Below are 72089 nucleotides of genomic sequence, written 5' to 3' on the forward strand. Positions count from 1 at the left end.
TGGGTGATGATTATAAGGTAGAATTTAAAAATTAACAAAAAATCTCATAGGTTTGCTAATTTAATTAAACAACCTAATATACAATTTTTTTGAAAAATAACAAAAATACCCCCACACACCCATAGTGTTAGGTTCTGGCCACCACCGTCTGAATCTGGTGTTACGGTGCATGACCAGTCGAATCTGGCCGATCGTGCTCTGATCTAGTTTTTTCTGGCCAAATTCGTGCATTACCGACCATTTCTGATCGGTAGGACGCTGTTGTGACATATTCTAACCACTACTGACAGTGGCTGTCAGAATTTGACAACTATGAGTGGGTATGGGTGTTTTCGTTAATTTATAAAAAATTTTATTAGAGTGTTTTTGTTAATTAATAAACTTAGGGGGTTTAAAAGAGTTTTTAATTTAAGATATTGTTTTGAAAATAGGAAAACAATCGTTCCAAAAGTAAAATGTAATGCTTCTTTCATACAATTTTTTATATTATTTTTATTATATTACAACGTGATATATGTTATATTTATATAAATTTTTAATTATTTTTAATTTTAATATTATAATAAAATTATTATTATTAGTAAAATGTAAAGGAAATTACGTAAAGGGTGGTGTAAAGGTGACATTGACAGTGAGAAATAATGAAACAAACGCAGCCGGATAATTTGACGCTACTTGGGAAAGTTGGTTTCTCGATGAAGGAAAGAGTGAATGCAGGCGATGATTTTTGGTCTTTCTGTAATTTTGTACATGTACATCCCATATACCTCTCCAACCAGTAACATCTCAACCCAAATACCCTACTGTCAGCTAGCTATAATACTTCTGTTTGCAGCTGTTTGGTGTACGTACTTCCTCAAGAAAAAACTTGACAGTTGACAGTTGACACCACCCGACTCTTCCCTTTTGTGCGACAAACACTAACAGAAATGGTGCTGACAAATGGCTTGGGATATGTCCGGATGTTTGAACGAGATGAATTCGTGGCCTTGACCTCTGGTCTGCAGGAAACAAATCCCAGTACTGATGCAATCAGCGGCAACAACCAAGACATTAGCCGGAGGTCTCAGCTACCGGCAAAAGGGTTTTTACGTTTCATTATGGAGGCTTTCAAAGACGCCACCGTAGTTTGCCTTCTCGTATGGTCTGCAGCGTCTCTCAGTTTTGGGATCAAAAAACACGGGTTGGAAGAAGGTTGGTATGAAGGTGGAAGTATTTTTATAGCTCTCCTTTTGATTGTAACGGTTTTTGCGCTTAGCAATTTTATTATAGGCGCTGAATCCAACGAAAGAACTTCATTACAAGGTCGGTTTGACAAACGAAGAAGCTCCTGCATTAGAAGAGTAGGTCTCTCGGCGGCTTTCTTGGTTCTTTTACATCTTTTGGTTCATTTTTTCCCTGGGAAATCAAAAGATGTGAATGGAAAGAAGGAGTCAAATGGTAGTAAAACTGATTTCGATGATGTTTTGAGGTCAACTGCGTGCCTTGCTAAAGCTTCAGTCGCCATTTGGTTAGCCGGAAGTCCAAAAGGTTTACCATTGGTGGTAAATCTCACGCTTGCTCATACCATGAAACAAATGATGGGTGATAATGCAATCGTAAGGAAACTCTCGGCTTACGAGACAATGAGCTCAGCCACAGTTATTTGTACCGATGGACGGGCATATTGACATCAAAGCAGATGAAAGTGACTGAATTTTGGCTTGATCAAGAATCAATCGAAGAAGACTACAATAATAAAATTCCCTCGACTCTTCGTGAACTACTCCACCAACAAGCTGTTTTGAAAACAACTGGTAGTCCAACCGAAGAAGCAATTCTTCAGTGGGCTGCTGAAGAATTGAGTATGAACTTGGAAGAAGTGAAGCAAAAATTCACCGCCGTTGGAACCTTCATCGCTGAGGAAAAAGAAAGTGCGGTTTCAGTTAGGAAAAAAGCTGATAATACTGTTCATGTACACTGTAAAGGAGATGCTGAGATGATCCTAGCTATGTGTTCACATTATTATAGGAAGGATGGGACCATAAACGCCATGGATGAAAATGAAAAGGGAAAAATGAAAAGTATAATAGATAGCATGGCAGCTGGTCGCCTTAGATGCATTGCTTTTGCGCACAAGCAAATTCAGGATGGAGCTACCCTTACGAAAGAAGATGACTTAACCTTGCTGGGAATTGTTGTCCTCAAGTATCCATGTCGACCAGGGATAAGAGCAGCCGTGGAAAGTTGCCGATCCGCCGAAGTGGGCATCAAAATGATCACTGAGGACAATGTTTCCTTAGCAAAAGCGATAGCCACCGATTGTGGAGTACTACAGTTGAGAGCCGAAGCGGAAAGTGATGAGGTGGTAGAAGGCATACAATTTCGTGACTATACAGATGAAGAGAGAATGCAAAAGGTCGATAAGATCCGGGTATTGGCAAGGGCTACTCCAGCTGACAAACTTCTGATGATAAAGTGTTTGAAAGATAAAAATCATGTGGTTGCAGTGACTGGAAATGGCACCAATGATGCCAATGCCCAAAAAGAAGCTCATATAGGATTTTTGATGGGCAACTGCGGGTCCGAGGATGCTATGAAAAGCTCAGATATCATCATATTGGATAATAACTTTGCAACCGTGGTTACTGTTCTAAGGTGGGGACGATGTGTTTATAACAACATCCAAAAATTCATTCAGTTTCAACTCACCCTCAATGTTGCAGCTCTAGTCATCGACTTTGTAGCAGTTCTAGTTGCCGATGATGTGGTTACTCTAACAGTCAGTCAACTTGTATGGGCGAACCTTATCATGGGCGCACTAATGGCTTTGGCGCTAGCTACTGAAAGGCCAACTGATGAAGACGCCACCTAGGAGTTGTACTGAGCCCCTTATAACAAACGTTGTGTGGAGGAATCTTCTATCTCAAGCTCTATACCAGATCCTAATCTTATTAATCTTACAATTTGTGGGCAAGTCCATCTTTAAAATGAGTCCTCAAGTAGGACGTACAATGATTTTCAACACCTTTTGTCTTTGTCGGCTATTTAATGCGTTCAATGCAAGGAAGTTGGAGAGAAAGAATGTTTTTAGAGGAATTCACAAGAACTGTTTCTTTCTTGGAATTGTGGGGATAACTATAATTCTTCAGTTTTTGATGGTGGAGTTGTTGATCAAGAAGGTTGCTTCTGGAGAGGGATTGAATTGGAGCCAATGGGTAACTTGTTTTGTATTGGCAGCCTTCACACTGCCAATTGGTTTGATTGTGAAGTTCATAACTGTTCAGGAGAAACCAGTACTCTTCGTCAACCTGGATGGTGAATTGGATTTGGGTTTTATAAAAGGCATCAAACTCTTGTTCTGTCTTCTAAACTGGCTCTCTCTAGACTAGATGATTGTACTTTGATTAGTTAACAACAATTAGTTAAAAGAGTTGATCTTAATATATATATTGATTAGTAATGTTTCTGTGAGTGCATGTTTAAAACTTTCAATTTTTGGTGATTGACTGTTGATAATGATGTTTCTGTGAATGCATACTTTGATTAGTTAAAAACAATTAGTTATGTCTTATTATCCTGGAATTGTACCATTTCAATTCAATAGCAATCCCAAATCTGTTTTTCTGGCTTCTACAGCTGATTTGGCCTCTTGTCATGGCTCTGATGCTTCTCCCACCTTTTATGATATCTTTCATTGCCACTAAATAAGAAGTGCTTCTCTTATCTAACCACACCGATAGGGATGGTCCTCGAAGTTTCTGAATAAGTGTGATTTGAATCTTTCACAGATGGCGTACACAATCCAGATCATTAAATCTGTTTTTTCAGTTAATCTGATTCTTGCCCAATATATTTCCCATCCACCTCAAAAATGAAAAGCTTTTGCTCAATCTTGAGGATTTGAACTTGATGATCCTACAAAAGGTATTTCAGCTGAAGCAGCATTTGCATCACCAACACTTAGCTGCTCAAAGGGCTTATAGCAAATATTCATGTCAGCCGTATTGCAGCATACAGATGCCACCAAGCAGCTCCAAACAGAAGGCTCTGGCAGCTTCCCCTGGCTGATCATCTCCTCCAACCATAGCATTGCTTCACATTGTAAGTGTGAACAGAAGGCCAATAAGATTTAATCAGCATCTTCTCCAAAATCTTACTCGCTTCAATAAAACTACCATCTCTACACAGCCCATCTACTAAAATGCCATATGTTTCCTCATTAGCAACACAGCCAACCTGTTTAGCCATTTTGTTCAAATAGGCCTTTCAACAAGATATTATACACTTTAACAACCCTGATAATCCATCTCCTGAAAAACTTGCAATGCAAGATCAGATCGTTTACGTTGACATAATACATCCATTAGCAAATTCAGAGACTGAACTCGAGACTTCACTTCCCATCCGTAACAACTCTCCTAGAATATTTGACGAGCGTCATCAAGCTTAGACTCTTTCACCATTACCCTCAAAAGGGTATTAAAAGACAGAGTCCAATTCACACAATTGAATTGTGAAAGGTTCTTAAAAAGCGAAACAGCCTCATTCAACAATCCAGCTCTTGCATAAGTCTGTATAGCTGTGGCAAAAACATTATCATTACACTCACAAGAATCCTCTTTCATCTGATTAATAACTTCTTTCATTTCCGTGATTCGATTCGAACTTGCAAGAATGCCAATCATTTTAGCATAAACTGGACCATTGTGTCGATGACTGCGGTATCTCTCTAGGGCTTCATTGAAAATTCTGAGAGCTGTTGGTGGATTCTTCTGCTTCCTAATGATCTGAGAAAGGTTATTAGGTGTTAAAAGCCTTGGCCATACTACACTCATTGTGATCCACTTCACTGGCAAGCTGCCACACAAACTAGTATTCCAAATCAGTGGGTGCATTTCAATTTCTTCGAGACATTTCGTCGAACATATGCTAAACAACGCTTAAATAATAACAAATTTCAAAAAAGAATTACTTAAATGCAATACATACTTTTATTAAACATTGACAATAGATTAAGATTTCTAAGAACCTGCTGAAGTTATTTTCTGAAACCTGAAAGTTAAAATTGTATGTATCCCTTACTAGTATCTAGGAACCTATGTCTACTCACAAATCTTAAAATGCAATTTGGTAGATGCAGTAAGTTTTTCAAAAGGATATTTTTATGTTTGTATCACCGCTTCTGATTTCTCTGTTGCTACTTTTTTTAACTGAAAGATTGATTACATTTCCTGTTTCTCCTTTTCCACAGGATCCCAATTATGTTAACCGAGAATAAAGACTGAAGCTTTCGCAGGAAGACTCAGTGCGCTTCATTGGTTTTAGGGTTTAGTCACAAGGGTTTTGGATGATGAAGCATAGTATAATATTTTAACAATATAATAACACTGGACACCGAAATATTAACACCGAATTTTTGTACCGACCTACGTATAACGCGTCTTTATATTTTTTTACAATTTTTTTCTAGTGAACGGCCGTCCATCAAATTTGGATGGCCGTTCAATTACATGTTAACAATAATGTTAGATTTATGGGAAATGATAGAGCCACCGAAAATTGTGTACTGAATCTGTACATCGAATAACGTAACAAAATCTTGACCGTTGATTGATATTAACTGATAATAAATCAATGGTCAAGATTTTACCACGTCATTCGGTGCACAGATTCGGTGCACAATCTTAGGTTATTGTAGCATTATTCTAGATTTATATATAAAATAATATAACAAAAAATGACAAAAAAATAAATTTAATAAATTTAATTTTTTTTTTTTGTACTCATTCTTTTATTTTTATTATTTTTTTTATCACGATACTTTATGCCCAAGTCGTGGAAATCAATTACTTTCTGCTGGTTCTGTCCGATATTCACGCTTCACGCAACCTAAAGCTGCAAAACAGTGGACATATGGCTTCGTTTGGTTCACAATTGGGTGTTTTTGGGAAAAGTTTTCTGAAAAAAGTTAAAAAAAAAGTTGAATTGGGCGGGTATTACGATGTAGGATTTATAAATTAATAAAATACCCCATATATTTGTTTATTTACAAAACACCCCCTATAATAAAATCTTAAAAGTTAACAAAAACACCCCCAACCCAATGTCAAATACGGACAGCCGGCCACCACCGCCGGAGGGTGGCCGGGTTCACCATATTGGCGCATGACCGGCTGGATCTTGCCGGTCGTGCGCTGATATGGCCTTTGCCGGCCAGATCCACGGTGGATCTGGCCGACAAAGAATAGATCTACGGCCAGATCTGGCTGTATTTGCTTGTCAACGACGACCAATAAACGGTCGTCGTTGATGGTCAACGACGACCGTTTGTTGGCCGTCGTTATAAACTGTTACGGCCAAAGATCTGGCCGTCAACGGCCAGATCTTTGGCCTTAGATCTGGCCTTTTCTAGCCAGATCCACCGTGAATCTGACCGGAAAAGGCTAGATCGGCGCACTACCGGCCAGATTCAGCTGGTAGTGCGCCATTCTAACAGATTTCGGCCATTTTCCGGCAGTGGTGGCCGGAATCTGGTAAATATAAATTAATGGGGTGTTTTTGTAATTTTTAAAAAAATATTTAGGGGTATTTAATTAAATTATCAAATTTAAGGGGTTTAAAAAAAGTTGAATAATATTAAGAGTAGTATTCCCAAAAATCAAAGTTTTTGGGTATTTTACTGTTTAACTTTTTTGGGAATACTAAAAGTAGTATTCTGAAAATTGAAACAAACGAAACCTCCTTGTCCCTACGTCTATGGTCAACAGACGATAATCATTTTGATTTTGAAATCTCTAACCTATACAGTTATACTCCTCATCCTAGACTTCTTTCACATTGAGCTATTGCTTCGTGTTCTTGAAAGTTGAAACAAGAGCATGTGTATGAACTTCGGATTCCTAAACTTAAAGATTGGATTGTATTCACGATATTATTATATCCACGCACCTTTTTAACTAATTTTTTTCTCACAAATATAATGTCATAGTTGATAATTGATCAACTCACAATAGATTTCATTCATCCAATTTTGAATTGATCAATGGTAAAATATCACATCGTGTTTTTGAGAAGAATTTGTTAGCCTATCTTTATTGTTCACTAATTCGATTACAGTAATGTTAGGTTTACAACCCAATCTTACAACCATCTCTCATAACCCCCGATGTGACAGTTTACAAATTTGTTTCACCTATTTCTATGGACCCTATTTGACCAACTAATTATGAACTGTCGTATCGAAGATTATGAGAAAAAGTTGTGAGATTAGATTGTAAACTTAACATTATTCATATGATTATAATCAACTAGAAAATTAATACACTTGGTGGTGGGTAACCATATAAGGTATGAGGGTTATAAACTTACAAGTTACAACAATAAAATCTATACCAAAATAAATTATGACTTGAAATTTACAAACATCATATCATAAACCACTTGGTTTGTGCTATCGAATGACAAGACTCTATTTAGATAGGTTACCCTAAGGTCTAAGGTTTGAGTTTTATAGAGTGGTCACTCATCATATTTGTGACTTACTTGATTTATTGAATTTGTAAGGTGTTTAATTACTGAAAAAAGAAATTTACGGAAAGAGTACATATGTCACATCGGCGGTGAAACCTATTTATAAATTATCACATCAGAACTTATAAAAGATGGTTATGAGATTGAGTTAACATTACTGTAATTGAATTGGTGAACAATAAAAAAATTTGGAAGCAGGAGATGAAAAGAATGTTTAGATTATGATCGATCTACACTTCCAGATAAGCCCGAAGGCTGTAGATGGAGATACTTTGGACATTAATTATTGAAATCATAAATTGAATGGCAACGTCGACCTATTAAAGTGCTATATTTGTTGGAAATCTTTTTCATCTATCAAGAAAAAAAAAAAAAAAACAACTAAAACTTTAAATGCTTGCGGAATTTTGATGCCTTTCAAATTCTCATTCACACGTTCATATTTTTAGACAATCGCATTAGACTGAGACCAAACACTTGTAGATTTATGTCCTGCACGTGTGTAATACTGGATATATGGACCCGGCTCGGCAAGGTTTTTCTTTTTTTTTTTTTGTCGGCTTAACGTCAAGAAGAGGAAAACTTGAGCGATAAAGTGGGAAAAAAAATGATGCTAAAATTTTTAGATGCATATTAAGAAGCTAAATTTGATAGTTGAATGAAAAAAACTTGACCATCCAAACTTATAATTGACACGTATAGAAAAAAAAAAGTATTATTTTTTTTTTTAATAACCGAGGGTGCTGGGCTAGCTGAGGCACACCCTAACTAATCTCCGAGAACTTGAATATTGATCAGATAAAAGTTTCAGTGGTTATCCGATTAACCAAAAAAAAAAAAAAAAAAACATTATTTTTGTGATTTCGTTTAATATCTTCCAATTTTTTTTTTTTCTTGAGTTTTTTCTTATTTATTTTCAGGAATAATCATATTGTACAATAATAAGAAATGATAAAGCAAGAAAAAATTGGAAGCAGAACCTCTATAAAGTATATTTTTAATCAAAGTAACATCTAAAAATTGATTAATAAGATTGTTGTTTGGCCTGCAGCTCTGCTTATTTTCTCTCGTTAAAGTCTATGAAGAATCTTGGACCATGAAACAAAAGAGAAGAGTCAGGCATACCGTGGAATCTCATCTGTAGAAAAATCTCCTATTACTAACTAGGATAAGAAATTCTTCTTAGATTTAAGTATAAAAGTGTCGTGATAAAAATAATAATAACAAAAAAATTAATTAATTATTGTCATTTTTTATTATTTATTTTATATAAATGTATAAGAAATTTTTTATATATCTAATATATTGTTAAAATATATACTATAATTCTAGTTTGTGAAGTCGGTGGTTTCATTTTGATTGACAAATTTCTAGAGCTCTCCGTGATTTTCTACAAGTTTTCCATTTCCTATTATTGTTATTTATATGAAGTCTAAAAGAGGCTACGTAAAAGCTCCTATATCTGCTTGCCATGCACTAAATTGAAACTTATATGTATACTAAAAAAAAAAAAAAAAAAAGAGTAAATGGCATGTTCCCACCCAAAAAATACCCATTGAGAATTTCATACCCACTAACTTTCTAAATAACTTTTTAAGACCCAAAGGTTAGTAATTTTGTTATGGGAAAGGGTTAAATGGTCAAAAGTTTGTATTAATGAGGGCAGAATGGTCAACAAATATGACAGTTCTTGCCTCTTTCAACTGATCCAACGTCCAAAATCACTTTCGAGATCGCCCATAGAATCTCCATCACCTTCTCTACAAAGCCCAAGCCTCTATTTGTCGTCATCACTCAACATTTCGCACACACACCTCAATTCACATGGCAGCTGGATTTTCGGTCGTTTTGGTGTTGGAAATCCAACTCGAAACTCACTAGTTGTTTGACAAACAATGGTGGAGTCGCAGAGGTCCCTTGTTGATGTGTAACAATTTTAATGATGATTACTAGTAGATTTCATTATTAATTTAGATATGTATTAATGCAATATGATACGATATGAATGTACTCCATTATAGTTTTAATTAATATATAGATATTGAAATTATTATAGAGATTTCCTTTTTTAAAATTTAGTGATAAACAAGTTACCAAACAACTATTTAATATTATTTTAAATTTAAAAAAAAAATTCAAAATCAAATAATAAATATTTTCAAGAAAATGATCAAACAATTATTATCTTAAAAACTTTTCTAAAAAAATATATCAAACAATTATCAATATTTGATTAAACTCTAATGTAATTTTTAGATATTTTATCAAACAAATTTTAAATTTAAATCCATTTCGATTTGATTCAACTTAACTTAATTTAAAATACTTTTTTAGAATAATATTTTCAAAAAGAGTAACAAACAGGAAGTTTTATGAAATTTTATCCCTAACTACCATTTTCATAAACAATTATCAGATTGTAATAAATAATAATCCACCGCCCTGGCCAGAATTTAAGGACTCTGTGTATAATTATATAAATGAAAGGAATGTTGACCTTTTCAAATACGCGTGACATGCCCCAACACCAAGAAACTAAATGGCCATTTCCACACCCCCGGCGCCACCATCGTTTGTGAAAAAGACACAACAAATGCAGCCAGAGCCCACCATTTTCCCCTCTGCATTTTTTTTTTTTTTTTAACTATTGAAATGGTGCAATTTTAGCCTGAATTTTTTGTGAAAAGTCTTGATTTTGTGGTTGTGGGATTTGGAATGGGGTGGTTTGGCCGGCTGTGGTGGTGGTTGGAATAGGATGTGGTGGTGGTGTAGGATGGTTTGGAATGGGGGAGGAGGGCAGTTGGTAATAGCATCGTGTGCAGAATCTATTACTTTAAGGGTAAGAATAAGAATCTGGAATGAATAAAATTATATGGTTGAATCTAGAATAAAGGAAACATGTTATCAGCTTGCCGTTTCTCTAAAGTCTAAACCGCGGTGGGAACATGTTGTTTGCTCTAAAGTCTAAACCTCGTCAAGGTGTGTGTTTTTAGTGGTTTTGACTTTTGAGTAGTATTTTTTAGAATATTATTGGTAGGTAGAGTTGGGTGATGATTATAAGGGAAATTTAAAAATTAACAAAAAATCTAGGTTTGCTAATTTAATTAAACAACCTAATATACAATTTTTTTGAAAAATAACAAAAATACCCCCACACACCCATAGTGTTAGGTTCTGGCCACCACCGTCTGAATCTGGTGTTACGGTGCATGACCAGTCGAATCTGGCCGATCGTGCTCTGATCTAGTTTTTCTGGCCAAATTCGTGCATTACCGACCATTCTGATCGGTAGGACGCTGTTGTGACATATTCTAACCACTACTGACAGTGGCTGTCAGAATTTGACAACTATGAGTGGGTATGGGTGTTTTTCGTTAATTTATAAAAAATTTATTAGAGTGTTTGTTAATTAATAAACTTAGGGGGTTTAAAAGAGTTTTAATAAGATATTGTTTGAAAATAGGAAAACAATCGTTCCAAAAGTAAAAGTAATGCTTCTTTCATACATTTTATATTATTTTTATATATTCAACGTGATATATGTATATTTATATAAATTTTTAATATTTTTAATTTAATTTATAATAAAATTATTATTAGTAGTAAATGTAAAGGAAATACGTAAAGGGTGGTGTAAAGGTGACATTGACAGTGAGAAAAATGAACAAACGCAGCCGGATAATTTGACGCTACTTGGGAAAGTTGGTTTCTCGATGAAGGAAAGAGTAAGCAGGCGATGATTTTTGGTCTTTCGTAATTTTGTACATGTACATCCCATATACCTCTCAACCAGTAACATCTCAACCCAAATACCCTACGTCAGCTAGCTTAATACTTCTGTTTGCAGCGTTTGGTGTACGTACTTCCTCAAGAAAAAACTTGACAGTTGACAGTTGACACCACCGACTCTTCCTTTTGTGCGACAAACACTAACAAAATGGTGCTGACAAATGGCTTGGGGTATGTCCGGATGTTTGAACGAGATGAATTCGTGGCCTTGACCTCTGGTCTGCAGGAAACAAATCCAGTACTGATGCAACAGCGGCAACAACCAAGACATTAGCCGGAGGTCTCAGCTACCGGCAAAAGGGTTTTTACGTTTCATTATGGAGGCTTTCAAAGAGGCCACCGTAGTTTGCTTCTCGTATGGTCTGCAGCGTCTCTCAGTTTTGGGATAAAAAAACACGGGTTGGAAGAAGGTTGGTATGAAGGTGGAAGATTTTTATAGCTCTCCTTTTGATTGTAACGGTTTTTGCGCTTAGCAATTTTATATAGGCGCTGAATCAACGAAAGAAATCATTACAAGGTCGGTTTGACAAACGAAGAAGCTCCTGCATTAGAAGAGTAGGTCTCTCGGCGGCTTTCTTGGTTCTTTTACATTTTTGGTTCATTTTTTTCCCTGGGAAATCAAAAAGTGGAATGGAAAGGGAGTCAAATGGTAGTAAAACTGATTTCGAGATGTTTTGAGGTCAACTGCGGTGCTTGCTAAAGCTTCAGTCGCCATTTGGTTAGCCGGAAGTCTCAAAAGGTTTACCATTGGTGGTAAACTCCCGCTTGCTCATACCATGAAACAAATGATGGGTGATATGCACATCGTAAGGAAACTCTCGGCTTACGAGACAATGAGCTCAGCACAGTATTTGTACCGATGGACGGGCATATGACATCCAAGCAGATGAAAGTGACTGAATTTGGCTTGATCAAGATCAATCGAAGAAGACTACAATAATAAAATCCCTCGACTCTTCGTGAAATACTCCACCAACAAGCTGTTTTGAAAAAAACTGGTAGTCCAACCGAAGAAGCAATTCTTCAGTGGGCTGCTGAAGAATTGAGTATGAACTTGGAAGAAGTGAAGCAAAAATTCACCGCCGTTTGGAAACTTCATCGCTGAGGAAAAAGAAAGTGCGGTTTCAGTTGGAAAAAAGCTGATATACTGTTCATGTACACTGTAAAGGAGATGCTGAGTGATCCTAGCTATGCGTTCACATTATTATGAAGGATGGGACCATAAACGCCATGGATGAAAATGAAAAGGAGAAAAATGAAAAGTATAATAGATAGCATGGTAGCTGGTCGCCTTAGATGCATTGCTTTTGCGCACAAGCAAATTCAGGATGGAGCTACCCTGACGAAAGAAGATGACTTAACTTGCTGGGAATTGTTGTCCTCAAGTATCCATGTCGACCAGGGATAGAGCAGCCGTGGAAGTCGCCGATCCGCCGAGGTGGGCATCAAAATGATCACTGAGGACATGTTTCCTTAGCACACCGATTGTGGAGTACTACAGTTGAGAGCCAAGCGGAAAGTGATGAGGTGGTAGAAGGCATACAATTTCGTGACTATACGGATGAAGAGAGAATGCAAAAGGTTGATAAGATCCGGGTATTGGCAAGGGCTACTCCAGCTGACAAACTTCTGATGGTAAAGTGTTTGAAAGATAAAAATCATGTGGGGGCAGTGACTGGAAATGGCGCCTATGATGCCAATGCCCTAAAAGAAGCTCATACAGGATTTTTGATGGGCAAGTGCGGGTCCGAGGATGCCAAGGAAAGCTCAGATATCATCATATTGGATAATAACTTTACAACTGTGGTTACTGTTCTAAGGTGGGGACGATGTGTTTATAACAACATCCAAAAATTCATTCAGTTTCAACTCACCCTCAATGTTGCAGCTCTAGTCATCGACTTTGTAGCAGTTCTAGTTGCCGATGATGTGGTTACTCTAACAGTCAGTCAACTTGTATGGGCGAACCTTATCATGGGCGCACTAATGGCTTTGGCGCTAGCTACTGAAAGGCCAACTGATGAAGACGCCACCTAGGGGTTGTACTGAGCCCCTTATAACAAACGTTGTGTGGAGGAATCTTCTATCTCAAGCTCTATACCAGATCCTAATCTTATTAATCTTACAATTTGTGGACAAGTCCATCTTTAAAATGAGTCCTCAAGTAAAAGGTACAATGATTTTCAACACCTTTTGTCTTTGTCAGCTATTGAATGCGTTCAATGCAAGGAAGTTGGAGAGCAAGAATGTTTTTAGAGGAATTCACAAGAACTGTTTCTTTCTTGGGATTGTGGGGATAACTATACTTCTTCAGTTTTTGATGGTGGAGTTGTTGATCAAGAAGGATGCTTCTAGAGAGCGATTGAATTGGAGGCAATGGTTATATTGTTTTGTATTGGCAGCCTTCACACTGCCAATTGGTTTGATTGTGAAGTTCATACCTGTTCGGGAGAAACCAGTACTCTTCGTCAATCCGTATGGTGAATTGGATCTGGGTTTTATAAAAGGCATCAAACTCTTGTTCTGTCTTCTAAACTGGTTCTTTCCAATTGATTGTAATAATTAGTGTACTTGCTTTCATATAGAAGCTTGGTATTTGAGTTTGGGCTGCGGGTGTGTTCTATGATTACTTTTGAGTTAGAGATTCTACTGAAAACGTTTCTTCAAGGTCTTAACTTGATGATGATGGGGTCTTTGTAATTATGAATGAAGGGTCAACTTTTTTTCAAGTTATTCAGCTTTAACTGCTTTGAACGATTATGATCCACAAGTGTTTTACTGTTGATAGTTTTAATTATCAGAAATGGCTTCAAGAATCCAACTCTTTCTACTGTCAGTTCGGTGTTTGATCATAGCAGCCAATACTGTTGATAATGATGGTAAGTATTATACTTTGATTTGTTAACAACAACTATAAATTTGTTCCTTCAATTTATAATTTACATAGTTTCATCATGTAAATCCTCCAATTCAAGCATAATTAAGAAAATCAAGAAAATTAAATAAACAACATAAGTCAACCTAAACAAAAGTCTATCAAAAGCTTTTAACATCAGTCTTCATCATCATAAAACAGTAAAAATTACAAAAACAAACAGCTGATAGAATCAAAATAAACAGCAGTACCATAATCATCAACCGAAACAATATTGTTCTTCATTTTCAAAATTTAATTAACAAAAACCTAGATTATAAAAAATTAAAAATAAAATCAAAACCGTAATGAATTATTTGCCACTGATGAGAATTGATTGAATCACAGATATCGATGTTCATAGTCCAATCAGGACTTATTAAAAGCTCGCTCGTCGCCTTCTCCACAGCAACTGTAGCTGAATACGAAGACGAAGATAAAGACGAAATCATTTTCTCTCTCTCTCTCTCTTCTCTTCTCCTCTCGTCAAAATTTCAGATAATACAAACACGAAAAAGAAATTTTCCTCGTCTTTGTTTGGTTACTAAGAAAATCTCATCCCAAATACTCTCTCAATTTCCCGGAAAATACACCGTCATGATTGCTTGTTTCATCTTAGAATTCTCTATTTATTTGTTTTCTCTGTCTCTCTCTCAAATCTTTTCTCTCATTTTATTTATTTATTTAACTTGTAACTGATTCTCTCATTTATTTCTTTTGCGGAGACTTCGTTTTTTCGTACCTTTCTTTTTCCGTCATAATAATCCCAGTTTTAGCGTGCCCTTTTCAAAGCTTCAACCTCCACGCGCTCACTCAACACGTGATATCACGCACTAATGAATAATGATCACAGGTTGGGATAAGTTAGAAGTATCCACGTGGAGCGAGTATGTTAAATGTGTACTTGGAGGCAATTCATGTCTTTTGCTGCTTTTTAGTTTTGGTAATTAATAAATGAAAATTGAAATTTTAGTAAAAAGAAAATAATAATAATAAAAGGTGATAAAAAGTCGTAGTGGAATATGGAATTGAGTGGACAAAAAGATAATTAAAAGTCACAATCGGGGCCGGCATTGTCTGTTTTATTTGAGTGAGTTGCAGTTTTGTCATATGGGCCGAGCCTTTTACTAAGAAATTTATAGATATTGTCAACTTTTTTATTAAAATAAAATAAATAATAAAAACTTTATTATAGTAGAAGTACCAGTCTATACAAACTGCTTCTCCTATTATTTTGACATTATTTGATAAGATTCCTTGTCTTGGTTCAACACAAAAACTGTAGATTTAATTATTTATTTATTTTCAGAAAAATATATGTAGGTGGGACGAGTATATATTCGGGACAGCATTTTATTCGACCAATATATTAATAATAATATACATGTTTAACTTTATCTTTTATTAAGGTACTTAACTTTATACCTCAATATCATACATATTCCTAAAAGAATTTATAGAGATATTTACGATATTTAAGTAATACGTTAATTAAATAGTTATGTTACATCCATGGGGGTAGCCAGTATTTTAGAATCCTAGAATCAATAAAATATGAGTAATTTTTAACAAAATTGTTAATTACTATATAATATATACCTATTCTTTGTAATTTTAGAATTTCAATGGGGTCAAATAGTATCAATTTGTACATTGATGGTATAAAAGAAATTCAGTAAATATGATATAGATTGAGATTAGAAGGGAAGACACGTAGAGATATATAAATTGGAGTCAGCTTATCCAGTGTTATTAAATATTAAATATATAATTAATTAAAGTATGTATAAATAGACTTAGATAACTGATTATCAGAAAAAAAAAAAAAGAAAAAAAAAAAGCTGGGTATGTTGTTCGTGTGCTATGTGGGATATGAATTCCACCGTAAACTGTGTATTTATTCTTTCTCTTAAAAAAATAATATTCGTCCGACCCTTTCTTAATCAGTTTGTCTTCTATTTTACCAATTCTTTCTTTCTCTCTCTTCAGTTTTTTTATTTAAAGCCTGCTTCTCTCCAACCAGTAACATCTCATTCTCAACCCAAATCCCCTACTGTCAGCTGTCTCTGCAACTGTTAGGTGTCCGTACTTTCTCAGGACACCACCCGACTCATCCCTTTTGTGCGACATGCGGCTGCCAAATGGCTTGGAATATGCCTTGGCCAGCGGCAACAATCAAGATCCTAGCCGGAGGTCTCAGTCTCAGCTACCGCCAAAAGGCTTTTTACGTTTCATTATGGAGGCTTTCAAAGACGCCACCGTAGTTTGCCTTCTCGTATGGTCTGCAGCCTCTCTCGGTTTTGGGATTAAAAAAAAGGGGTTGGAAGATGGTTGGTATGAAGGTGGAAGTATTTTTATAGCTCTCCTTTTGATTGTAACGGTTTTTGCGCTTAGCAATTTTATTATAGGCGCTGAATCCAACGAAAGAACTCCATTACAAGCTCGGGTTGACAAACGAAGCTCCTGCATTGGAAGAGTAGGTCTCTCAGCGGCTTTCTTGGTTCTTTTATATCTTTTGGTTCATTTTTTCACTGGGAAAACAAAAGATCATGAGAATGGAAAGAAGGAGTCAAATGGTAGTAAAACTGATTTCGATGATGTTTTGAGGTCAATTGCGTGCCTTGCTAAAGCTTCAGTTGCCGTTTGGTTAGCCGCAAGTCCAAAAGGTTTGCCACTGGTGGTAAATCTCACACTTGATCGTACCATGAAAAGAATGATGGGTGATAAGGCAATCGTAAGGAAACTTTCGGCTTACGAGACAACGGGCTCAGCCACAGTTATTTGTACCGATGAACGGGGCATATTGACATCAAGGCAGATGAAAGTGACTAAATTTTGGCTTGAACAAGAATCCATCGAAGAAGAGTTCTGTAGTAAAATTCCCTCGACTCTTCGTGAACTACTCCACCAACAGGCTGTTTTGAACACAACTGGTAGTCCAACCGATGAAGCAATCCTTCTGTGGGCTGTCGAAAAATTGAGTATGAACGAGGAAGAAGTTATGCAAAAATTCACCGCCGTTGAAACCTTCATCGCTGAGGAAAAAAAAAGTGCGGTTTCAGTTAGGAAAAAAGCTGATAATATTGTTCATGTACACTGTAAAGGAGATGCTGAGATGATCCTAGCTATGTGTTCACATTATTATAGGAAGGATGGGATCATAAACGCCATGGATGAAAATGAAAAGAGAAAAATGAAAAATATAATAGATAGCATGGCAACTAGTCGCCTTAGATGCATTGCTTTTGCGCACAAGCAAATTCGGGATGGAACTACCCTTACGAAAGAAGATGACTTAACCTTGCTGGGAATTGTTGTTCTCAAGGATCCATGTCGACCAGGGATAAGAGCAGCCGTGGAAAGTTGCCGATCCGCCGAAGTGGGCATCAAAATGATCACTGAGGATAATGTTTTCTTAGCAAAAGCGATAGCCACCGATTGTGGAGTACTACAGTTGAGAGCCGAAGCGGAAAGTGATGAGGTGGTAGAAGGCATACAATTTCGTGACTATACAGATGAAGAGAGAATGCAAAAGGTTGATAAGATCCGGGTATTGGCAAGGGCTACTCCAGCTGACAAACTTCTGATGATAAAGTGTTTGAAAGATAAAAATCATGTGGTTGCAGTGACTGGAAATGGCACCAATGATGCCAATGCGCTAAAAGAAGCTCATATAGGATTTTTGATGGGCAACTGCGGGTCCGAGGATGCTATGAAAAGCTCAGATATCATCATATTGGATAATAACTTTGCAACCGTGGTTACTGTTCTAAGGTGGGGACGATGTGTTTATAACAATATCCAAAAATTCATTCAGTTTCAACTCACCCTTAATGTTGCAGCTCTAGTCATCGACTTTGTAGCAGTTCTAGTTGCCCGTGATGCGGTTCCTCTAACAGTAAGTCAACTTGTATGGGCGAACCTCATCATGGGCGCACTAATGGCTTTGGCGCTGGCTACTGAAAGGCCAACTGATGAGCTGATGAAGACGCCACCTAGGGGTTGTACTGAACCCCTTATAACAAACGTTGTGTGGAAGAATCTTCTATCTCAAGCTTTATACCAGATCCTTATCTTATTAATCTTACAATTTGCAGGCAAGTCCATCTTTAAAATGAGTCCTCAAGTAAAAGGTACAATGATTTTCAACACCTTTTGTCTTTGTCAGCTATTGAATGCGTTCAATGCAAGGCAGTTGGAGAGAAAGAATGTTTTTAGAGGCATTCACAAGAACTGTTTCTTTCTTGGAATAGTGGGGATAACTATAATTCTTCAGTTTTTGATGGTGGAGTTGTTGATCAAGAAGGTTGCTTCTGGAGAGGGATTGAATTGGAGCCAATGGGTAACTTGTTTTGTATTGGCAACTTTCACATTGCCAATTGGTTTGATTGTGAAGTTCATACCTGTTCGGGAGAAACCAGTACTCTTCGTCAGCCCGGATGGTGAATTGGATTTGGGTTTTATAAAAGGCATCAAACTCTTGTTCTGTCTTCTAAACTGGTTCTTTCAAAATGATTGTAATAATTAGTATACTTGCTTTCATATAGAAGCTAGGTATTTGAGTTTGAGCTGCGGGTGTGTTCTATGATTACTTTTGAGTTAGGGATTGTACTGAAAACTTTTGTATATGATGATGGGGTCTTTATCCAAACTAATTAACTTTGTAAAGGTCTTAAAGCTTGATGATGATGGGGTCTTTGTAATTATGAATAAAGGGTCAACTTTAACTGCTTTGAACGATTATGATCCACAAGTGTTTTACACATTTCAGCTTTTCGGGAGCTAAAAGTTGACTGAGATTCAACTTAATTTGGATTGTTCTATCCCAATGAACTCTTGAACAAATAACAAATGGAAAAGAGATAAATGAAAAAGAACAAAGGGATATATATTTTAATTTACATCTTTTTCTCCTAGAAAACGTGGTTTACTTTCTTAACAGGTAACTTTTATTTGTCTGATATAAGCAGAGAATATTCTGAAGTTTCTTCAAATTTGAAGCATAGTTTTAATGATCAGAAATGGGTTCAAGAATCCAACTCTTTCTACTGTCAGTTTACCTTCGGTGTTTGATCATAGCAGCCTATACTGTTGATAATGGTGGTAAGTATTATACTTTGATTAGTTAATAACAATTACAAGTAAGAATTGATCTTAATATATATTGATTAGTTATGTTTCTGGTGAATGCATGCTTACAATTTTCAATATTTGGTGATTGACTGGATTCTGATGCAGTTGTTGTTCTAAAATATTATTATGATGTCTGGAAAAACACACCCCCAAATTGGGAGGGTTCAGATCCTTGTGGAGGCAATTGGCAAGGAATTAAGTGCACTAATCCGCGTGCGATCTCCATTTAATTTATTGGTCTTTTGAGTTTTTACATGTTAAAGCTAAAACAAGGTCTGCAGACATCAGAGTTTTATCCGACCTTCAAACTCTGTATGTCTTCTATCTGCACATGAATTTTTATTATACAATATGGCTTTTACATAATAAGCCAATATATAGCAGGCAAATTTAGATTTTCTTCTTATGAATGTCTTTAGTAAAGTGCAAATGACAATTGACAATGGTAGGAAGTTAGAAAAATATGCCTTCCATTTTCACTTGTTTGATCATGAACTCTTCACTTACAGGGCTGACAGGACCTCTTCCAACATCCATTGGGAATTTGAAGAAACTAACCACCTTGTAAAGGAAATATATTCTTCTCAAACCATCAGATAACAACAAAATTCTGTCACAATCCTTATAAAAATCATGTTCTGTTTATTTTACCTTTCAGAATTCTAGTTGGTTGCAGTTTTTCTGGACAAATTCCTGCATCTATTGGATCTCTACAGCGGTTGGTCTACCTGTAAGAATTTTGACTCTTTAATGCTTTTTTTATACTACTGAAATTGCCAATAAAATGCAATCCCTTTGCATCTCGACCAATCATGCTAAAAATGTATGAAAAATATTGGATAGGGGCGTATTCTGGGTCCTATAAGTTTCCATAGTAAGCTTTTTTTTCTCTGAAGATTGAAGTTCTATGTTTGTGCCACGGAGGTGAATTACTGTACCTTCTCATTGCTACTCCAGATTGAAGTTCTATCTTTGGGCTTTTTAGTTCTCTTTTTTAATTTGTTTAGCAATGATTTCTATATTCAATATCGCTTTGAAATTCTGACCTTCACCTGGAGTCATCTAGGAAAAAATCGACTCTCAGGCTCAATCCCAGGTCAACTTTTCAGTCCAGACATGACTCTGATACATCTGTAAGTTTCGTAAGGTTTTTAACTCCATCTCTATGGTACAAAAATGCACATCTAATAGTCTATTCCATTTCAATTTTCTCACTTTCTGATAGGTAAGGTTGCAAAGTTCCTTTTATATCAGGAAAATTGTTAATTTAAGCCTTATCTTCTGTTGATTCTCATTCATTTTTCCCCTCTCAATTTTATCATCATTGGGATAGGCTACTCTATAGCAAACCAACTCACTGGCAAGATTCCTTCCAGCCTTGGGCTTGTGCAAACTTTGGAGGTCCTGTGAGTGTCTAGATTCCATGTTTGTGTGAATTACTAATAAAGATAGCGGACAATGAGATTATATAGATTTCTTTTGTTCTGATAAGTTTCTGACTTTGAATACAGACGCCTTGATAGGAACTCATTGAATGGGCATGTTCCTTGAAATCTCAACAATCTTTCAGATGTTACTGAGCTGTAAGCTGAAAATAATCCATGGACGATAAGCTTGCCTTAGGATTGTCATCATCTTCTTGTATATAACAATGAGTGTTTGATAACCCTTTTTTCCAGGTTGTTGTCCAACAATAATTTGACTGGTCCCATGCCCAACCTTACTGGCATGAACCTAACTTGTGAGTAGAAAATGTTTAGTAACTCTATATCTTCAGTCATCACTGATATGAGGGTCAGTAAAGCTTTTCTAAAACTTATTTACATGATATTATGAACTGTAGGGACAGGAGTGTTGTAGTTGTCGACTGCTTCAGCATTAATGAGTTACGCAGATGTATTCGGAGGTTCCACTGAGTGTGATACCAACATAGGATAATTCATTCATTGTGAACAAGCGAGGTGAGAAAATATTACAATAATATTGACTCAGCTAAACGTAGTTTATATTGAGTGAACCAAAGTAAATCGCGCATATTATTTTCTCTCTTTACTATCTGTGATTTGTTTGTCTGTTATTTTGGTTTTGTATATTCTCTATTTCGTTCAATGAGTAACAATAGTTTCAATGCACAGATGATGCAACACATATAGACCTAGAATCAACAACGCATTGAATTATCTGAAATATTTTGTTGATGTAAAGTCTTCTAATTCAATTTTTACCAAACACGATAGTACGATACGATTGTCTTGCCCAAAAACTACTCTAGAAGACTTTCCAACTTCCTATATATATCATTTTGAGTCTTCAGAAAATGTCTTTCTGTCATATCTTTCCTCTAGTTAGACTCAAAGGGGAATAATCAACTATTTCATCCGACAGAATGATGTAGCAGACTCAACTTCAAGATCAAGTTCCTTCTAACTTGTTCAGCCTTTTTCAACCATAGACTGTGTGAGTAGAGTAATGCTAGGTCCACAACCCAATCCCATAACCTTTTCTCACAACTCCCGATGTGACAGTTTGCAATTGATCAGCTTGCAAATAGGTATGCAGGACTCATAGCAAGCAAGTGAGACCCATTTGTGAGTTGCTATGCTTGAGGTTGTGAGAGAAGGTTGTGGATTTAATATTACTTGTGTTAGTATCAACAGAACACATTCATCAGTACAAAAAATTTCATTTGATTTCCTCAGCTCCTAATGTTAAAAGAGTTCCCTGAGACGTCTTCATATGATGGCAATATATCTTGATTTTATTGACACAATATGGTTACAGGGTTTTGAAAACAACCAGCTTAATGGCAGCTTGATATTGGCATCAGGCACAGCAACCAGCTGCAGTTCATCAATTTTCAGAACAATTTAATTTCTATTTACACAGTTAGAACAGATGCAAGCAGCATTGGCTTAGCGTAAGGCTTAATTCCTTCAGACTTCTAAAATATTTTCTCCTATAGTTTGTCAAAATACAGTTTAACATATCTGCATCTGTATTTCAATCTATCTGAGATTGGTTTGGTCCATCTGTTATTTTAAATGTCTCAAGTGGTTACCTAATGAAGATGTTCTACAAGTTGTGGCTAAGACAACAAAGTGCTCGATGATTTTACAGGCTTGCAGGTAATCCAATTTGCAGGACTTGGGGAGAAGGAGAAGATTGTACAGTTTTCCAACTGAGTTCCAATTGTTCAACACCACCAAAGAACTGTACTTCTGTTTCTTGTGGTTCAGATAAGATTTCCAGCCCCACCTGCCAATGTGCATAGGGGAAGTCTAATCAATCGAACAGGAACTTCTACGACTGGATCCTTTTTTGGGCCTTACGTCTTTATTGCTGATCGGCATCAGAACTTTGCAGGTACTTCTGGTATTCAAATAGAAGTAACATGATCATTACAATTCTGCTTTATTTGATATTTGATGCATCTGTGTATGTGACATCTTTTAGGAGAACCTACAGGAACAGAGAATAAAGGACCAAACAACAGAGGAAAAGGACCAAACAATACCGGATCAAACAAGTTAAGAATCAATGGCATTATCATTGGAACAACAACTGGTGGTTGTGCCTTTTTGATACTGTTAGTCCTTGCAGGGTCTCTTGCATATCGTTGGAAGAGGAGTGGAAAGAATGAATCAAACGAAATGTGTTGGTACTTAACACAAGTCTTTACAAGGTACACTAGAATTCACAACTGAGATTGAGCTTCTATCAAGAGTCCATCATAAAAATGTTGTCCACCTATTGTGACGCAGCGAGCTAGCATGATAAACAAGACTAGCACACGATTATACCTTTAGAACTGATAACACAAGTCTCAATCTAGAAACTTAAACCAGAAGTAAAAACTGAATAATTTATTGAACAACATCCAAAAAAAAAAATAAGTTTATATAGGGTGACAATCAACCCTAATAAGACTCCTAATAACAAAAGGAAACAAAAACTAAATTAATTAAAACAAGAAAACCCGAAATAAAATAGGAAAAAACGCACGAAACACTAAAACAGCATCGAAACACGCCAAAACGGTGGATTTTGACCTCGATAACAACCTTCGACTAGCTAAATCAGTCCCACATTGACGGGCTCGAAGTAAGTTTTCCAACAGTATCTTATGGGCCCTGTAACTTTTCCCGAATAAAAAATTATAGCCGTTTGAATGAGACATGCTCATTCAAAACTTTTAAGCTTTACGCATGGACTTCTGACGATCAACTCGCATTTAGAACCTTTGGGCTTTACACATAGACTTCTGACGTTCAGTCTTCTCCATGAATTCATCCGCTAGACGTTCTACGTCATATTGGGATTTTGCTTGGAACAAGATGAACAAATACTGATATATGAGTATATTTCAAAAGATTCTTTGAAGGAAGTCTATTTTATCATTCTTCAGACTTCAATGGCTTACTTTATATATGACGTAGTAAGTTCCAGTGCACACAAGAGTTCACATTAGTTTATCGCCAATTATTAGCCCATGTTCCTTTCCTTGAAATACAATACACGTGAAATTAAGCAATACGACAATGCACCTGTTATAAAAGCGACATGGTTCAACACTATGCGTAGAAGGCCAGATTTTGAACCATGGAGAAGACTAGAGATACTTCTTGAATATGATTTTGTCTTCAGAGTTCAGAGCCTCCATCCTCTCTAATACCCTCTCATTATTATTGTAGATGGTGCTCATTGACATTATAGTGTTACTTTGTTTAATCACAAACTGTCTGAAAAATTACTGAAAAAAGAAATTTAAGGAAATAGTACAATATGTTCGGGTGCTATATCATGTGACATAGTATTTAATTTGAACTATTTGCGAGAGGAAAATATTGCACATGTCAGTATCTATTGTTATGAATCATTTAATGACAAAAACAAAAGTAGCTCTCAATTTGGATACTAAGTATTTACATGATGCAAAAATTGAACGAAAAGAGTGATGTTTATAGCTTCGGTGTGCTAATGTTGGAATTATTAATTGGAAGAGGACCAATACACTGAGAAAATCATATTGCAAGAGAGATAAAGGTAGCAATGGATAAGGAAAAAGATCTAGTCAACATTTACGGATTTCTTCATTCAACCATTGGGTTGGATGCAACACTCACAGGTTTTGAAAAGTTTGTGGTTCTGGCAATGAAAATGTGTTGAAGAATCAGGAGTTGACAGGCCAAAAATGAATTATGTGGTGAAGAAGATTTAGAAAATTTTGCAGCATTCTGATCCCAATTCCAATGCAGAATCAGCATCTAATTTAGTATGACTTAATAGTCTCATACTGTACGAGGACTCAAGAAGATCGTGGCTCTATGCTGTTTACCTGAAAAGACACTGTATCGTAACTGCGAAAATCAAGATTTTTCATAAAATTATAGTATCCATTGATGAAAATGTACAATATTTCTTTATTTTTGTTCTTTGATTCTGTTTCTCTTTCCATTCTTTCTTTTTCTTTATAACAAAAAAAAAAAAAAAAAAAACTCATTCATGAATTCATTTCTCACTTCACTTGGATCATGACACAGTATATAACATGAAGGCTAGTAAATTAAGATATAAATAGAGGACTCTGGCAATTAATCCTAACAGTAGACAACATATGAATTCATTTATCAATCAAGTCTATAAGACAAAATCTAGTGAAGAAGAGAGTTTAGAATACACCGACATGAAACCCTTGTGCTGCTTCCAAAACCAGACCTCCAAGATAACACCAACCCTAACATATAGCGTTCTACCATCTTCTTCAACACACACAGGAGAAGAAAGACACCCATAATTAGTCTACCTAAGCCTAACCCACCAGAACTCTCCTTTTTTTCTTCACAGTATCCTTTTTCCGCAAGTTAAGAAGTAACCATGTTTCTGTTCTGGTGTAAACATATGGAGGCCTTACTGTACAATAATTTTATCATTTGGTCAACAAAAAACCAAAGAATCCAACCTTTCTGCTTCTTTTAGATTATGACTGAAGAATATTGTTTTATCATCCTGGAATTGTACAATTCCAACTCAATAGCAATCCCAAATCTGTTTTTCTGGCTTCTACAGCTGATTTGGCCTCTAGTCATGGTTCTGATGCTTCTCCCACCTTTTAAGATATCCTTCATTGCCGCTAATTAAGGAGTGCTTCGCTCATCTAACCACACTGATAGGGATGATCCTCGAAGTTTCTGAATAAGTGTGACTTGAATCTTTCACAGATATCGTACAAAATTTATCCTCTGGCCACCGCACAATCCAGATCATGAAATCTGTTTTTTAATCTGATTCTTGCCCAATATATTTCCCATCCACCTCAAAAATGAAAAGCTTTTGCTCAATCTTGAGGATTTGAACTTGATGATCCAACAAAAGGTGTTTCAGCTGAAGCCGCATTTGCGTCACCAACACTTAGCTGCTCAAAGGACTTATTGCAAATATTAATGTCAGCCATATTGCAGCATACAGATGCCACCAAGCAGCTCCAAACAGAAGGCTCTGGCAGCTTCCCCTGGCTGATCATCTCCTCCAACCATNTCCTCTGGCCACTGCACAATCCAGATCATGAAATCTGTTTTTTCAATTAATCTGATTTTCACCCAATATATTTCCCATCCACCTCAAAAATGAAAAGCTTCCGCTCAATCTTGAGGATTTGAACTTGATGATTAATTCACATAGTTGAAGTGTATAGCTTTTAGAACCACATATATAGATAGATCCTACAAAAGGTATTTCAGTTACCTTATGTGACCTCAGGTAGAAGGAGATGAAACAGCATCCGGATCACCAACACTTAGCTGCTCAAAGGGCTTATAGCAAACATTCATGTCAACCATATTACAGCATACAGATGCCACCAAGCAGCTCCAAACAGAAGGCTCTGGCATCTTCCCCTGGCTGATCATCTCCTCCAACCATAGCATTGCTTCATATTGCCTGCCTATTGAGCAAGACCTCTTATAAGCATATTGTATGGGTGAACAGAAGGCCAATAAGATTAATCAGCATCTTTTCCAAAATCTCACTGGCTTCAAGAAAACCACCATCTCTACACAGCCCATCCACTAAAATGCCATAAGTTTTCTCATAAGCAACACAGCCAACCTGTTTAACCATCTTGTTCGAATACCCAACTGCAACTTTTGAATTTCCTGCATCACATAGGCCTTTCAACAAGATATTATACACTTTTAACAGTGGGCAATAAAGTTCCTTTCACCATTTCCTCTCCAACCACCTTCACTGCTTCCTCAACCATACCTTCTTTATTCAAAGCAGCCAATTTTGCCTCATAAATCACCAGCAATGACCAAAAGCCTTTAGTTCGTATTTCATCAAGCAGTTTATTACCCTTACCAATCCTACTTTCATTATATAGATCAATACAATGGCGAGAACTCTTAGAAGCCTTAAGCCCCTTAAAATCTTTTCAAGAATATCCACTGCCTCTTGAACTTTCCCTTTATCACATAAAGCAAATAAAAGAATCCTATACACCACAATATCCTCACCACTACCCTTCTGAGAGATTCTCCAAAACATAGAATACAACAAGTGCTTTGCCTCATGAAGTCTCTCATCATCATACAAACCCTTTATTAAGATATAATAACTTTCCCTGTCAGGATAACAACCCTGATAATCCATCTCCAGAAAAACTTGCAGTGCAAAATCAGATCGTTTACGTTGACATAATACATCCATTAGCAAATTCAGAGACTGAACTCGAGACTTCACTTCCCATCCAGAACAACTCTCCAAGAATATTTGATGAACGTCTTCAAGCTTAGACTCTTTCACCGTTACCCTCAAAAGGGTACCAAAAGACTGTCCAATTCACACAATTGAATTTTGAAAGGTTCTTAAAAGCGAAACAGCCTCATTCAACAATCCAGCTCTTGCAGAAGTCTGTATAGCAGTGGCAAAAACTTTATCCTTACGCTCACAAAAATCCTCTTTCATCTGATTAATAACTTCTTTCAATTCCATGATTCGATTCGAACTTCCAAGAATCCCAATCATAGTACCATAAACGGGACCACTGTGTCAATAACTGGGGTATCTCTCTAGGGCTTCATTGAAAATTCTGAGAGCTGTTAGTGGATTTTTCTGCTTCCTAATGATCTGAGAAAGGTTATTAGGTGTTAAAAGCCTTGGCCATACTACATTCATTGTGATCCACTTCACTGGCAACCTCCCACACAAACTTGTATTTCCCATCAGTGGGTGCATTTCAATTTCTTCGAGACATATCGTCGAACATGTGCTAAACCACGCTTCTCTCTACCAGTTCAACAAAACCATTAGCGTCCGCTTGAGAGTTTCTTAACGGTTATAAGAGTAAGCGGTTTTAAAGTTAAACGAACGTAGTGATTTTGAGAGGTTTTTAGTAGCGATTTTTAAAACATCCAACTTGAGTTTGTAAGTTTATTTTTTAACGGTTCTGACTATTTTTTAAAATGATAAATTTATATACATATTCATAAAAATACCTCAACTTTAACCAGTACTTGAGAGTTTTATTTTTTCAATTATAAGGTAAGAGTTTTTTATTTGTTTTATACTTATTAATATTTTATAACTTCAAATATGATAAAATCTTCTTATCCTTCTTCGCTATTTTGTACAGCATCGGAAGTATTAAAAAATTGTAACTCCACTTCTCCAAGAAAGCATCTAGAAATGAGATTTTAATTTTTTTTTTTTTTTTATGATTGCTTAAAATTATTTTATATTTAATATGGTTGAAGACACGTATAATATGGTTAAAATTTTCTTTTGGATATAATTAAGATAGTTTTGTAATGGATAAGGTATTTGTGAAATAAAATTTTAAAACCAATCATTATAAACCCCTAAAAAATACACTACACTGGTTCTGTCGGGTTTTTGAGCCAATCAAAACCATGCACAAAAAATCTAACAAGTAATGGTTTAAGAACACCTCAAAACCAGTCTAATTAAAAACCCCTCAAAACAAATAGAAAAAAAACTTTCAAGCAGACCCTTAGTATTCTAAACCAAAAAATAATAATAAATTACAAAAAGAATTACTTGAATGTAGCAATTTTAAGCTATTCTAAACAAAAAATAATAGAAAATTTATATACTTTTTTTAAACATTGATACTAGATTAAGATTCTAAGAAACAAACAGTTTGGATTGAATAATCAAAAGAACCCAAAGGTAAAATGAGGTTTTTGGATGATTAATACTCTCAAAAAGGGAACTTTTGAACTTACGAGAGGAGTACGTACCTTGTTTCTCCAAATTTGGGCTTTTGGTTGCTTGCTTTTTTAAGTCGAAGGGCGACACAAAAAACTATGAAATTTCTAATATATAGTTTTGGCAAGTTTCATACTAATGTTATAGATGAGAAAATTTAACTCCCCAGACATCCCAAGTTTCCATTCAACAAAATAGCCTTGAAAATCTTTTTCATTTTTTTTTTAATTCTTTTGATTTATTTTTTAATTTAGAAAAGCTGACGTGGCATAGTTATGATTCATTAAACATGTAAAATAGGTTAAAATGAAAAGATTCAAACGTATGTGGGAAAATCATAATTAATGAAATTTTTATTTGAAATTTAAAAATGAGCCCCACCCATTCAAATTGCTTAATCGAAACGTATTAGGCAAAAATCGATCGACGAACCCTAAACCTATTCTCTGCGATTTTCGACAACTATAGTCCCACATTCCTACAAATTTTCGATCCATTTTCAATCATAAAGCTTCATTTCTTAAAACCATGGCTGACATTCACAATGAGAAGGAAAACCCAACGCCACTTCGAATCCTATAGTCCGGTGGCACAAGCAGTTCAATGGCTGCTCCGGTGGATCATCCGATCAGTGAAGGTGGTCCACAGGCAGAGGAGACAACGACGGCACAACAATAGAGAAAAGAATCGCAATACGGTTCTGAAAAGGAAGATGCCGACGAGAATTCAGGCGAGGAAGAGGAGGCTGGCAAAGAAATGGTACGTATTTTTACTTGTTTTTTTAATTGGATGAGAAAATGGATGATTTGTGCGAATTTGGGGGAATTTTGTTGTGCGAGGGGTTTGAGAACATGTAATTTTGTTTAGGGTTTAGGGTTTGGCACACCCTCTTCGGACCGAGGGGTTTTAGATTTGTTGGAAGTGTTGTGGGTCATTTTGGAGTGTCATGTCTCAGAGGATGAAATTTAGACTTGCGAAGGAGGTACTGGATATAAGTCAAGGCCAACCTCAATCTTCCATCCGTTATAAAATCATGGGTCAACCAAACCAAACAATATCAAACTTGATTTTATACCCCTACACTCAAAGTTTCTCAGAGTTCTCTTATTGATAGCGAAAATATATGATTAGCTTCATCACATGGGAAAAATACAGATGATTAGCTTTATCTATGGTTTAGGTCGATTTTAGCCTAGTGTTGTTGCTTTGGTCATTGGCATTTTCTGGGGGGGGACTATGTTGCCTGATTTTTAAGTTTTAGAAAGTGAAGCCAAGCTTTTGGAACTCATGGTGTCAAAAACTTGTGCTGCTGCCTCTATATTTCCGCATTTAGCATACATGTCAACATGACTTGTCCAGAGGGATGTATTGTTTAGTTTTTGGAAGTTCTTGTCTATATAAGCATGAATCCATTTGCCAAGATCAATTGCACCTAAATAAGCACAAGCTGGAAGAATGCTTAAAAAGGTGACATCATTAGGCTATACATCTTATCGTAGCATTTGCCGAAATTACATTAATGCTTCTTTGTAGTGGCTCATTTGAGTATAGCCAACAATCATAATATTCCATGAAATAAGATCCTTTTACTCTGTACTGTCGCTTAAATGATTTAGGATTGCTTAAGGGATCATGTCCGAGGCAGAATCAACATCTGCCCAGATCTAAGATCGCTTAAGCGATTCATCGCTTTTACTCTTGGTCGCTATCGCTTAAGCGATTCTTCGCTTTAACTCTTGGTTGCTTTCGCGATTGAGGTGATCGCTTAAGCGATCATTTCTGGAAAACTCTTGGTTGCTTAAGCAATATATGTGGTCGCTCATATATCGCTTAAGCGATCATGGTCAAAACAGATTTTTCCTACTTTTCTCCTGAATTATGTAATAATCTCTCTTTACAGAGCTAATTTCTAAATTGATTGTATGATACTTTTTCTTTGTTTACAAGGTATGTTGGCAGCCTATTAGTTGTTTTGGTTTTTTTTTTTTTTTTTTTTTTTTTTTTTTTTTTTTTTTGCTGTATTTTGTTTATATCGATTGTGCAGATTTTTCGAAGCGTAAACTATAAAGACTATGGGTTGGAGATTGTAAGCGATAAGGTACGGTACTTCCCTGTAAGGCTGACAGTCAGGTCAATTTGGGAAGTTTTTACGAGAATAAAGGGGATTTTAAGGGAGTGAGGAATGGTGAAGACTGATTCAAAGAGACTTGTTTCGATCAATTTTTGGATATCAGAAAAATTGGAAAAAGGCTTATGGGGGCAAAGAGTGCATTATATGTTGTTGCACTCAGTAAAAAGCAAAAAAAAAAAGAAGAAATGTGGTTCGTGGTGGATGGAAAGCCACTAATTTTGGGATGATGGAATACGCCTTGGTGACAGGCTTAAGATATGGGGAATAGCCAGATGCGGTTGAGCAAAAAAAAGAATAAGGAGAGTAGGGCAGCCATAAGGTTGGCTAACAAGGTTTGCAGGGGCAAGCGTCTATTACAGGATACGTTTAGAGGAGAGGTTAGAAGCAGTGGGTTAACAATTCAGAGAAGTTCAAACTGTGTTTGGTATGTCCTAATGGCTGATGACTCAACAAAAGCCGTTGATATGATTTGGGTGGTGTTGCAAGCAACTTGGACTTCTTAATGCTTATCGTGGGGATGGGATCATTAAGCGAACCATGGAGTCCCTGCAAGTAAAAGACATGGCGTTTAAGCACTCCCAATGGGCCGGAAAGAATAAACGAGCACATACAATTTGTTTGGCTTCCCATGGGCAATGCAAGTAAATATAATAGTTTTTTTGTTATATTTTTGTAATAATGTGTTTGATTATGATATGGACTGTTTTTTTACAATATAGGCTTGGATGTATGAGGTCGTCCCTGTCTTCGCTAGGCGGGGAGGGGGGGGGAGGATGAAGACTTCGGTTGTGCGACAGCAATTTCCTAGGATGTTGCGGTGGCACATCGAGAAGTGTACCTATTGGGATTACGACCAAATAGACATTGAAATTCAAGCGGCTCGGGTAAGATTAAAGGATTAAGCTTTTGAATATGCATTTGCTTTAAAATGTCGCTTAAATCTGATTGATTTTGCTTCTTATTATAGGGAGTTGTTCGTCCCTTCCTCACCACTACTAAGGGTGAAGCGGAAGAACATTATGTCATATCTTTCCAACCATTGGAGGATGAAAGCGTAAAGGGATAGACTGCCTGATGCGGGACCTAGAAGAGGTCACGCATGTGAGGGCCGTTGTAAGGCCACTACTTGAGAATGTGGTTGACGCCGAGGGTGATGAAGCTCCAATCGACGGGAGGGAAGAGGAGGAGAATGAGAGGGACGAAGAGGTTCGTATGCCTCAGCAAACCGGTACAACAAGTATCGTTTTGTCGAGGCATCGGGGTCAGGAGAATGAGGTGGTTGACCTTATAAATCGTCTGTTTGAGAGTTTTACAACAACCGTTTATGAGAGGTTTGAGAAGATGGAAGAACGGATGAAAAGGGTGGAGGAGAAAGTGGATAAGGTGGTAGAGAAAGTTGTTAGGGTGGTGGAGGAAATTGGTGGAGTATTGAAGGCGGTTGAAGTGTAGGGTTTAGGGTTTAGGGTTTAGGGTTTAGGGTTTAGTAATGGTGATCTATTGTATCTTGATTGTGCCATCACCGATGTGGCCTTTGGCCAAACGCTAGTAACGACATATCACAGTTTAATGAAAAAGGCCATCGGTAGAGGTGCAACAAAAAAATCCAAGCAAAAAAGATTGGGCACAAAAGACTAGGACTGTGTCCCTGATGATTTTAAGTTTGATGACAGAATCATGCAGTATGTACAGGGGGAAAAGCCCAAATATGGCCACAGTTGGGCAAAGGTTAAAAGAGTCTACTGCATCATCATCATCAAGGATATGCACTGGATAGCAGTCGTCGAGCTTCTAGAGGAAGGGTTGCTAAAGATCCTTGACTGCAACCCAACTATCTGTCGAGACAGGTAGCTGAATCTGCCTCGGACATGATCACTTAAGCGACCAACGATAAAGGCGATGAATCACTTAAGCGATACACTAAATCGCTTAAGCAATCTTGCATCTGAGCAGATGTTGATTCAACGTCAGACATGGTGGCTTAAGCAATCATAGATCACTAAAGCGACCATGAGTAAAAGCGACGAATCGATTAAGCTATACCTTTAATCGCTTAAGCGATCTTGCATCTGGGCATATGTTGATTCTGCCTCGGACATGGCTATGAGTAAAACCGATGAATCGCTTAAGTAACACCTTTAATCGCTTAAGCGATCTTGCATCTGGGCATATGTTGATTTTACCTCGGACAAGCGACCATGAGAAAAAACCATGAATTGCTTAAGCGATACATTTAATCGCTTAAGCAATCTATCATTTGGGCATATGTTGATTCTGCTCAGACATGGTCGCTTAAGTGACCATGAGAAAAAACGATGAATCGCTTAAACGATACATTTAATCACTTAAGCGATCTATCATCTGGGCATATGTTGATTCTGCCTCGGACATGGTCGCTTAAGCTATCAAAGATCATTTAAGCGACCATGAGAAAAAACGATTAATCACTTAAGCGATACATTTAATGGCTTAAGTGATCTATCATCTAGGCATTTGTTGATTCTGCCTCGGACATGGTCACTTAAGCGATCAATGATCGCTTAAGCGACCATGAGAAAAAATGATGAATTGCTTAAGCGATACATTTAATCGCTTAAGCGATCTACCATCTGGGCATATGTTGATTCTGCCTCGGACAAGGTCGCTTAAGCGATCTCTACAGTAAAAGTGATGAACCGATTCTGCCTCGTGTGGGCACTTATGTATTGTTTGTTTGTGATCGCTTAAGCGATGGTAAATTGCTTAAACAATCAAGTGTAAAAGTTTAGAATCGGTTAAGCAATATTATAAATACCACCAGATCTCTTAAGCGACTAAGTCTAAATTCACAGGATCGCTTAAGCGAGAAATGAAATCTCTTAAGCGATCCACTATATTTGGATTATTTTTATTGTATTTCACAAGATCGGTTAAGCGATTAACACTATCTTAAACATATAAAGTGTACGATTCGTTCAGTGGACCATAATCATTATTATATTTTAATTAAATTAGTTCTTTTACGTCTATATTAAACATATATGGTATACAATGTTTACGTCTATATTAAACATATATGGTATACAATGTTTACGTCTATATTAAACATATATGGTGTAGAATGTTTACGTCTATATTAAACATATATGGTGTACGATTCGTTCAGTGGACTATGACCGTTATTATATCTTAATTAAATTAGTTCTTTTATGGCTATATTAAACATATATGGTGTAGAATGTTTACGTCTATATTAAACATATATGGTGTTGAATGTTTACGTTTATATTAAACATATGTCCATAAACTTGGAAAAGAAATATTGAAGTAAATTACCTTTAATCACTTAAGCGATTCCATCTATTTAGCCTTGGTCGCTTAAGAAAGTTACAGCAGTTGTGCTGAAAACCTTATTGTGATAACAGGAGTCGTTGTTCATAGTGAAAAAGTTTCTGAAAAATTATGGCACTCTCTTGGTCTATAGAGTGCAGAGCATGTGGTTACAGAGTTTAATTTTATATTATTATTATATTTTTTATATATTACTTTCTTGCCAAGAACTAACAAAAATAATAGAATAATAATAGATCTTTCAGTGTTAAGCGAGACATTAAATCGCTTAGCGATCAAGCGAATTTCCTTTTGTAGAATAATCATTGTCAAATACAAGATCGCTTAAGCAATGTTATATATCGGTTAGGCGATCCTATATACATCAGCCATGATTTACTTAAGTGATATCTCGCATCGCTTAAGCAATCATGCCTAATTTCCTTTGTACTGTACAATAATCATTCTCAAATTCAAGGCTAGAGATTTGGGTCGAAGAGAGCTAGATAACCATGCAAGCTTAGTGAACATATCTTCTTCTTCTTTCTTCAGAACATAAAGGGTGCATTTGGTTGAATATTCCTATCCATATTCCCAAAATATTTGTTTGTCTAATTATTTAGGAAATATTAGTATATTTTTTAATTACTTTTAGACCCTTTAAGTTTATTAATTTCATAAATACCCCCAGAAAAAAGTTTAAAAATTAATAAAAACACCCTCACCTACCCAGGGTGCCAGATTCTGGCCACCACCCCCGGAATCTGGAAAACACAGACCGGTCAGATTTGGCTGGTAAGGCATCGATATGGCCTTTTCCAGCCAGATCGACCACCGACAGATCTACGATCAACCGCATTTGGCTGTCGTTGACGGTCAATGATGGCCAGACCTGGCCTTTTTCGGCTAGATCCACAGTGGATCTGGCCAGAAAAGGCCATATCGATGAATAGTTCCTATCGTTTGTAGGCCGTTGTGACATATTCTAGCTACTACCGATGGTGGTTGTGTAACGCCCCACTTGAGGTACGTAGTTTAATTGTTTTGTCCTTATTTGAATTGGTTTGTTGTTGTTATAGTTTGGTTGGTCCTTGGATGAATTGATATTGTGAGTTGGTTGTGTGGTTGCCCTGAAATTTGTAAAGACTTGGCGAATTTTTGTGTTACAGACTTCGCCGCGGCGATGAAGTTCTATAACCTACGGTGTAGGTTCTGTAATTTTTCGTCGGGGCGAAGAAAGATTCTTCGCCGCGGCGAAGGGCCTGACAAAATGTGTATTGACTTTCTAAAGAATTCTTCCTTTGGGGCACAATGACCATTCTACCCCTAATTAGCAGGAAAAGTGGGGAGTGAAATGCAAGGAAATTGCATGGAGAATTGTTTAAATGGGGTGCATTTGCAAAGAATTAAAAGGGCAAAGGTGGAATTCCTAAGAAAGAGTAAGGGTAAATTAGGAAAGAAGGTGTAAAATATGAGTGAAGAAGGGTTAAGTCTTAGAAACCCTTTCATTCTTCTTCTTCCACCTCCATATTCATTCATCCTTTTCTCTCTACTTTCCATCCAATCCTTCAAGGATTTGAAAGGACCTTTATTTGAGATGTGAAATTTGGCTATAAAGGTGTTAAGGTCTTATTGTGTTATTGTTTAAAAGTGTAGAGAAAAGACATCTACCAAAGGAAAAGAGAAGTGCTAGTGGAATCACACCATCACAAGGTAAGTAAATCCAACTCAAGCTAAAGTTTAAGAAATCCTTGAGTAGAGATTTCTTATTGCATGTATAAATGATGCTTGTTGAGAACTTGAGTAAAGATATATGTTTGTTTGTTGAGAAATTGAGTTGAGATGAGTATTTATGTTGTGGTGTTGGATATGCTCTCTTTATGGGAAGTGTTAATGTGTGATGAGTTGAGATGAATTTGGAGGAGATTGAGTAAATATTTGGGACTGTTCTTCTATGATAGGAGTTATATCCATAAAAGAGACTTTCTTCCCATTTTGGACGGTTACAAAGAGAAAGAGAATTGTAGTTAGAGAAGAGTTTTTGTATGCACATGAGTTGTTTGATGAAATGCCTAGGAGAAGTATGAGAATGAATTATGAACCTTAATTCTTGCAACATTTCATATTGGCATTTCCTAAGTGCATTATTGAGCATGAACCATCCATATGCATTAATTGTGCATCAAGAAGTAGCTTGAGAAAGAGTAGAGAATTTTGGGAATAGACTACTCTAAGAGTTAAGCTACACTATGAGTATTAACTTGAGGAAAGATGAGTATTAGCTTGAGAAAGAGTATTAGCTTGAGAAAGAGTAGAGACCTTTGTGCTTAAACTAGAGAATATAGTAGGTTGTGCGATGGGAAACCCGTGAGTGGTGAGTAAAGTCACGAGAGTGGGTGTTTTGTGATCCCCAGCCGTGCCTCCGGTAAGATGAGGCAGTGACCATCACGAAGAGTGGAACATGAGGTTCCAGCCGTGCCTCCGGTAAGAAGGGGCCGTGATATTCGAGAGATAGAGAGAAAGAATGTACACTCAGATGGCCAAGGGTTCCGAATCCATGCATAACCGAATCCGATCGGTACAGAAATGAGTAGAAGTCACGGAGAGCGGGAGAGTTCCCGGCCGTGCCTCCGGTAAGATGAGGCCATGACATTCCCATGAGTAGAATGAGAAAACAGAGAAATAGAAAGAACAAAAAGAGAAAATGAGTAGAGTCACGAAGAGTGGGTTGAGTCCCCAACTGTGCCTCCGGTAAGATGAGGCCGTGACATACACCAGAGAAAATATAGAAAAGAGTATGAGAACAGAAATAGAAAGAATAGAAACGAGAAGAGAAGAGAGTAAGGAAAGAATTAAGAGAAAGAGTTATGGGGATAAACGAGTAGAGGATTTACTTACTGAGCATTACTTTGCTCACCCCGTTGTGTTTCTATGTTTTCGCAGGTTCTAGATGAGGACGCAGTCGGATGGATGTCGGCGGGCGAGGAGGAATAGTTACACTGTCTACCACACTTTTGAGACTTTTTGTAAAGAATATGTATAGTAAATAAAAGAAAATTTTTGGGCCCAACTATTTTATTAATGTACTCGTATTTTATTATATGTAGTTTTATGAGTATCGTAGTATCAAACAGTTATTACATGTTGCCAGAATCTGGCAAGTATAGGTGGGTGGGCGTGTTTTTTATTAATTTTTAAACTTTTTTCTGGGGGTATTTAATTAAATTAATAAACTTAAAGGGTCTAAAATAATTAAAAAATATATACTAGTATTTCCTAAATAATTAAACAAACAAATATTTTGGGAATAGGATTGAGAATATGGATAGGAAGATTCAACCAGACACACCCTTATTGTAATAACTGCTTTATACTACTCATAGAAATATATTAAGTAGAATACATTTATATTAACAAAAATAAATGGGCCCAAAAAATTTTCTTTTATTACATATAAACACTCTTTATACAAAATAAAACTATCATTTACAAAATGCCATTAAAACAGCGGACAGTGTAGCTATTGCTCCTCGTTTGCCCACGCCCATTCAATCGCGTTCTCACCTAGATCCTGCAACCACAAAGAAAAACAATGGGGTGAGCACAAAATAATGCTTAGTGTGCATACATACACTCTACTTTATCTATAGTTCTATCTCTCTCTTGAACCATCCAAGATGGGAGGAAACTCCCTCACATAGCTATAATTCTTGTCATAAAAGAGCACTCCCAAAGAAATTACTCAATCTCCTCCAACTTCATTTCAAACTACATCCTCTCATCACATATTAACACTTCTCATCAATGAAGTGTTTTCAACAACCATACAACAAATACTCATCTCAACCCAATTTCTCAATATATCATACACATGCATAAATAAATCTCTACTTAATCTCTACTCAAAAGTTTTCTCAAATTTCAACTTGGGATGGATTTACTTACCTTGCAATGTAGAGATCACACTTGCACTTTCCCTTCCTTTAAAATGCTTGTCTCTTCTCTACCCTTAGGATGCCTTAGATTAATGTTCTACGAAGATCCAACTAAAAACCCTCAAAGATCCTTGAAAGATGGAAGGAAGAGTTGAGAGGAAATGGTGAAAGAGTGTGGCAGTGGAAGAAGAATGAATGAAGGGTTTATGAAGCTTATCTCCTTTTTAGCTCAAACTTTCTTCATTCATTCCCACATTGCCTTTGCTCTTCCTTGGAAATTTCATCCTTGTCCTTTAAATCATTACAATCACACCCCCACTCTAACGTATTCTCCATAAAATTCTCTTACATTTTACTCCCCACTTTCCTTGCTAATTAAGGGTAGAAAGGTCATTTGACCCCTATGGAGAATTTTCTAAAAACCTCAAGAAACTTTTCTGCCGTCCCATCACTGCGGCGAAGAAAGTTCCATCGCCCTGGTGAAAAATTATAGAGCCAACAACGCAATTACAAAGCCAATGTCGCCGCGGCGAAGACTGAAATTTCACACTTCGCCAAAACTCAACCAAAATCAGGGCAAACACTCAACCAAACCAACTAAGGGCCAACCAACTGAAAATAACAACATACAAGCTCAAATGAGAACAAAGCAATAAACATTCAACATAATTTACTACGTACCTCAAGTGGGGCGTTACATTTATGTTCTGAAGAAAGAAGAAGAAGATATGTTCACTAAGCTTACGTGGTTATCTAGTTCTTTTCGACCCAAATCTCTAGCCTTGAATTTGAGAATGATTATTGTACAATACAAAGGAAATTANTTCTTGACTAGTTCACAAAAACACAAACCAAAACTCTCTCTCAAACCCAAGGCCACTCTCTAATCTCTCAAGGTGGTGTTAAAGTGTGGAGGTTTCATCCTTTTGAAGCTAATCTTCATCAATCCAAAGCAAAGGAGTAGGTATAATCTCTTTTCCAAGCTTTGTTTGAAAATCGGTTTTAGAATCCATGCTTTCATTCTCCATCTCCACCACTCTTCATGCATGCTGATTCTTTCAGATTTGTATGCCCCCTTTTTTATTTCTCTTTTTAAGGCTAACATTTCTCAAAAAAACAAACCCAGCACAAGTTTTGCCCAAATTTCCGAGAAAATTTAACTCCCCGGACATCCCAAGTTTCCATTTAACAAAATGGCCTTGAAAATCTATTTCATTTTTTTTTTTTAAATTTTTTTGATTTATTTTTTAATTTAGAAAAGCTGACATGGCATGGTTATGATTCATTAAACATGTAAAATGGGTTAAAATGAAAAGATTCAAACATATGTGGGCAAAAATAATTAATGAAAGTTATTTAAAATTTGGAATTTAAAAATGAGCCCCACCCATTCAAATTGCTTAATCAAAACGTATTAGACAAAAATCGACCGACAAACCCTAAACCTATTCTCTGCGATTTCCGGCGACTATAGTCCCACATTCCTGCAAATTTTCGATCCATTTTCAATCTTAAAGCTTCCTTTCTTAAAACCATGGCTGACATTCACAATGAGGAGGAAAACCCAACACCACTTCGAATCCTAGAGTCCAGCGGTGCAAGCAGTTCAATGGCTGCTCCGGTGGATCATCCGATCAGTGAAGGTGGTCCACAGGCAGAGGAGACGACGGCGGCACAACAACAGAGAGAAGAATCGCAAAACGGTTCTGAAGAGGAGGACGCCGGCAAGAATTCAGGCGAGGAGGAGGAGGAGGTCGGTGAAGAAATGGTACGTATTTTTACTTGTTTTTTTAATTGGATGAGAAAATTGATTATTTGTGCGAATTTGGGGGAATTTTGTTACGCGAGGGGTTTGAGAACATGGAATTTTGTTTGGCACACCCTCTTCGGACCGAGGGGTTTCAGATTTATTGGAAGTGTTGTGGGTCATTTTGGAGTGTCGTGTCTCAGAGGATGGAATTTAGACTTGCGAAGCAGGTACTAGATATAAGTCAAGGCCAACCTCAATCTTCCATCAGTTATAAAATCCTGGGTCAACCAAACCAAACAATATCAAACTTGATTTTATACCCCTGCACTCAAAGTTTCTTAGAGTTCTCTTATTGATAGCGAAAATATATGATTAGCTTTATCACATGGGAAAAATAAAGATGATTAGCTTTATCTATGGTTTGGCTTGATTTTAGTCTAGTGTTGTTGCTTTGGTCATTGGCATTTTCTGGGGGGGATTATGTTGCCTGATTTTTAAGTTTTAGAAAGTCAAGCCAAGCTTTTGGAACTCATGGTGTTAAAAACTTGTGTTGCTGCCCTATATTTCCGCATTTAGCATAAATGTCAACAGGACTTGTCTAGAGGGATATATTGTTTAGTTTTTGGAAGTTCTTGTCTATATAAGCATGAATCCATTTGCCAAGATCGATCGCACCTAAATAAGCACAAGCTGGAAGAATGCTTACAAAGGTGACATCATTAGGCTGTACATCTGATCGTAGCATTTGCCTAAATAACATTAATGCTTCTTTGTAGTGGCTCATTTGAGTATAGCCAGCAATCATAATATTCCATGAAATAAGATCCCTTTGCTCTGTACTGTCGCTTAAGCGATCATGTTCGAGGCAGAATCAACATCTGCCCAGATCTAAGATCGCTTAAGCGATTCATTACTTTTACTCTTGGTCACTTAAGCGATTTCAGATCGCTTAAGAGATCTTGTACGAGGTAGAATCAACATTTGCCCACATCTAAGATCGCTTAAGCGATTCTTCGCTTTTACTCTTGGTCGCTTTCGCGATTGAGGTGATCGCTTAAGCGATCATTTCTGGAAAACTTTTGGTCGCTTAAGCGATATATGTGGTTGCTCATATGGTCAAAACAGATTTTTCCTGCTTTTCTCCTGAATTATGTAATAATCTCTCTTTACAGAGCTAATTTCTAAATTGATTGTATGATGCTTTTTCTTTGTTTACAAAGTATGTTGGCAGCCTATTAGTTGTTTTGGTTTTTTTTTTTGCTGATATTTTGTTTATATCGATTGTGCAGATTTTTCAGAGCGTAAACTATAAAGACTACAGGTTGGAGATTGTAAGTGATAAGGTACCATACTTCCTTATAAGGGTGACAATCAGGTCGAGTTGGGAAGTTTTTACGAAAATAAAGGAGATTTTAAAGGGAGTGAGGAATAGTAAAGACCGATTCAAAGAGACTTGTTTCGGTCATTTTTTGGATATCGGAACTAATTGGAAAAAAGGTGTTCTAGGGGCGGGGAGTGCATTATATGTTGCTACACTCAGTAAAAAGCAAAAAAAAAAAATAAGAAATGTGGTTCGTGGTGGATGGAAAGCCACTATGTTTTGGGATGATGGAATATGCCTTGGTGACAGGCTTAAGATATGGGGAATTGCCAGATGCGATTGAGCAAAAAAGAATAAAGGAGGGTAGGGCATCCATAAGGTTGGCTAACAAGGTTTTGCAGGGGCAACGTCTATTACGGGACGCAATTTAGAGGAGAGCTAGAAGCAGTTGGGTTAACCAATTCAGAGAAGTTCAAACTGTGCTTGGTATTGTTCTTACATTCGATCCTAATGGCTGCTGACTCAACAAAAGCCGTTTATATTGATTGGGTGATGTTTGCAAGCAAGTTTGACTTCTTTAATGCTTATCCGTGGGGATGGGTATCATTTAAGTGAACCATGGAGTCCCTCCAAGTAAAAGACATGGCGTTAAAGCACTCCCAATGGGCCGGGAAGAATAGACTGAGCACGTACAATTTGTTTGGCTTCCCATGGGCAATGCAGGTAAATATTAATAGCTTTTTGTTATATTTTTTGTAATATATGTGTTTGAATTATGATATGGACTGTTTTTTTACAATGTAGGCTTGGATGTATGAGGTCGTCCCTGTCTTCGCTAAGGCGGGGGGGAGGATGAAGACTTCGGATGTGCGACAACAATTTCCTAGGATGTTGCGGTGGCACGTTGAGAAGTGTACCCATTGGGATTACGACCAAACAGACATTGAAATTCAAGCGGCTTGGGTAAGATTAAAGGATTAAGCTTTTGAATATGCACTTGCTTTAAAATGTCGCTTAAATCTGATTGATTTTGTTTCCTATTGCAGGGAGTCGTCCGTCCCTTCCTCACCGCTACTAGGGGTGAAGCGGAATAGCATTATGTCACATCTTTCCAACCACTGGAGGATGAAAGCGATGAAGGGATAGACTGCCTGATGCGGGACCTAGAAGGGGTCACACATGTGAAGGCACTTGCAAGGCCACTGCTTGAGAATGTGGTTGACGCTGAGGATCATGAAGCTCCAATCGGTAGGAGGGAGGAAGAGGTTTGTATGCCTCAGCAAACCGGTACAACAAGTATCGCTTTGTCGAGACGTCGAGGTCGGAGAATGAGGTGGTTGACCTCATAAACGGTCTGTTTGAGAGTTTTACAACAGCCGTTTATGAGAGGTTTGAGAAGATGGAAGAGTGGATGAAAAGGGTGGAGGAGAAAGTGGATAAGGTGGCAGAGAAAATTGGTAGGGTAGAGGAGGAAGTTAGTGGAGTATTGAAGGCGGTTGAAGTGCAACCTGGGCTGAAAAGAGAGAGCCGAAAGAGCAAATTTGTCAAATCGCCTTACACCGTAGTAACACATGAAAAGAAGAGGAAAATGAAGAAACAAATTAAGGAAGAAGCAAAAATGGAGGAGGTTAAGGAGCTTGCTGGAGGAAGTGGGGCAGTGATAATGGAGGAGGGTGAGGCGGGAGGCGAAGGAAGCGGGGATGTACAAATGGAGGAAGAGGGAGGAAGTAGGCAAGCGAAAATGGAGTCAAAGGTCAATTTGTATAGGCCAATAGAGGAGGAAAAGAAAAAACTCTTATATGCCTATTACAATGAATCTAGAAGTGATGCTCATGTAAAGTGTAAGACCGGAGATTATCCTCGGGACTGGTTTGAAAAGATGTTGACGATGGGCAGGTGGCTTGACTACTCGATGAGTTATTTTTGCTTAATTTTTCTTATTTTTGCTTATGTTTTCCATGAGGTATTGTATACTTATCATGTTATTTTTATTTGATGTAGCATATTGATGAGGTATTGGCACTGATGAAGCTACAACAGACCAGTAATAGTGATCTATTGTATCCTGATTGTGCCATCACCGATGTGGCCTTTAGCCAAACGCTAGTAACGACATATCACAGTTTAATGAAAAAGGTCATTGGTAAAGGTGCAGTAAAAGGAGCCAAGCGAAAAAGATTGGGCATAGAAGACTTAGACTGCGTCCCTCATGATTTTAAGTTTGATGACAGGATCATGCAGTATGTACGGGGGGAAAGGCCCAAATATGGCCACAGTTGGGCAAAGGTTAAAAGAGTCTATTGCATCATCAACATCAAGGATATGCACTGGATAGCAGTCGTCGCACTTCTAGAGGAAGGGTTGCTGAAGATCCTTGACTGCAACCCAACTATTTGTCGAGACAGGCAGTTGGAGATTGAGTTCGAGCCACTGTCCGTGTTTTTCCCGCAACTATTGTACGACAGCGGGATGTTTGAGGACTTCAATGATCAAGTACTAACCGGAAAGTGGCCACTCAAGCGCTTTCCTATTCCAACAAATTAGTCAAGGTAAATTTTGTATAAAACTAACTTACATAATACAATTGTTCTATAAGCTGATTCTAATTCTAATGTCTTCTTCCTATTGTAGTGCTGATTGTGGGGTATATGCCCTAAAATTTATTCAATTTGACATGACCAACACCCCGATGGACGGCTTGAATGACAAAACAATGAGCAACTGTCAGGAGCGTTGGGTTGTTGAGTGCTTCCATGGGCATATGGATCCCTTCTAAGTGACCAAAACCCAATCAAAATGTATGGAGGTTAGACTTTGAATTTTGTAGTTTATGTGATGTTGATGTTGATACTTGGGTTGTGGTGCTGGTGCTATAGGTGTCATGCTGATATACAACTTTACCGAAAGAGACGGACTCAGTGAACTTCTCAATCTTGCACTCTATAACTTATCCTCTTTGGACGCAAAAATTTTACACAATAAAAGCACCTGTTTGTGGCTGCAGGTGTGCCGGAAAATTTTGCAGGTTGCTGGCAAACAATGAGAGAAAACTTCTCAGAGTGGCTTGGGGTGTCACAATAGGCTGCCGGCAAGGCATCTGTAATCAAGGTTGCTGGCGAGGAGGAGGCATCTGCAATCAAGGCTGCTGGCAAGGCATGGTACCAAACAATGATCTCAGACAGTGATTATACAGAATTTGAAAACTTCTCAAACTGGCTTGGGGTGTCACAGGAGGCTACTAGCGAGGCATCTGCAATCAAGGTTGCTGGCAAGGCATGGTACCAAACAATAATCTCAGACAGTGATTATACAGAATTCAAAAACTTCTCTAAGTGGCTCGGGGTGTCATAGTAGTGTGGGTTTTTGGTATTTGAAGTTTATCATAAGACTATATTTTGTTAATCCTTTTTGTTTTGCTGTTGGAACAATTTTAGTTTGCATTGAGTCATGGATGATAATGTATGGAAGGGTAATGAGAGGAAAAAATGGTACTTGGAATTGGATTTATTGTGTTTTGGCACTATTATGGATGATTTTAAGTTTAAACTATCAATTACATTGATGTCTCTTATATTTTGATTTGTGATGAATTAGATTGATATAAATTACTTAATTTTGCTGCTTATTCTTTTTGGATTTGGGAGGAATTTACAGAGTACTTGATTCATTTGATTTGGTGGCCAGTCAAATCTTTGTCAAATTTCATTAATTTTATGTTGTGCGAAATACTCTCTTGTCAGTCTCGAATGCACCGATTTCATCACAATAGAAAGGAAGTAGAATCAAATTTTAACTGATATCAATATTAATGAAAATGAGAGAGATCGAAATGTATCACAATCACAGTAATTTAGAAATTAGATCTGTAAAGAGAGATTATTACATAATGCATGTAAGGTCGAAAAATCTGTATGGCCCATGATCCCTTAAGCAATATATAAGCGACCAAATATATCGCTGTCGCGACAAAGAGTTTTCCAGAAAGGATTGCTTAAGTGATCACCTAAATTGCTTAAGCAACCAAGAGTAAAAGCGAGTAATCGCTTAAGCGATACAAAATACCGCTTAAGCGATCTTGCATCTAGGCAGATGCTAAATCTATCTCGGACATGATCACTTAAGCGATCAATGGTAAAGGCGATGAATCGCTTAAGCGATACACTAAATCACTTAAGCGATCTTGCATCTAGGCAGATGTTGATTCAGTGTCGGACATGGTCGCTTAAGCGACCATGAGTAAAAGCGATGAATCGCTTAAGCGATACCTTTAATCGCTTAAGTGATCTTGCATCTGGGCATATGTTGATTCTGCCTTGGACATGATCGCTTAAGCGACCATGAGAAAAAACGATGAATCGCTTAAGCGATACATTTAATCGCTTAAGCAATCTATCATCTAGGCATATGTTGATTCTGCCTCGGACATGGTCGCTTAAGCGATCAAGCGATTGATCGCTTAAGCAACCATGAGAAAAAACGATGAATCGCTTAAGCGATACATTTAATCGCTTAAGCGATCTATCATCTGGGCATATGTTGATTCTGCCTCGGACATGGTCGCTTAAGCGACCAACAGTAAAAGCGATGAACCAATTCTGCCTCGTGTGGGCACTTATGTATTGTTTGTTCATGATCGCTTAAGCGATCGTAAATCACTTAAGCAACCAAGTGTCAAAGTTTAGAATCGGTTAAGCGATATCATAAATACCACCAGATCTCTTAAGCAACTAAGTCTAAATACATAGGATCGCTTAAGTGAGAAATGAAATCTCTTAAGCGATCCACTGTATTTGGATTATTTTTATTGTATTTCACAAGATCGGTTAAGCGATTAACGCTATCTTAAACATATAAGGTATAAGATTCGTTCAGTAAACCATGATCGTTATTATATTTTAATTAAATTAGTTCTTTTCCGTCTATATTAAATATATATGGTGTAGAATATTTACATCTATATTAAACCTATATGGTGTAGAATGTTTACGTCTATATTAAATATATAGGGTGTACGATTCGTTCAGTTGACCATGACTGTTATTATATTTTAATTAAACATATAGTTCTTTTACGTCTATATTAAACATATATGGTGTTGAATATTTACGTCTATATTAAACATATGTTCATAAACTTGAAAAATAACTAATTTAAATATTCAACACCCAAAACAACTTGTCTCATGTCTAATAATAGCCAACTACCTATAATGTAAGAAAAAAAATATTCTTAACTGATGTACTAAGGGTTGAAATATTTTAAAAAGCATTTGCACAGTTGCTTGACAGATGTGGTGTATCGCTTAAGCGATCTAGTATATCGTTTATTGGATCGCTTAAGCGATCTGCTATATCGTTTACTAGATCGCTTAAGAGATATAATGGATCGCTTAAACGATCTTATGTCATTTACTGATCGCTTAAGCGATCTGCTGCTATACACCAGGCTTTTAGCAGATCGCTTAAGCGATCTTATGCCACATACCTGATTGTTTAAGCGATCTATCTGCTGCATTACCAGACGTACTAGATCGCTTAAGCGATCCATCATATACGGAACACGTTTTCAGTCATCTTCACCTACAATCGGTGCTACCACCCTCAGCTACCCACAATGAAAGAAAATTTTCAACAAATTTCACTCATTTCAACTTCCATTACATCAAACACAACCCAACAACCTAAATAACTAAATCAAAATCATAACCCAAACCCAATCCATCATTAAATCTTTGTAAATCAAAATATAAAATCGAAAGGGGAGATACACATACCTGGATGAAATGTTAGGAGGAGGAGGATCTGTGTTGGAGAAGATGGTAATGACGGAGGAATGCGTTAATGTGACGAAAGGAAAAAAGAAGAAGGTGTTTGGGTTTGTTTGCAAGATTTTTGACTCTTTAGAGACATATTATAATTTTTAAAAGATTACACAATTATTCATTAATCTTAATTAACCCCTAATCACGTTTAATTAAGTTTAATAAAAAACAAGGCTATTTAGTTAATATTTACAAACTATATAGCCTTTTAATTAAATTTTAACTTCAAATGGCGTTTTAATAAAATCACCCCCAAATTTCCTTTTAATCTTGAAAACCCTAGCCTCCACATTCTCTGATCGCACCCCCATCAGCTCGCCGCCGACCACCATCCCAAACAGGTTTCACTTCCAATATTCCTCTTTCACCACCATTGCCAATCTTAATCGTTGCCCACCGAGAGGTCGCAGACCGTCCACCACACCACCACCATGACGAGTGTCAGCCGAGTCGCACCAAGTCAACNTCCACTGCCTCTTGAACTTTCCCTTTATCACATAAAGCAAATAAAAGAATCCTATACACCACAATATCCTCACCACTACCCTTCTGAGAGATTCTCCAAAACATAGAATACAACAAGTGCTTTGCCTCATGAAGTCTCTCATCATCATACAAACCCTTTATTAAGATATAATAACTTTCCCTGTCAGGATAACAACCCTGATAATCCATCTCCAGAAAAACTTGCAGTGCAAGATCAGATCGTTTACGTTGACATAATACATCCATTAGCAAATTCAGAGACTGAACTCGAGACTTCACTTCCTATCCAGAACAACTCTCCAAGAATATTTGATGAACGTCTTCAAGCTTAGACTCTTTCACCATTACCCTCAAAAGGGTACCAACAGACTGTCCAATTCACACAATTGAATTTTGAAAGGTTCTAAAAAGCGAAACAGCCTCATTCAACAATCCAGCTCTTGCAGAAGTCTGTATAGCAGTGGCAAAAACTTTATCCTTATGCTCACAAAAATCCTCTTTCATCTGATTAATAACTTCTTTCAATTCCACGATTCGATTCGAACTTCCAAGAATCCCAATCATAGTACCATAAACCGGACCACTGTGTCAATAACTGGGGTACTCTCTAGGGCTTCATTGAAAATTCTGAGAGCTGTTAGTGGATTTTTCTGCTTCCTAATAATCTGAGAAAGGCTATTAGGTGTTAAAAGCCTTGGCCATACTAAATTCATTGTGATCCACTTCACTGGCAAGCTCCCACACAAACTTGTATTTCCCATCAGTGGGTGCATTTCAATTTCTTCTAGACATATCATCGAACATGTGCTAAACCATGCTTCTCTCTACCAGTTCAACGAAACCATTAGCATCCGCTTGAGAGTTTCTTAACGGTTATTGGAGTAAGCGGTTTTAAAGGTAAAACACCGTAGCGGTTTTGAGAGGTTTTTAGAAGCGGTTTTTAAAACATCCAACTTGAACTTGTAAATTTATTTTTCAACGGTTCTGGCTGTTTTTTAAAATGATAAATTTACATATATACCCATAAAAATACCCCAACTTTAACCAGTACTTGAGAGTTTTGTTTTTTCAATTATAAGGTAAGAGTTTTTTATTTGTTTTATACTTATTAATATTTTATAACTTCAAATGTGATAAAATCTTCTTATCCTTCTTCGCTATTTTGTGCAGCATCGGAAGTATTGAAAAATTGCAACTCCACTTCTCCAAGAAAGCATCTAGAAATGAGATATTTTTTTTTTTTTTTTTTATTGCTTAAAATTATTTTATATTTAATATGATTGAAGACACGCATAATATGGTTAAAATTTTCTTTTGGATATAATTAAGATAGTTTTGTAATGGATAGGGTATTTGTGAAATAAAATTTTAAAACCAACCATTATAAACCCCTAAAAAATACACTACACTGGTTCTGCCTGGTTATTGAGCCAGTCAAAACCATGCATAAAAAATCTAACAAGTAATGGTTTAAGAACACCTCAAAACCAGTCTAATTAAAAACCCCTCAAAACAAGTGGAAAAAAAACTTCCAAGCAAACCCTTAGTATTCTAAACTAAAAAATAATAATAAATTACAAAAAGAATTACTTGAATGTAGCAATTTTAAGCTATTCTAAACAAAAAATAATAGAAAATTTATATACTTTTTTTAAACATTGATATTAGATTAAGATTCTAAGAAACAAACAGTTTGGATTGAATAATCAAAAGAACCCAAAGGTAAAATGAGGTTTTTGGATGATTAATACTCTCAAAAAGGGAACTTTTGAACTTACGGGAGGAGTACGTTCCTTGTTTCTCCAAATTTGGGCTTTTGGTTGCTTGCTTTTTTAAGTCGAAGGGCGACACAAAAAACTATGAAATTTCTAATATATAGTTTTGGCAAGTTTCATACTAATGTTATAGGTGAGAAAATTTAACTCCCCAGACATCCCAAGTTTCCATTCAACAAAATAGCCTTGAAAATCTTTTTCATTTTTTTTTTAATTTTTTTGATTTATTTTTTAATTTAGAAAAGCTAACATGGCATAGTTATGATTCATTAAATATGTAAAATAGGTTAAAATGAAAAGATTCAAACGTATGTGGGAAAATCATAATTAATGAAATTTTTATTTGAAATTTAAAAATGAGCCCCACCCATTCAAATCGCTTAATCGAAACGTATTAGGCAAAAATCGACCGACGAACCCTAAACTTATTCTCTGCGATTTCCGGCGACTATGGTCCCACATTCCTACAAATTTTCGATCCATTTTCAATCATAAAGCTTCATTTCTTAAAACCATGGCTGACATTCACAATAAGGAGGAAAACCCAATGCCACTTCGAATCCTAGAGTCCGGTGGTGCAAGCAGTTCAATGGCTGCTCCGGTGGATCATCCGATCAGTGAAGGTGGTCCACAGGCAGAGGAGACAACGGCGACACAACAGTAGAGAGAAGAATTGCAAAACGGTTCTGAAGGGGAAGACACCGGCGAGAATTCAGGCGAGGAAAAGGAGGCTGGCAAAGAAATGGTACGTATTTTTACTTTTTTTTTTTTTAATTGGATGAGAAAATGAATGATTTGTGTGAATTTGGGGGAATTTTGTTGTGCAAGGGGTTTGAGAACATGTAATTTTGTTTGGCACACCCTCTTCGGACCGAGGGGTTTCAGATTTGTTGGAAGTGTTGTGGGTCATTTTGAAGTGTCGTGTCTTAGAGGATGGAATTTAGACTTGCGAAGCAGGTACTGGATATAAGTCAAGGCCAACCTCAATATTCCATCCGTTATAAAATCATGGGTCAACCAAACCAAACCATATCAAACTTGATTTTATACCGCTGCACTCAAAGTTTCTCAGAGTTCTCTTATTGATAGCGAAAATATATGGTTAGCTTTATCACATGGGAAAAATACAAATGTTTACAAGGTATGTTGGCAGCCTATTAGTTGTTTTTTTTTTTTTTTTTTTTTTTTTTTTTTTTTTTTTTTTTTTTTTTTTTTTTTTTTTTTATATCGATTGTGCAGATTTTCCGAAGCGTAAACTATAAAGACTATGGGTTGGAGATTGTAAGCGATAAGGAACGATACTTCCCTGTAAGGGTGACAGTCAGGTCAAGTTGGGAAGTTTTTACAAGAATAAAGGGGATTTTAAAGGGAGTGAGGAATGGTGAAGACCGATTCAAAGAGACTTATTTCAGTCATTTTTTGGATATCAGAACAAATTGGAAAAAGGCGTTCTGGGGGCAGAGAGTGCATTATATGTTGTTGCACTCAGTAAAAAGAAAGAAAAAAAAAAAAAAAAAAAAAAACAAGAATGTGGTGAATGGTGAATGGAAAGCCACTATATTTTGGGACGATGGAATATGCCTTGGTGACAGGCTTAAGATATGGGAATAGCCAGATGCGGTTGAGCAAAAAAGAATAAAGGAGAGTAGGGCGGCCATAAGGTTGGCTAACAAGGTTTTGCAGGGGCAAACGTCTATTACAGGATACGATTTTGAGGAGAGGTTAGAAGCAGTTGGGTTAACCAATTCAGGGAAGTTCAAACTATGCTTGGTATTGTTCTTACATTCGATCCTAATGGTTGATGACTCAACAAAAGCCGTTGATATGGATTGGGTGATGTTTGCAAGCAACTTGGACTTCTTTAATGTTTATTCGTGGGGATGGGTATCATTTAAGCGAACCATGGAGTCCCTGCAAGTAAAAGACAAGGCGTTTAAGCACTCCCAATGGGCCGAGAAGAATAGACCGAGCACGTACAATTTGTTTGGCTTCCCATGGGCAATGCAGGTAAAAATTAATAGTTTTTTTGTTATATTTTTTTTGTAATATATGTGTTTGAATTATGATATGGACTGTTTTTTACAATGTAGGCTTGGATGTATGAGGTCGTCCTTGTCTTCGCTAAGGCAGGGGGGAGGATGAAGACTTCAGATGTGTGACAGCGATTTCAAAGGATGTTACGGTGGCACATCGAAAAGTGTACCCATTAGGATTACGACCAAATAGACATTGAAATTCAAGCGGCTCGGGTAAGATTAAAGGATTAAGCCTTTGAATATGCACTTGCTTTAAAATTTCGCTTAAATCTGATTGATTTTGTTTCTTATTATAGGGAGTTATCTGTCCCTTCCTCATTGCTACTAAGGGTGAAACGAAACGACATTATGTCACATCTTTCCAACCACTGGAGGATAAAAGCGATAAAGGGATAGACCGCTTGATGCGGGATCTAGAAGGGGTCACGCATGTGAAGGCCATTGTAGGGCCACTACTTAAGAATGTGGTTGACGCCGAGGATGATGAAGCTCCAATGGACGGGAGGGAGAAGGAGGAGAAGGAGAAGGAGAGGGAGGAAGAGGTTCGTATGCCTCAGCAAACCAGTACAACAATTATTGTTTTGTCGAGGCGTCAGGGTCGGGAGAATAAGGTGGTTGACCTCATAAACTGTCTGTTTGAGAGTTTTACAACAACCGTTTATGAGAGGTTTGAGAAGATGGAAGAACGGATGAAAACTGTGGAGGAGAAAGTGGATAAGGTGGCAGAGAAAGTTGCTAGGGTGGTGGAGGAAGTTGGTGGAGTATTGAAGGCGGTTAAAGTGTAACCTGTGCTGAAAAGAGAGAGCCGAAAGAGCAAGTTTGTCAAATCGCCTTACACCGTAGTAACACATGGAAAGAAGAGGAAAATGAAGAAACAAATTGAGGAAGAAGCAAAAATGGAGGAGGTTAAGGAGGTTGCTGGAGGAAGTGGGGCAGTGATAATGGAAGAGGGTGAGGCGGGAGGCGAAGGAAGCCGGGATGTACAAATGGAGGAAGAGGGAAGAAGTGGGCAAGCAAAAATGGAGTCAAAGGTCGATTTGTATAGGCCAATAGAGGAGGAAAATAAAAAACCTCTTCTATGCCTATTACAATGAATTTGGAAGTGATGCCCATGTAAAGTGTAAGATCGAGGATTATCCTCAGGACTGGTTTGAAAAGATGTTGACGATAGGCAGGTGGCTTGACTACTCGGTGAGTTATTTTTGCTTAATTTTCCTTATTTTTGCTTATGTTTTCCATGAGGTATTGTATACTTATCAAGTTTTTTTTGTTTGATGTGACACATTGATGAGGTATTGGCATTGATGAGGCTACGACATACCAGTAATGGTGATCTATTGTATCATGATTGTGCCATCATCGATGTGGCCTTTGGCCAAACGCTAGTAACGACATATCGCAGTTTAATGAAAAAGGCCATTGGTAGAGGTGCAACAAAAAAACACAAGCGAAAAAGATTGGGCACAAAAGACTAGGACTGTGTCCCTGATGATTTTAAGTTTGATGACAAGATCATGCAGTATGTACAGGGGGAAAGGCCCAAATATGACCACAGTTGGGCAAAGGTTAAAAGAGTCTACTGCATCATCAACATCAAGGATATGCACTAGATAAAAAGCGAACTCTTGTAAGCTTATTACACCAACTCAATAACAAGGATGAACACATTCAAATTGCTTGAAGCCAGTTTTCCATGGTTTGATGGAAGAGCTAAACCTAAACTGAACCAGCCAGATCGCTATGGCTAAGAAAGTTGGCCTTTGACCGGATACCAGAACAAAGAAGCTACTAATTGAGTCACTCAACCACTGCTCTCAAGGGGCAATGAGCCCTCGAACCACAAAGGATAATGATTCCCCAATCAGAACTCTCAATCCTTACCTTATATCTTAAAGTGTGAATTGAAGGGTAGGGGGAGCCTAGATACTCGGTCAAAAGAGGAAGGGTGCCATTCCGTTTACATTAGAAACCGGTCCCTATCGGTCAAACCCACTTCCCTTTGGATATGTAGGGTAATCTAAGCAGACAAAGAAGTCCGGTCGTAAAGTAAAGGCTGCTTATGTCGCTCTAATGTCACGACCAGCCTGCTTGCCGACTCAAGCATGCTGCACGTTGCTTACAAATTAAGTATACTTCAAGGTGAAGCAAACTTAAGGGCTAAGTTAACTTAATAGCTAAGTTAACGACTCAGCAGCTTGGCTAGGCGACTAAGCACCTTCGTGTCCAAGGTTGCGCCAATGCTTGCCACCCACGACCTTCGTTTCCAAGGCTGCACCAATGCTTGCCACCAAGGGTTTTCTTATGTAGCTTAGTCACATTAATTTGAGGAGCTTGATCCTATAAATAGGCAACTCCACCATGTAAAGTTCATAACTTGAATTCCATCAATACAGAGTTTATATTTTCTCTAAACTTCTCTCTCATTTGTATACTTTTAGCCTGTGAGTTTGTGTGAGCGTTAGGCTGCTTAACTCATTTCTGAAGGGTTAAGGCCGCGCGAACTTACCAAAGAAGTTAAGTGCGTGACAAGAGGTATCACAGCCTCGGTTAGCATAACCTCGGTTTTCATTCAATGGCAAAAGATACTGTTGTCGTCGAGCTTCTAGAGGAAGGGTTGCTAAAGATCCTTGACTGCAACCCAACTATTTGTCGAGACAGGTAGCTGAATCTGCCTCAGACATGATCGCTTAAGCGACCAACGATAAAGGTGATGAATCACTTAAGCGATACACTAAATCGCTTAAGCAATCTTGCATCTGGGCAGATGTTGATTCAGCGTCGAACATGGTCGCTTAAGCGATCATAGATCGCTAAAACAACCATGAGTAAAAGCAAGGAATCGCTTAAGTGATACCTTTAATCGCTTAAACGATCTTGCATCTGGGCATATGTTGATTCTGCCTCGGACATGGCCATGAGTAAAACCGATGAATCGCTTAAGTAATACCTTTAATCGCTTAAGCGATCTTGCATCTGGGCATATGTTGATTCTGCCTAAGTGACCATGAGAAAAAACGATGAATCGCTTAAGCGATACATTTAATCGCTTAAGCAATCTATCATTTAGGCATATGTTGATTCTGCCTCAAACATGGTCGCTTAAGCGACCATGAGAAAGAACGATGAATCGCTTAAACGATACATTTAATCGCTTAAGCGCTCTATCATCTGGGCATATGTTGATTCTGCCTCGGACATGGTCTCTTAAGCGATCAAAGATTGTTTAAGCAACCATGAGAAAAAACGATTAATCGCTTAAGCGATCTATCATCTAGGCATATGTTGATTCTGCCTCGGACATGGTCACTTAAGCGATCAATGGTCGCTTAAGCGACCATGAGAAAAAATGATGAATTGCTTAAGCGATACATTTAATCGCTTAAGCGATCTATCATTTGGGCATATGTTGATTCTGCCTCGGACATGGTCGCTTAAGTGATCGGAGATTGCTTAAGCGACCTACAATAAAAGCGATGAACCGATTCTACCTCGTGTGGGCACTTATGTATTGTTTGTTTGTGATCGCTTAAGCAATCGTAAATTGCTTAAACGATCAAGTGTAAAAGTTTAGAATCGGTTAAACAATATTATAAATACCACCAGATCTCTTAAGCGACTAAGTCTAAATTCACAGGATCGCTTAAGCGAGAAATGAAATCTCTTAAGCGATCCACTATATTTGGATTATTTTTATTGTATTTCACGAGATCGGTTAAGCGATTAACGCTATCTTAAACATAGAAAGTGTACGATTTGTTCAGTGGACCATGATCGTTATTATATTTTAATTAAATTAATTTTTTTACGTCTATATTAAATATATATGGTTTAGAATGTTTACGTCTATATTAAACCTATGTGGTGTAGAGTGTTTACGTCTATATTAAACATATAGGGTTTACGATTCGTTCAGTTGACCATGACCGTTATTATATTTTGATTAAACATATAGTTCTTTTACGTTTATATTAAACATATATGGTGTTGAATGTTTACGTCTATATTAAACATATGTCCATAAACTTGGAAAAGAAATATTGAAGTAAATTACCCTTAATCACTTAAGCTATCCCGTCTATTTAGCCTTGGTCGCTTAAGAAAGTTACAGCAGTTTTGCTGAAAACCTTATTGTGATAAAAGGAGTCGTTGTTCATAGTGAAAAAGTTTCTGAAAAATTATGGCACTCTCTTGGTCTATAGAGTGCAAAGCATGTGGTTATAGAGTTTAATTTTATATTATTATTATATTTTTTATATATTACTTTCTTGCGAAGAACTAACAAAAATAATAGAATAACAATAGATCTTTCAATGTTAAGCGAGGCATTAAATCGCTTAAGCGAACAAGCGAATTTCCTTTTGTAGAATAATCATTGTCAAATATAGGATCGTTTAAGCGATGTTATATATCGGTTAAGTGATCCTATATACATCAGCCATTATTTGCTTAAGTGATATCTCGCGTCGCTTAAGCGATTATGCCTAATTTCCTTTGTACTGTATAATAATCATTCTCAAATTCAAGGCTAGAGATTTGGGTCAAAGAGAGCTAGATAACCATGCAAGCTTAGTGAACATATCTTCTTCTTCTTTCTTCAGAACATAAAGGGTGCGTTTGGTTGAATATTCCTATCCATATTCCCAATCCTATTCCCAAAATATTTGTTTGTTTAATTATTTAGGAAATATTAGTATATTTTTTTAACTACTTTTAGACCCCTTAAGGTTATTAATTTCATAAATACCCCCAAAAAAAAGTTTAAAAATTAACAAAAACACCCCCACCTACCTAGGGTGCCAGATTCTAGCCACCACCGCCGGAATCTGGCCGAAAAAGGGCATTACGACACAGACCAATCAGATTTGGCTGGTAAGACATCGATATGGCCTTTTCCAGCCAGATCGACCACCGACCAGATCTACGGCCAACCGTATTTAGCCATCGTTGACCGTTAACGATGGCCAGACCTGTCCTTTTTCGGCTAGATCCATAGTGGATCTAGCCGAAAAAGGCCACATCGATGAATAGTTCCTATCGTTTGTAGGCCGTTGTGACATATTCCAGCTACCACCGACGGTGGTTGCCAGAATCTGGCAAGTATGGGTAGGTGGGGGTGTTTTTTCTTAATTTTTAAACTTTTTTTCTAGGGGTATTTAATGAAATTAATAAACTTAAGGGATCTAAAATAATTAAAAAATATATACTAATATTTCCTAAATAATTAAACAAACAAATATTTTGGGAATAGGATTGAGAATATGGATAGGAATATTCAACAAAACGCACCCTTTATTGTAATAACTGTTTTATACTACTCATAGAAATATATTAAGTAGAATACATTTATATTAACAAAAATAAATGGGCCTAAAAACTTTTCTTTTATTACATATAAACATTCTTTATACAAAATAAAACTATCATTTACAAAATGCCATTAAAACAGCGGACAGTGTAGCTATTGCTCCTCGCTTGCCGACGCCCATCCAACCGCGTTCTCACCTAGATCCTGCAACCACAAAGAAAAATAACGGGGTGAGCATAAAATAATGCTCAATAAGTAAATCCTCTACTCGACTGTCCCCGTAACTCTTTCTCTTAATTCTTTCCTTACACTCTTCTTATCTCATTTACTATTTTCTCTTTCACATAGCTCTCGCTTACTTAACTTCTGCTATATGTCACGGCCTCATCTTACCGGAGGCATGGTCGGGTGGAGTTCATACAGCACCAACCCACTCTTCGTGACTTTCGGGTGGAGATCACAAAGCACCAATCCGCTTTTCATAACTTTCGGGTGAAGATCACAAAGCACCAACCCGTTTGAGTATCTATCGGGTGGAGATCACAAAGCACCAACCCGTTTTTAGTCTCTACTGGGTGGAGATCACAAAGCACCAACCCATTTTTTGTATTTTTCTCATTCTCTCTACTCTTAGAGTAGTTCATACACAAAGGTAGTTCATACACAAAGTTCTCTACTCTTTCTCAAGCCACTTCTCAATGCACAATTAATCTTCTCCACTAATACACTCATGAAATGCCAACATGCAATGTTGCAAGAATTAAGGTTTATTACTCATGATTCTCTTAGGCATTTCATCAAACAACTAGTGTGCATACATACACTCTACTTTATCTATAGTTCTATCTGTCTCTTGAACCTTCCAAGATGGGAGGAAACTCCCTCACACAGCTATAATTCTTGTCATAAAAGAGCACTCCCAAAGAAATTACTCAATCTCCTCCAACTTCATTTCAAACTACATCCTTTCATCACATATTCATCACATATTAACACTTCTCATCAATGAAGTGTTTTCAACAACCATACAACAAATACTCATCCCAACCCAATTTCTCAATATATCATACACATGCATAAATAAATCTCTACTTAATCTCTACTCAAAAGTTTTCTCAAATTTCAACTTGGGATGGATTTACTTACCTTGCAATGGAGAGATCACACTTGCACTTTCCCTTCCTTTAAAATGCTTGTCTCTTCTCTACCCTTAGGATGCCTTAGATTAATGTTCTACCAAGATCCAACGAAAAACCCTCAACGAAAAACCCTCAACGAAAGATGGAAGGAAGAATTGAGAGGAACTGGTGAAAGAGTATGGCGGTGGAAGAAGAATGAATGAAGGGTTTATGAAGCTCATCTCCTTTTTAGCTCAAACTTTCTTCATTCATTCCCATATTGCCCTTGCTCTTCCTTGGAAATTTCATCCTTGTCCTTTAAATCATTACAATCACACCCCCACTCTAACATATTCTCCATCAAATTCTCTTACATTTTACTCCCCACTTTTCCTGCTAATTAAGGGTAGAAAGGTCATTTGACCCCTATGGAGAATTCTCTAGAAACCTCAAGAAACTTTTCTGCCGTCCCGTCGCCACGGAGAAGAAAGTTCCGTCACCTCGGCGAAAAATTATAGAGCTGACACCACAATTACAAGGCCAACGTCGTCGCGGCGGAGACCAAAATTTCACACTTCGCCAAAACTCAACCAAAATCAGGGCAAACACTCAACCAAACCAACTAAAGGCCAACCAACTAAAAATAACAACATACAAGCTCAAATGAGAACAAAGCAATAAACATTCAACATAATTTACTACGTACCTCAAGTAAGGCGTTACATTTATGTTCTGAAGAAAGAAGAAGAAGATATGTTCACTAAGCTTGCATGGTTATCTAGTTCTTTTCGACCCAAATCTCTAGCCTTGAATTTGAGAATGATTATTGTACAATACAAAGGAAATTAGGCATGATCGCTTGAGCGATGCGAGATATCACTTAAGCAAATCATGGCTTATGTATATAGGATCGCTTAACCGATATATAACATCGCTTAATTGATCTTGTATTTGACAATGATTATTTCACAAAAGGAAATTCGCTTGATCGCTTAAGCAATTTAATGTCTCGCTTAACACTGAAAGATCTATTGTTATTCTATTATTTTTGTTAGTTCTTGGCAAGAAAGTTATATATAAAAAATATAATAATAATATAAAATTGAACTCTGTAACCATAAGCTCTACACTCTGTAGACCAAGAGAGTGTCAAAATTTTTCAGAAACTTTTTCACTATGAGCAAAGGCTCCTGTTATCACAATAAGGTTTTCAGCACAACTGTTGTAACGTTCTTAAGCGACCAAGGCTAAATAGACGAGATCGCTTAAGTGATTAAGGGTAATTTACTTCAATATTTCTTTTCCAAGTTTATGGACATATATTTAATATAGACATAAACATTCAACACCATATATGTTTAATATAGACGTAAAAGAACTATAGGTTTAATTAAAATATAATAACGGTCAAGTTCCACTGAACGAATCATAAACATTCTACACCATATATGTTTGATATAGACGTACAAGAACTATATGTTTAATTAAAATATAATAATGGTCATGGTCAACGGAACGAATCTTATACCCTATATGTTAAGAGTTCAAGCAATAAAATGGCTTTAGAGTTGAGATATAGATAAAGAAGAAGACGGTGAAATTTTTTGAGCATTGATAAATATTACACTCTTTTGAGATTCTTCTCGGTCTGATTTTAAAAGAGTTGTTATTTTAAGGAGTAAACGAAGTTTGAATGACTAATCAACAGATTGTTTGTGCAAATGGTTTTGCAGAGTTACAGCTTCGTACGATTCGTTCAATAAAGAATATTTTATTGCCAACAACTAACAAAAATAATATAATAACAATGGATATTTCAGTTTTATGTACAGTGCCGACCGACAAAGACTGAAATGTTATTTTCACATTCTATTGAAATGAAAAAAATAATTAATAATAATAAATATTAAATAAGAAAGGACTAACAACAGTAATATAATAAGTGTAGATAATTTAGTTTTATGTACGGAGTTGTAACTCTACAAAACCATTTGCACAAACAATCTGTTGATTAGTCATTCAAACTTCGTTTACATAGGATCGCTTAAGCGATTTTCTATCACTTAAGCGATCAAGTCCGATGCACGATCACTTAAGCAATTTAGGGTCTCGCTTAAGCGATTCTTTGCTTTTACAAAGTGTCGCTCCGGCGATTTTAGATCGCTTAAACGATAAAGTCTGAGGCAGAATCAATATCGGCCCAGGTGCATGATCGCCTAAGCGATCCGTGATATCGCTTAAGCAATTCTTCTTTTTTTCACTTGGTCGATTAAGCGATCATATGATGGACAGAATCAATATCTGCCCAGGTGCACGATCGTCTAAACGATCCATGATATCGCTCAAGCGATCCTTTATGAAAAACCTTTTGTCGCTTAAGCGATATACTTAGTCGCTTAAGCGATACTTTTCCATCTTTTCTCCTGAATTTTGACAAACTAAAATTACCAACACATATTAATTCCATACTTTCTCATTAATTTGACAACCTAATTCCAAACTAAAATCACCAACACATATTTAGGCCATGTAACAAGAATACTAAATATAAAGAATGATTTACACAAGGTAAAAATAAAATTTAAAACATCAATAATTGAAAACAATAACTCATCAACGGTTGGCCTTGGCAACTCCCTGAATTTTATCCTTCTTCGAACCTAATTTTCTGGATCTGCATGTGATTACTTCTAGCAACTGCTTCTCTTGTGACCAGGTTGCTTGCAAATTTAGTACTTATTCATCTTTCAGGGAACCTCAGAGGCTGATGGAATATGCTTAACTCTTTTTCTCCCCTTTGCTGTCTTCATGAATGGCGGATGGATGATAATGTCAGCCAACTCTGTCGGCACTACCCACTGCTCTTCTGGAGGCACTGGATATATCGTTTCTGAATAAGCTAGCATATAGTAATTTTCCATATAGCGAGGGGAGCAAAGTTCCATGTAAATTCTTGAACCAAAATCCGGCTTCCGTTGGTGTTTCAGTTCTGCTAGTGCATGAGGACAAGGTAAACGTTGAATGTCAAACACTTTACAGCTGCAAGTTTTACTAACAAGGTTAACTAGGGCATCCGGACCATAGCCCCACACAGTGAACTCTTGAGCATTAAGAGGATAGGCAAACAATGCATTTGACAGTTCCATACGTTCTCGCAATAATTTTTCAGCTGACGAAACAAGGGTTGTAGTGAAATTGTCTGACTCCATACGACACTCATGAAACCACCGTGACAATGTCCTCTGGATTGCATCAAAAAGTGCAGCTATTGGAAACTCTCTTTCTATTAACAACTTCGAATTTATGGACTCGGCTATGCTCATGGTCATAACATCAAACCTTCTTCCAGGAAAGTAAGCTCTACTTCATCGCTCGAAACCAACATCATGCTCAAGATACTTAGCAACTCTATCATCCTTGATTCGGATTTCCTGGAAGTGCTCCTCGAACTCATTAACCCGATAAGCTTTTGCTGCCATGTAGTATGTCTGAAGGAGGCCAGCACACTTAAACTTTTGTTTTATGTTCTCACCAAGGTGCCTCATACAGAATCCGTGATGTGCTTGACGATAAATAGTGGCAATCCCCTTCTTTATAAAGTTGTGCCTATCGGATATTATGCACAACTCGTCATTGTTAGTCACTATCGTAGGTAATTGCTGAAAAAACCAAGTCCACGATTTGTCATTCTCAAAGTCAACCACACACCATGCAATAGGATATGTGTGATTCTCGATGTCCTATGCAGTGGCCACCAGTAATGTACCTCCATACTTTCCCATCAACAACCAATACCTTTCGCATGTTTACAAAAAAAAAATTTAAACATCATATTCCTGTCCCACTTCAAATCTGTCTTGCTACCTTGGTTTGTCAACTCAAGCATATAACGTTACGCTTCTAATACTGCATACTCGTGCTCCGGCGTGCCCCTCACAAAATCTTGTGCACGTTGTCTCCCTTTCCAGCATTTCCAGTAACTAACAGCACATCCCAACTCTATGCGCACAAGTCTCTGAATGTCTTTAGGAGATAGACCTTTCCCTTCAACGAACTGACTTTTAACAAATTGTCCAGTAACATCAGCGGAGGCTTGTCGACGCTCACTTGAAATATGTCCCAAACCACATGTGTGCTTATGGGTATATGTGCTAAGAATAATTTTTTCGGACTTCGCCAACCTTCTACAATAAACTCGCCACTTGCACTTTCGGTCACGACATGCAATCGTTACAACCAATGAATTTGACTTTTTGGTGATGAACTCAAAATTACCTCTCACGGCAACAAGTTTTAGCTTCCTCATCACTTCCTCTTTGTTGTCAAATAAATACCCTATGCACAACTCTGATCCATCCGTAAAAACATGAGTTGATTCACTACTACCTGCAATTGCCCCCTCTGAACCTGCATAAACGACCATAGTGTTCTCTTACTCACAAACTACACCTTCTGCATAATCCGTATTTAAAGGAATCTCTACATCTACGGGAACATGTACGGGGTCCTCTTCCTCAACATTTTCATTCTGTCACCCATGACCAACCTCTTCTACAGTGTTCTCCTCACTACCCAATTCACCGTCTACTCTTGATTTTTCAACTAACAAATCAATGCCCTCGTAGTTCAAATTAAAACCAGGCAAATCTCCGCCAACTTCCTCGTTATCCCCCTTCCTTTGAACCAACTTCCAATGATTTTTCTACAAAAGAAACCCTTAAAATCGGCCTCAAACCATTATCGGCCACATCAATCATATATAACTTTACACTTTCATCCGACTTTAATATAGCAGGAGGTATCCTATAATGTTCAGGAACTCTACTTAAAACATATTTCACAACTATATCACTACGTGAGCAAGTCAAATCACCTCTTCTAATTATTTCATCAATCAACTCATCAAAACTAACCTTTGTGCTCACAGCAATTGGTATAACTCCTTTGCTCTTCCCAATCCACTTCTAGCTACTTTCTTCCTCCACCCACTCACCAAAATATTCAACACCCAAAACAACTTGTCCCATGTCTAATAATAGCCAACTACCTATAATGCAAGAAAAAACAAATTCTTAACAGATATACTAAGGGTTGAAATATTTTAAAAAGCATCTGCACAATCGCTTGACAGATCTGGTGTATCGCTTAAGCGATCTGGTATATCGTTTACTGGATCGCTTAAGCGATCCAATGTAAATAAGCATGATCGCTTAAACGATCTTATGCCATTTAGTGATCGCTTAAGCGATCTACTGCCATACACCAGACTTTTAGCATATCGCTTAAGCGATCTTATGCCACATATCTGATCACTTAAGCGATCTATCTACTACATTACCAGACGTACCAGATTGCTTAAGCGATACACCAGATTGCTTAAGCGATCCACATATCCACTACACGTTTTCAGTCATCTCTACCTACAATCGGTGCTACCACCCCCAGCTACCCACAATGCAAGAAAATTTTCAACAAATTTCACTCCTTTCAACTTCCATTACATCAAACACAACCCAACAGCCTAAACAACTAAATTAAAATCATAACCCAAACTCAATCCATCAGTAAATCTTTGTAAATCGAAATATAAAATCGAAAGGGGAGATACACGTACCTGGACGAAATGTCAGGAGAATGAGGAGGAGGAGGAGGATCTGTGTTGGAGAAGATGTAAATAGCAGAGGAATGCGTTAATGTGGCAGGAGGAAGAAGAAGAAGATGTTTGGGTTTGTTTGCAAGATTTTCGACTCTTTGGAGACATATTATAATTTTTAAAAGATTACACAATTATTCATTAATCCTAATTAACCCCTAATCATGTTTAATTAAGCTTAATAGAAAACAAGGCTATTTAGTTAACATTTACAAACTATATAGCCTTTTAATTAAATTTTAACTTCAAATGACCTTTTAATAAAATCCCCTGTTATAGATAGCTTATATCAATTGACTCAGATCAAGAATGAAACTAGCGTAAAACCCAGCCATAAGAATGTTAATTAACTTAAAATCTTTAACTTAATTTTAGACATTAATACATATATATCCATAAATTATAATCGAAATTTTAAAGGCTACGTAGTTGAAAATTATATAAGTTCATTTTTATCCTCCCTCGAACAGAAAGGTTTATGTATTTCAATCTACTTATTTGGTTTTGAATTTGCTTTTATGAAAATAAAAATTTTCTTTTACTAAAAAGTATCATAAAATTAAGTCATGCTCACTCGGATTAATGGCCTTAGCATTTAATATATGCAAGGAATACTTGATGAAGTAAACGCCAATCAATGCATTATCTTGAAATTTTAAGAGATTAAAATTAAAAAACTCTTCAACGGATGGACTCACCATGACCAGATGGAAATGATTAACAGGGAGCGCAAATACATCCCCAAAACATGTCTCATTTGTTCAAGCGCCATGATCATAAAAACACCGCAATTAAATGAACATAACTATATTCCACAGAAAGTTTTCAAGGTTCGTTGCAGAATACATAGCCTCGCAATTTTGTTTCATTTATAAATCAATGCTTTGTCGTTGTAACAGTAAGTTTTATGCGCTTGTGTAAATTAAAGGTTGTACTTGTTGATGCTCAAACTTAGTAGACCTGTTCCAAACACAACCAAGAGCATGCCCATATGCATGCAGTAAGAGTTCTAGTGCTGTCTCAAAAACCGTGAGACATTATTACTAAGCAAACTATCAAGGAATCTGGCAATTGAGAAAACAAAATTGAGGCAAAAAGAACGCAACAAGAAGACTCTGGCAACTGTATGGGATTGGATGTCAAACTACAACTAGTTATAAGTTTCTAACAAGGCATAGCAAAGAACCAATCCTGCCACAATCGGCTGAAAGCAACAGATTCAGCATTTGGGAGAATTATCAATCCATCAATGCATACACAGAAAACAATTGACAATAAAGAAATAAAAACTAATCCATTAACCTTGTATAGACTCAGAACCTCAAACATAAAATAGTCAAAATCCAAATTACTCCTCAAAACTTGTTTGTTCACAGTTATCCATATCTTAAACCAAAAAACAAAAATACTAATACATCCAAAGGTAAACTACACTTAAGATGATGACCAAAAACATACTGAAAGGAGCTCCTAATCAAACAAACTGAATCCCATATCGTCATCACTCTCTTCCTTGGGCTCCTCCTGTAAATTCACCAAAAAATCATAGGCATATTAGATAACAAAAACCTCATACATCCAGAAATAATTAAGTAACCATACAAAAGGGCGTTTCAGTTACCTTCTTCTCCTCTGGTGGAGGGGCAGCAGCAGCAGCCGCACCAGCACCTCCAGCAGGGCCAGCAACAGCAGCTGGAGCACCACCACCACCAGCACCCACATTCATAACAAGGTCATCAATGCTACGCTTCTCGGCAAGCTTGGCAAACAAACTAGGCCAGTAAGATTCGACAGTAAGATTGGATGCTTTCACCAATTGTGCAATCTTCTCCGACTATGAAACCGTTAAGAAAAAAAAACCCAAAACCCATCTTCCATTCCAGAAACAACAAACAAATTAACCATTTACATTCATATTCATTTCCCTTATGCTCAAATAAATTGCATATAAAACCATAAAACCACATAAAAATAAAAGGTGAAACTAACTGCACATAACAATGGTTAATTCAACGTCAACCCTAGTTTTCATTATTTCTCACTAGTTTCTCAGCAAGTAAAGTAAACTAATAAATTCCTAAATTAAAACCCTTAAAATACAAAGGCCTAGTTACAGATCTCAGCCATATCTGATGATTTAAAGCCAAAAAAAAAGAAATAACACAAAAGGGCATTCATAAATTTGTTGATAAGGATACAGTGATGGCGATCCCATCATCATGGAGGACCAAACAAGCGTAAGTGCAAGCAAGCTCTGCAACCGACATCGTTTGATTTGACTAGAAACGTAAAAGCGCCAAATTGATATAGCTAACAATGATAATATGATCAATCGACTAGCAGAGCAGAGACAACAGAGAAATGAACTACAAAGGGTGCATTTGTTACCTGAGGAAATGTCTGCTACTGGTTGCTCTGTGCCGCTTGCTGCGAAGCAATGCTAGGTTTAGGGTTAGGATTTGTGTGAGTTTTTAAAGACAGTCAATAAGGTTTGGGCTTCGTCAGAGTTTGACGGCCCATCCGAAACCATATAGGCTGCCAACTTTCCCAACCAACGTGTTAAATTTTATATTGGAGTTATGCTCTAAAGATTACTTAATGCTATTACTACCCAGGATTTTAAGAAAATATTACAAATACTTATAAAAGCTGATATTTTATTAAGAATAATACTACATATACAAATTCTTAATACAAACTAACTTGTTTTAATGTGGTTAGGTGATTTTGAATTAAGGATAAACTAAATAATTAAAGTAGATGATAACGTTTCATACCCCTAGGTTGTGAGAACTGACCATAGGTGTAAGTATTTGTTCATTACTCTGCACATGAGTTAACATTAACTAACTGTGAATAACGGGGCTTTACAGTTAATAAAGGGTGTGAAATTGTTAATGTTGTCTCCAAGATTAACTAAAGGTACGTTTGTTTTGGCGATTTGTTTATTATTGAAAATATAAGATTACTACTAACCGGGGTGGACCCAGGAATAAAACTTAGTGGGGTCAAAGGTTAAAGTAACAATTAATATAAATATAAATAAACACAAATATTTGTATTAATAGAATTCTCATTAACTAATACATTTATAATTGTCCTCAAAGAGATTTTATTTTTTGAAAATATAATATAATGATTTCACTATTAATACCGTCAAACACATAATTCTCTAAATACACAACTAAACTATCATTCAACTATTAATCACTTATTCTATTTCGCAAACGATTCTTCACAACATTCATTGATGAAAATGCTCTCTCTACACTAACAGTGACAACTGGTAAAATCAATGCTAATTTTATCAACAGATAAACAAATAGAAATACTTTATCCTTCTTACTTTCAACCATCACTCTTGCAAGATCTTCAATCCCATTCAATTCTATAAATTTGACATTAGAGTGTACATTCAAAATGTATATATCAAATTGAGAATCAAGTGCTATGAGTTCTAAGTTAGAAAAATCTTCTAGATAAAGTTCAGCAAAGCGCATCAGTTTTTGCTTACCAAAAGCAACAAAATTTTCATTTGGACATAAGTATGTCAAACAAATAAGTCAGTCAGTGTTTACCTTATTGAAACGATTATTCAACTTTTGAAGCTGCATGTCTAGGACACTATCAAATACTTCAATACAGTAATGATGTACGTTTGTGATACCTTTAGTCTTCCGTTGTGATCGCCCTTGAATAAAAAATTTGTCATCTATATTTGGAATATCAATGTCATACTTGACACAAAAAGAACAAATTTTACTAAGTAAATTCTCTCATTCACTATCCCTCATCAATTGTAAAGCTTGCTTACACACTTCAGCCAAATTCATAGCATTTACAATATCTTGATCTTTTATTTTTTTTTATTTTTTTTAATTTTTTGTAATGCTTGAGAAAGTTCATTTGTAAAGCTAAAGAAATCTTTCATTATAAAATTAGTGGTCTGGTTCAGGGTAATTATATTATACTTACGTATTAGTTTACTAAATTTCCCTTTTCTTGATGACTGGGTTCAAATTAATGCCATGTTTGGTTACATGTTACGGAATGTAATGGATTGCATGTCCGGAAAAGGCAATTAATAATTGACAAATTCCGTGATTTAGCATATTAGTTGGAGGTGAGATTTCGGAGTCACAATTTCTCAGACTTGAATTGCCAAATTTATAACTTCATTGTAACATCTTGACTCGTGTGAATATATAACTTCCTATACAAATAATTCTTAACCAACTGTATATTGTCTCAAACTTACTCTATATTCAATTTGTCCGCAGAAAATTAAAAAAAAAATTACAGCAGCTGCCAATTGACTCCATACAATACAGGCATGGATTTTAAGAACTTCAGTAAACATCATCACACACGACTTAATCACTCCAATCAACCACTCCAATTTTCTGCTAGGACGGAATGTAATCATCTTCCCATTTCGCACAAACAGAATGTTATAGCACAATAGTACACATTTCGTTGCAGTTTACATTAATCATGAATATGTTGCAGAATCTAACTCAAATGATATTTTACAAACTCATTTTTTCCGGTACATAAGACACCCCAACCTATTACTCGTACAACCCACATTAATGAAAAAACTCAATTGTTACTTATCGCACTTTCGCAATTATGATGGTACTCCGATAGAAAAAACTGAAAGAACAAGCTAGGAGAATCTAAAACCTGACTCTACATGGCCTCCGTGAGTAGTTTGTTATGGAAGGACTACACGTCTTCCATAGCAGACCAATCCTCATTCATCTATAGTGTTCAACATAAAAGAATTTTGTAAAACTGAATCATATACTAAAATTGCAGAGGAATTTTATTATCAAAGTACCATTATGTTACAACACTACATAACTTACAAAGTCAGGGCAGCCATCAGTAACTGAAATACTCAGTGGTGCACGTTCAACGAACTTGTAAATATAGTAAAGGACAAAATACCCACATTAGTTTGGGTCCTTTGCTGTCGAACCTGCGTGCAATTACATTTAGTTAGCTATGACATTAACGAAACAAGGGCAAGCTAAATAACTAACTTTTTTACTATGTTGTCATCACCTTAGGAACCAGCAGAGGTATCCCAGCAACCCTGTTCTTGAGTTCTGACATTGTTTCTGCTTCATATATGTACATGACAAACCTGCCAAGACATTTTGTCAGCTGAAAATATGCTCATATTAGCACACTGAATCAGTAAATATCGATGTACGTCATAGTCTCAAGTTAAAATTAGGCATCCAGTTTCGTAAACTTACTTCCTTATCAATGGTTCAAACCTCCTCGGGTCAGTCGTTTGCAGTGAATCTACTAACATCATGCAGCTTGTTTTGGGATGCGACGGCGATCTTCCGCCAAAGTTGCATAAGATCAATACAGCCCAATGACCCCTACAGACAGTGAACCTCAAAATGTTAAGCAGCCCTCTAAGCTCAAGTTTAATATAACTCCATCTTTCAAAAATAGCTAAATACGATTCACTTCCCATAACACAATTGGAACGAATACATATTTACTGGAAAATATGTCCTCTTTCTTTATCCATTTCATCACCTTCCGTCTGTGATGTTCTTTTGAGTACAGATAAAACCACAAGGAATTCAGGCACTTGAAAGTGTCTGAATGCCACTGCACTCTCACTCACTTTCTTGTAAACTTAGGATTCATCTTCGTTCTTGATGAAACCAAAGTCTTTTACAGCTTCATCAAAACGAATGTTCTAGTTCTTTAAAGCTTGCTTAAGTCCATAAATGGACCTCTGCAACTTTCATATCTTCAGCTTGTCCCTCAAGAACAAAACCATCGAATTCTTTGCTTTTGATGAGTTTGCTTTTAAGTTTACAAGTGGTATCAGAGCAATTTCAGGTTTAGAGACTGATGAATTTTCCATTAAGTTATTTTTAGGGTTCTTATGGAATGTAGAAATTAATTGGGTTTTGGAAATTGTGAAATTGGAATGGTTTGGGTAAAATAGTTAAAGTTAACGGTCAACCGTTAACGTTAACGGTAAATGGTTGAAGTTAAAGGTCAACCGTCAAAGTTAACGATGACAATCAAAATTAACAATGAGGGTCGAATCAACCCAATTTTGTCCTTAATGTGTGTTTAGGCACATGAAATGTGTATAAGTTTCTAAAGTATAATTTTTCTTTAGAGAAAGATAAGTATGACAAACTTATAGTTATTATTTAAGTTTGATAACTATATTATATATAATTTGTTAGTCACCAAAGTGGCCAAATTAAAATGATTATCCCATAAATATCAAACTAAATAAGATTCAATTACTCATGATCATCAGATGCTTTAATGAGATGACATAATGTATCAGACATGAGTAATTTGAAGTTTGTATGTTATAAGATAGTTAAGGATCGCCCAAAGGTAGATTAGTTAATCCTATAATTATGAACTCATCCGTGGTAATTAATGTACTTGATTAGGTGGTGTTTAGTTATCCAAGATAACAACATGTCTAACTAAAGTACTTTAATTACCAATTAGAAACTATAAAAGATTGCATCATTAAGTTTAATTATCGTATATTGTTATTTCTCCCAAAGGAGATTTTCAATATATATTTATGTTTTAATAATAATAAATTTTAATATCTGTCTGAAATTATGTATAAGGTATAAAACTCAAAGCATTAATGTGTAAGCATATTAGCACACTGAATCAGTAAATACGATTACGTCATAGTCTCAAGTTAAAATTATGCATCGGTTTTATAACTTACTTCCTTATCAATGTTTCAAACCTCCTCGGGTCAGTCTTCGTAGTGAATCTAGTAACATCATGCAGCTTGTTTTGGGATGTGATGACAATCTTCGCCAAGTTGCATAAGATCAATACACCCAATGACCCTTACAGAGATTGAACCTCAAAATTTTAAGCACCTTCTAAGCTCAAGTTTAGTATAACTCCATCTTTCAAAATAGCTAAATACGATTCACTCTCGTAACACATTGGAACGAATACATATTTACTGGAAAATATGTCCTCTTTCTTTATCCATTTCATCACCTTCCGTTTGTGACATTCTTTTGAGTACAGATAAAACCACATGGATTCAGGCACTTGTCAGATTGTGTCATATACATTCCTCTTCAAGATTTCCATTCAGGAAAGTTGTTTTGACATCCATCTGCCAAATCCATAGTCATATATGTAAAATTGCAACATAATCCGATAGACTTAATCATGGCAACTGGCGAAAAGGTTCTTCATAGTCTCTTCATAGTCAATGCCATGAATGTGTTGAAACCTTTGGCAACTAGTCATGTCTTATGGTATTGCACCTTGCCATCCATGTCAGCTTCTTGAAAACCCATTTACACCTATGGGTTTTACCCCCTCAGAGACCACAATTGTTATGTACATGGAGTCCATCTCAGATTTCATGGCTTCAAGCCATTTAACGGAATTTGGATCTGTTAGCGTCATCGTAGGTCCTAGGTTCATTTCTTGGTAGACCAAACGTCGCCATACTAAGTCACGAGAAAACCACATCTCTTGAGCTCATGACTACTCTTCTAGACCTACGTAGCTTACTACTTAAGGTGGTTCACTTTGATCCACAGATTGTGGAGTAACTCCTCATGATGTTCAATTACTTCTTGTGGCACATCATCCTGTCTTTCGTCTAATGTATCTTATGATCTAGAACTTCATCGAGTTCTACTTTTCTCCCACTAGTACCTCTTAAAGAAATTTCTTTACTAAGAAAACACCAGTACGAGCGACAAATACTTTGCGCTATTTTGGGTGGTAGAAATAATATCCTTTGGTCTCCTTAGGATACCAAAAAATATATATTTATTAGATTTCGGGTCCAGCTTGTTCAAAGTCAATTTCTTGAATGAAGAAGAAGAACTACATTAAAACGAAGATGAATGAAGCTAGTAAATGGAAGAGAAGACAGATTGACAAAGAACGGACCTAGAAGTCAAGGAATGAAGCTCGAACCAAACCAAAGATGATGAATGAAGCTAGATTGGAAGCCAAAGATAATTGAAGAAACGAAGGCTGAAGCAAAAAAAATTAGGGATTTTGACTCATTTTGTGTTTTAAATGAAAAGAGTTTTATTTTTTCGTTTGGGAAATTTTGTTTGGTCCCTACATGAATGAAAAGTGACAAATTAAACCCCAAATAATATGATAATTTGACCCCTAAACAATAAAAATGAGATAAAATCAACCTCATTTCATGTTGGCGGGAATAATATTTTATTTCCCGGTAAATAATTATATTTATGGTAACACTTTTAAAATGTTATCGTATTTGATTATATGAGAACATTATAAAAAATCTACTATATTATTAAGTCTATTGTAATACTTTCAAAATGCTACTGTAGATATATATTAATAACACTTTTAGGAAAAGAGTTACATTGATATTAAATTTGTTATAAAAAGTTAAAGTGTTATATATAAAAATTATTATCATAACATTTTAACATCAAATGTTACCATAGATAGTCTACAGTAACACTTTAAAGAAAAGTGCTACTGTTCAGTGTTACCATAGATCATTTTTGTTGTAGTGGGTAACCCACCTAGAGGGCTAAAGTGTTACCATTCGGCCACAAGGTATTTTTATGTTTTCTTCATTTTGTTTTCATGCAATTCATGTATTAATTTACATAATCTTGTATGAATCTCCTTCTAGGATAAGAATATGGTCACATCCAAATTAAACCCTTGTTTAGAATCTTTCTCTCTTTTATAATTAATAAAATTATTCTAGTTCCGTTCAGGGTCAATTCATATAAAGCAAATATTAGAGTAAATTAAATTAATTATAAGCAAGAGTTGAGTTGTTAGCTAGCTGGTTATAAGTAATTAATAAATGCACGTACTTAGCA

At 36.6% G+C, this 72089-nt stretch overlaps 3 protein-coding genes, 2 long non-coding RNA genes and 3 pseudogenes across 8 annotated transcripts; 5 read left to right on the forward strand and 3 right to left on the reverse strand.

Moving 5' to 3' along the window:
• The first annotated feature begins 929 nt into the window (after positions 1 to 929).
• LOC116106981 (calcium-transporting ATPase 12, plasma membrane-type-like) lies at positions 930 to 3371 on the forward strand. Its single transcript, XM_031393291.1, is given in 3 exon segments — positions 930 to 1653; positions 1656 to 2835; positions 2837 to 3371. Coding segments are annotated over 3 exon segments (2439 nt in total).
• An 897-nt stretch (positions 3372 to 4268) lies between these two features.
• On the reverse strand, positions 4269 to 4817 carry LOC116106982 (annotated as a pseudogene).
• A 7846-nt stretch (positions 4818 to 12663) lies between these two features.
• LOC116106983 lies at positions 12664 to 13930 on the forward strand (annotated as a pseudogene).
• Positions 13931 to 16229: 2299 nt separating this feature from the next.
• On the forward strand, positions 16230 to 18903 carry LOC116106990 (calcium-transporting ATPase 12, plasma membrane-type-like). The gene has a single exon (XM_031393298.1). The coding sequence runs from the start codon at positions 16344 to 16346 to the stop codon at positions 18741 to 18743; it is 2400 nt and encodes a 799-aa protein (XP_031249158.1). The 5' UTR covers positions 16230 to 16343; the 3' UTR covers positions 18744 to 18903.
• A 266-nt stretch (positions 18904 to 19169) lies between these two features.
• Positions 19170 to 20444, forward strand: LOC116107007. 2 transcript variants are annotated; one of them, XR_004124384.1, is made up of 5 exons: positions 19170 to 19318; positions 19454 to 19660; positions 19858 to 19912; positions 20007 to 20078; positions 20415 to 20444. It is a non-coding gene; the product is annotated as an uncharacterized LOC116107007 (long non-coding RNA). The 2 variants fall into 2 exon arrangements; XR_004124383.1 differs by having other exon boundaries at positions 19858 to 20078.
• Positions 20445 to 20702: 258 nt separating this feature from the next.
• On the forward strand, positions 20703 to 23089 carry LOC116107006. Of its 2 annotated transcripts, XR_004124382.1 has the most exons (8): positions 20703 to 20754; positions 20872 to 20931; positions 21028 to 21089; positions 21192 to 21309; positions 22130 to 22265; positions 22466 to 22711; positions 22802 to 22874; positions 22949 to 23089. It is a non-coding gene; the product is annotated as an uncharacterized LOC116107006 (long non-coding RNA). The 2 variants fall into 2 exon arrangements; XR_004124381.1 differs by having other exon boundaries at positions 20704 to 20754; positions 22802 to 23089.
• A 2811-nt stretch (positions 23090 to 25900) lies between these two features.
• Positions 25901 to 27520, reverse strand: LOC116107011 (annotated as a pseudogene).
• Positions 27521 to 64485: 36965 nt separating this feature from the next.
• On the reverse strand, positions 64486 to 65726 carry LOC116106958 (60S acidic ribosomal protein P1-like). 2 transcript variants are annotated; one of them, XM_031393271.1, is made up of 4 exons: positions 65599 to 65726; positions 65409 to 65489; positions 64832 to 65044; positions 64486 to 64734 (listed from the first exon to the last, which is right to left on the reverse strand). In XM_031393271.1, exons 2-4 carry the CDS (start codon positions 65475 to 65477, stop codon positions 64681 to 64683), a joined length of 336 nt encoding a protein of 111 aa, XP_031249131.1. In that variant the 5' UTR covers positions 65478 to 65489; positions 65599 to 65726; the 3' UTR covers positions 64486 to 64680. The 2 variants fall into 2 exon arrangements, with proteins under 2 accessions (XP_031249131.1, XP_031249132.1); XM_031393272.1 differs by having other exon boundaries at positions 65409 to 65520.
• Positions 65727 to 72089: the final 6363 nt, after the last annotated feature.

The sequence above is a fragment of the Pistacia vera genome, unplaced genomic scaffold, assembly GCF_008641045.1.
Source record: "Pistacia vera cultivar Batoury unplaced genomic scaffold, PisVer_v2 Contig525, whole genome shotgun sequence".
In the NCBI taxonomy this organism is placed as follows: domain Eukaryota; kingdom Viridiplantae; phylum Streptophyta; class Magnoliopsida; order Sapindales; family Anacardiaceae; genus Pistacia; species Pistacia vera.

Excerpts from the sequence above, each read along its gene's own strand:
- LOC116106958 (XM_031393271.1), bottom strand. The coding sequence starts at position 65,477 with ATGTCGGTTGCAGAGCTTGCTTGCACTTACGCTTGTTTGGTCCTCCAT. Across the intron at positions 65,045-65,408 it reads ATGATGGGATCGCCATCACT|TCGGAGAAGATTGCACAATT; the intron begins GTATCCTTATCA and ends ACGGTTTCATAG. Across the intron at positions 64,735-64,831 it reads CTCCACCAGAGGAGAAGAAG|GAGGAGCCCAAGGAAGAGAG; the intron begins GTAACTGAAACG and ends GTGAATTTACAG.
- LOC116106990 (XM_031393298.1), top strand. The coding sequence starts at position 16,344 with ATGCGGCTGCCAAATGGCTTGGAATATGCCTTGGCCAGCGGCAACAAT.